Source organism: Dendropsophus ebraccatus, chromosome 2, assembly GCF_027789765.1.
Source record: "Dendropsophus ebraccatus isolate aDenEbr1 chromosome 2, aDenEbr1.pat, whole genome shotgun sequence".
Classification (NCBI taxonomy): Eukaryota; Metazoa; Chordata; class Amphibia; order Anura; family Hylidae; genus Dendropsophus; species Dendropsophus ebraccatus.
In genome coordinates this window covers 28,588,372-28,660,460 of record NC_091455.1, presented here as the reverse complement: position 1 = coordinate 28,660,460, position 72,089 = coordinate 28,588,372, and the positions used below count along the sequence as shown (strand labels likewise).

The window sequence follows — 72,089 nt, the reverse complement described above, 5'->3', positions numbered from 1 at the left end:
ATCTGCCTTTAAGGGATCAGAATTAACTTCTATGACTCTTATGTGCAAGCATAGCTTATGTTGTGTAGCCCATAGGTGGGCACCATAGACACCAGTCTGACATTGGACCGTGGCACTGGGAGAAGTCTCTGGAAGGTCGTCTCCTTGGCTTATTCCTGTCTGACCGGCTTGATTAACATGTCCCTCCATTTTTGTATATAGGCACTAGAGATGAGCGAACCGGGTTCGGGTTCGAGTTGATCCGAACCCGAACGTTCGGTATTTGATTAGCTGGGGCTGCTGAACTTGGATAAAGCTCTAAGGTTGACTGGAAAACGTGGATACAGCCAATGACTATATCCATGATTTCCACATAGCCTTAGGGCTTTATACAAGTTCAGCAGCCACCGCTAATCAAATGCCGAAAGTTCGGGTTCGGATGGACTCGAGCATGCTCCAGGTTCGCTCATCTCTAGCAGAGACCTATCAATGAAGCCAAGCTGGGAAGGGAGAAGCTGGGTAAACTGTCTCCTGAGCACTAGAGCTTTTCTCTAAAAAAACAAGGGTTGTCAGAAACACAGAAGCTTGTTGAGATTGAATGTTGCCCGTCAGCAAACAGAAGCAGCAGCACAGTACACCTTGACGTGTTACTGCTCACCATCTCCAAAGCATTTCAAGTCTGTATAGGCCAATAGGTAAGTATAGATAAAGATAAAAATAGATTTATATTTATATTCAATTTTAAACCTTACACAAATATGCAAAAGAAAAAAAAAACACTATAACTAAATTCCATCCCCTTTATATTATCATGAGACACAGGTAACCCAAAATAGTAAAAAAAAAAACGTTCCTTGCTTGTTTCCATAACTCCCATGCAGAGAGAGCTGTAGAAACATCATCTACCCCCAACTGGTGGGTTAAGGAGCCCACTGCACATAGGCATGTCCCGCATATCCCGTGGAATATCCCTTTAATTTTGGTTCTACTCAGCAATAACAATGGTAACCTCTCATGGTAACCCCATAGCCCTCCCGGTCCCAGTCTACTTCCTTTCTTTGGTTGGGTTTGATGGACACGTGTGATCCTTCCTATGCAAAAACATTTCATAGGTAGGGACATATTATATATAGTCGCCATGAAATAAACCCTATCCATCAGGAATGCTGAGCATGGACGGAGTGACTTGCTCTATGGTCTATTAATTCTCTTAGGTTCCACCAATCCCTCCGGCTTTGGCCATTGGAGGCAGACGATGGTTTGTCATGATTCTTGGTAATGCATTGTCAGTGTGTCGCCACTCTCTAGGTTCTCTTATCATTATATTCATTAGAAGTGGATTGACAATGTGTATAGTCTGGATGGATTGCAGCAGACTAATGGTCTCACCCCAAGCCACGTGTTTTTATAAGGAAGCCATGTATAGATATGGAGGTTAACCACAAGGCACAAAACATGGAATGTTTGTGAAATTGTTCAAGACAGAAGCCTGACCCTCCAAGACTGTAATTTATCTGCTTACAGGGGCGCATTGCTTATTGTAACCCTTACTTATATGGAAGCCGAACAATAGAAGCTTCTTGGATAGAAACATCTCTGTAAGGCGGGGTTCACACTACGTTTTTGCACCCCCTTTTTTTTTTTCCCATCCGTTTTTTTCCCATAAATTTTCCATAATTGCAATTGTGTGCATTTGTTTTGATCCGTTTTTCCATTGACTTCCATTATAAAAAAAAGTATCAAACCGCATCAGTTTTTTAACGTATACAAAAACATACTTGATCCTATTTTTGTGTACGTTAAAAAAACCTGATGCGTTTCCATACTTTTTTTTTTATAATGGAAGTCAATGGAAAAATGGGTCAAAACGGATGCACATAATTGTATCTTTTTATTGTTTTATTTTAGTTTTGTTTTGCAAAAACAAACGTAGTGTGAACCCAGCCTAATCTCCATACAAATGGTCTTCAATTATTTATAGACCTCTGAATTATTTATATGTACCCCTATATTTATTTACTCAAACTGCAGAGGTGTACTTGGGCACTAATGCAAAATCTGTAACAGGGCCCTTAGCTACCATGTGTCATTTATAATGCCTTCTAGTGTCATCTTATGTAGCAGAGGACTTTAGGACCCCCTCAGGCACCAGGATCTGGGTGTAATTGCAGTGAGTTTTTGTTGTAGTTCCCTGCACAGTGTGTGGCCAGGAGCATCACTATGCTTGGAAATAAATATGAGGGGCTACAGCACTAAACCAGCAGCCTCTTCAGTCTCAGAACCAGCAGGAGGTGAGGGCTTGTGGTACCCATAAGCCATCAGTTCATGTGAAGGAGAAAACACTTTTAAAGGGGTACTCTAGAGAATAAAGTTTTACAATCCACTAGTGCCATAAAGTTATATAGACTTGTAATTTACTTCTTTTTAAGAATCTCAAGTCGTCCAGTACTTATCAGCTGCTGTATGTCCTGCAGGAAGTGGTGTATTCTTTCCAGTATAACAGTATGCTCTCTGCTGCCCCCCCTGTTCATGTCAGGAACTGTCCAGAGCAGTAGAAAATCCCCATAGAAAACCTCTCCTGCTCTGGACAGTTCCTGACATGGACAGAGGTGGCAGCAGAGAACACTATGTCAGACTGGAAAGAATACACCACTTCCTGCAGGACATACAGCAGCTGATAAGTACTGGAAGGCTTGAGATTTGTTTTTAAATAGAAATAATTTTCTGGATTTGAAAAAAAAAGAAATCCCTGGAGTACCCCTTTATTAGCAGAAGATGGATAGGTCATTGTAGAAGAACCCCCACCATCAGATCACTGTGGAATACAGGAAGGGGATTTGCAAGCCAGACCTTGTACACCATAGACCACTGTAGCAGCCAAAAGACTGTGTTGTACAAACCACACTTTTCTTCATCACTTATCAGGTTATTGTACATATAAATAGATATTTATTACCATCTACACTATAGATGACGCTTCAAGAGGAAGTGAATGTATATAATAACATAGGGGGAGATTTATCAAACATGCTGTAAAGTGAAACTGGCTCAGTCGCCCCTAGCAACCAATCAGATTCCACCTTTCATTTTCCAAAGAGTCTGTGAGGAATGAAAGGTGGAATCTGATTGGTTGCTAGGGGCAACTGAGCCAGTTTTACTTTACACCATGTTTGATAAATCTCCCCCATATATGTTATCACTAGTGATGAGCAAACCTTGAGCACAGCCTATGGCCTATAGATGTATCCATGTTTTCCACAACTCCCTATGGCTGCATCCAACTTCTTTAAACCAATTCTTTAACCAATAGTTATCAGTTTCTCTAAAGGGAAAACACCACATATTCTCCCCCCTTGATGGATATGGTCTTCTTTCAACCATATTATGTTACTATGTAATACAATATAGGTGGGCTCCAACAGCAAGACCCCCACATTCAGACAACTAATGATGGACCAGTGAGGTAGGAAGGGTCTGCCCAAAATCAAGGCCACTTGGGCACCCAGGGAAGGGGTGACTTGGTGTAGTCACGTTTCTCCATCTTTCATGTTCTTATTAATCAGGTTTCTGTTCCTATACACTTGGATACAGCTCATACTACTAAAAACTTACCAAGAGTCAAACCGTTCCTGTATTAATAAGATGTACAGACACCCTTCATATTACAGATAACACAAAGCACCGAGGTTTCTACCTTATGCAATGTCACCGAAAGCAATGACGTGGTTTTCCTTCTCACTAGATGTGTCAGATAGGAAGCCTTAGATCTTGAATGACATTGTTTATACTGGGATAATAATTCTCTTTGAGGAGAACGTCATAAAGACATATAGAGACTTACAAGACGTTCATGCTCCACTATGAATTCTGGGAAGGAGGATATGCAAATCAGCTGTCTCACATGATCTTTTCAAGATAATTTTCCCTGTTTCATTCCAAATAGAAGTATTAAAACATGACTAGGGATATATGCCAAGCTAGAAATCTATCCAAAAGGTAAAAAAAAAAAAAAAATCTGCAGGCAGTTTCAGGGTTATTGCCCCTCATCAGTACAGAGCAGGATGCTGGATGACTAATAATAGGCTAATTGTTGGACCTAAAGGATAATTTTTTTCCTTGAGCGTCATACAGATGTATGTGTTAGGGTACCGTGCTCTGGGCCGCTGCCCGCTCTCCCAGCTCCTCTCCTCCAGCGGATGCCGGAGCCCACATGCTCAGGCCCTTTTTCCTTTTCAGCCCCCTGGGGCGGCTCACTTCTCCATGCTCCCGTATCATTGTCCTCCTGGCCGGCGCACATCCCCGCCTCCTAGGGCATGCGTGCGCCACCTTTCACAGATTTAAAGGGACAGTGCGTCCCTAATTGGGTGCAGCACCTAAACACTCTCCTATAAATCCCTGCAGCTCCCTGACCCCTCTGTTGGAGCCTCCGCATGCTTTCCCTTTTGCATGTGGTCCCAAATCCCCATGATTCCAGGCCATGGTTCTTGCTGCACCTTGCCCACCGCCACTAGCAAGCCAAACCAGGGGTAGCAACCTAGGGGTCTTCTGGCGCAGCAAGTCCAACGCACCTTACGGTGGGCACTGGTGAAGACCAATGGTCCCTTAGACTTCGCTCCCTGGTGCGGTTTGTCATCGCTAGCAGTGGTACAGCGGGTCCATGACTCCTGCAGTTAAAGTATGGAGATTTACAGGCCGTACATGCTCCACTGGGAACTTTGTGAAGATTTTTGGCTTGGTGTATATCTCTGGTATATATCCCAGAGGAAGTGAAGCACTGACTTGAAGGGAACACCAACTTAAAATGGTGGTGTGAGATAGATCTTGTTTACAATGCAACTCTTACTTATCTCAATCTCAAAAAGTCCGGGAACCTTGGCACTGGCTGGCAGTATAAGGTGTACGGGGGCTTCTTGACTTTCCACTGACAGATAATGTATGTAGATAGAAGGTTTGGACGTGCTGGATCTTAGCAGACCGGCCTTTATGTTCTCGGAGGCATTTGTTTGTGTAAAGGTGCGTATACACCTGCAATAATTGTCTGTGGAATGACTTTTCATCTCTCCTGTCCTCTCCATGAACAGATAAATATTTGGCTGTTCCCTATGGGAGGGAAGCCGGCTTATCTGTGTGATAACAAATGGATCAGCAGTGAAAATCCATCCCAATGAAGACTAAGGCCTTATTTAGTTGTCCCGTAAAATTGTCCGTGGTCGCAGATCCGCAACCACGGACAATTTTAGGGCTCTCATCTCCCCCGCTCATGTCAACAGCGCCCGTCTCTCCCCACTCCTGTCAGCCCCCCACTCTACTCGCGGACAACATCAGCACCTCCGGATCCCCAACCCAGCACATCCAAATGGATCCAATCAACAGGCGTACAGTGTTTTTCACAGAGGAGATATAATCACGCTCCACGAAAAAAAACACTGGATACGTGAATAAGGTTTTTATCTCCATTAACGTGTCAGCCCCACTCAGGCTGAGCAGGGCTGACACGTCACAACCCAGTCCCCGCCCAAACCAAGAAATGTCCGGGGGACCGGGAACCGGAGGGGCCAGCATCGGACCCCGGTGCATGTAGTTAAATTCAGCCACCTCCTCCCTGACTCTTTGAAAAAAATGTTGGACCACAGACATCTCTTTAAGAGCTGTCCTGCTATGTATGTGGGGAAGCCAGGAGATATAACTGTCCGACAGATATTGAAGGTATATGGCCTTATTCATCAGGTTCCCGCTCCTATAACTGTAGATAATCTATTTTAATACAGCCCATACCATATAGAAAAAACATTCACTTATATATATCGAATAAGATGTGCAGACAACGTTCACTATATCGAGAACACAAAGCACTGAAGTCTCTACCTCTTATGCAATGTCATCGAAAGCAACAACGGGATTTCCCTCCGCAAGATGTGTCAGATAGGAAGCCTTAGATCTTCAATGACTTTGTTTACACTGCAACTCTTACTTATCTCTATTTTTTTTTCCTTTTTAAATATACCCAGTTACAAGTCCATTAAGAACGGGATCACATGTGCGTCTGTCACACAGGGTTTATGGCCGGGCCACTATTTGAAGCAGACATCAGAGCTCTCTAAACATTGACTGGGATATTAATCACAGTAAATACATTCTTTCAGGATTTTCTGCTAGTACCCCCTGCAGTTGGTCTCCTACTTAAAAGGGCATGTTTCCTAGTACGTCTTCAATTAGTGCCATGCAGTAAAAAGCTGTTCCCATTCACAAGAAGACAGCCCCTGTAAATTAAGTTGCTCACAAAGAAACGTTTCATTACACATACGAGCGTCACCAAATTGTTCCGAGTCCCTGAAATGCGATCGCTCCCATTGTCGCTCAAGTTAATATTTTTTATGTTCTTAGCGTATTAGACCTCGCTAAGTCATAAACGTGTTAAGTCGGGGGTCATATACCATCGCCGAGGACCAGACTACTGTGTGAGTGACCTTTCTGTGAATCCGCAGTAAAAATTTCCGCCCTCGGGCCGAGGAGAAAATTCCAGCTAAATTCTCACACACTGTTACAATTGCAATTTATATTAATGAAGATCTTTCCTAAGGATTGGAAGCCTGTAATTGAGAGAGGTCTGTAACACATATGTATTCTTAGAATTCAGCCGTGTATTAGATAATATGGAGGCATTCGTATATGTTGACCGCATCCTGACTGATGGAAACTGTCAGCTGTTGACCATGACGAACACTTTACTTATAATAACTTCTGTGGGTACTACCCTTGAAGACTACCTGTTACTGCAGTGGCTGCTGCCAGATCTGTGATTAATTCAAATCTGAACCTGGTTTGGGTATCTATAGCAACAAACACACCATGATGGAAATGCGTGTGACCCCCCCGCCCCATAGGATCAGAATGGGGAGTCAAATTCACCACTGATCTGGAAGCAGCCATAGTGACAGGTACTCTTTAAGGTGACCATACACCTTCAATAACTGTTGGCCGGACAATCGTCTATTGGTGGATTCCTGGGAGACCCCACATACAGTGCCTACTGTATAGGTATAAAGTTTATGGGGACCTTTTGGATCAGCATGGCTTTAATGCACTGCCCTGCTTCCACAAGAAATGCCCTAAGGCTGCCTGGAAAACATGGATACAGTCATAGACCACAGACTCTCTTGGACTTCAAATTCGTCAACCACTGGTAATCAAATGCCACACACAGTGTGGACGAACCCAAGGGTGCTCGAGGTTCCCTCATCTCCACCCAGGACAACAGCAAAGCCCAAGGTTCCGGAGGATCCATAAAAGGAAATGCTGGACTTGTCAAAAGCTGAAGACCAGCGAAAGATAGGACAAACCCTGCCAAGAAAAAAGATGTTTTATTGTTTACATAGACGTGTTTTTTTTTTGGGGGGGGGGGGGGGGAGGGGGAGTCCTCCTTCCATCCATAGGACCTGTGCATATTTCTATGCACATACATTATATCCTGGAATTTAAAATTATGTCCGAATTTAAAAAAAGAAAAGAAAAGTGTATTTAAAATTCCTATATAGGACTAAAAAAAATAAAGAAAAAAACTAAAAAGGAAACAATTACACAAAAAGGCAATGACAACTTTTTTTTCAACTCTTTCAAAAGAGTTTTAGGACATCAGCTTATGGGATCATAATGATCCCATAAGCAGATGTCCCTATGTCTGCCTCCTCTCCTCTGTGCCCTGCCGCTGTTACAATCTTGTGACAGCGGCAGGGGAGAGAGGGGAGGAGGCAGAGCTCACGGCGCACCCCGCGCACCCAGCCTTTCCTCCCGCCCCCCGCCGACTTCCGTAGCCAAGCCTGAGGCTTCCGGCTTCCATGCCTACCATTGGGGCTCTGCGATCACTTCGCAGAGTCTCGATGGACAGCGGACAGAGAATTCTCCCTCTGTAGAGGGAGAATTCTCTGTCAGAAGCCCTATAGATGCTGCCGCAGTATCTATAGAGTTAACTCTCAGCACCGGAGCGCGGCGGGTCTCTGGCTATCACTCATAGCCAGGACCCACCGTGGATGACACAAGTGCAGCTGCATCGCTGCAGCATCAGGCATTGGCTGGGGTGACGTTAATTTACTGCCCAGTGGTGGGAGGGGGTTAAGTTAACTATATTTTACTTTACACATATAATAGAAATTATAGACTTCATATAGCTGCAATGCATAAAAAATATAAAGTTATATAACCAAAGTAACAAGATGGTCCTTAAATGAGCACTGTCCTCCAAAAAAAAAAACCTTTGAGATCATAGAGACATTTTATTGGTTAGGATCCGAGTGTTCAGACCCAAACTGATCAGGAGAATGAGCCAGGAGAAATCTGTGACCAATGTGACCAGGACAGACACATAATTTAAGCCTTTGGGGTCATCTCACTCACAGACAATGTGGTAGCATGAATCTGTCCCCGCTCGTTCTCCTGATCAGTTGTGGTCTGACCACTCAGATCCTCAAACCTCAAAATCTTTATTTAGGGAGTAAGAAAACAAAAATTTCAAGACTAATTATGAGATTTGCCTCTAAACCGTTACTAGAGCCTAACAACAGGCAAGGAACAGGACATTCAGTGGATAGGAGACCCATGGTGGCTAAAACTAGAGCCGAGTGAGCCGTACGAGGTTCGGGTTCGTATAAATCCACTGATCGGCTTTTGAATCCAGCTGGAGAGGGTGGATACAGCCCAAGTACTGTTTGTAAAATTTATATACAGCCTAGGTCATAGGCTGAATCCATGTTTTCCAGGAGATACTTAGGCTGTATCCACTCTCTCCACGGAGTGAAAAAAACAGTTGGATTCAAAAGCCGATCGCTCCGAACCTCGTCCAGTTCGTTCATCGCTAGCTAAAACTTTATCTCTAGGTGTTAAGAAAGAAAAATATTTAAAAGTTCACGCTCTTGAATCCACTGAATGTGCTGTTCATCGCCTGTTGTTAGGCTCAGTCTGCCTCTAGTTAGATATGGTAAGATGACTGCAGGAAATGAGGACAGATCTTAGTTAGGGGGCAGGGCTTCATAAACTTTTTGTCCTACTGCAAAGAGGGATAGTCCTGCAGCATCCAGTTATCTTATAGCCACACAGAGGCAAGTGAGGAGGAGGAATATGGTTGAGGTTAATCAGCCTATGGCCTATGGTTGTATCCATATTTTCCCAGACTCCTACGGCGGCATCCACCATTGTCAACTACTGGTAACAGAGCGATCCAGCGTGAGCATGCTTGACTCGCGGTTCATCTCTAGTCATTTTCCAATAATACATTCCCTTTCAAGAATGTTGTGTATCCTCAATAAGGTCTCCTATCTATTTTTATAGCAGCTCATATAAAATAAATTCTCATTCTTCATGTTTAATAGTAACAGATGAAAAATGATATCCAAATGTCAGCTTTCGGGTCAAACTAAGACAGATATCCGCCATGCTAGAAGGCACGCGGCCTATTGAACGTCATATTCTCACTTGCATAAACACTGTAATGTATAGCTGACACTTAGTCTAAATCGCTATAATCCTGGTGGGATAAATGATTTACATATGGAGCCTCTTCGGATATAAAGCCCTTTCTATTCTAGATGGGAAGTTCTCGTGCTTGATGTTCAGTCTCAATTAAATCTAGTTTCCTGCTGCGTGTTAGACATGTACAAGACTGTTTAGCTTACCAATGAGCTGGGCCGTGTGAGGGTCACTGGGTATCAGTCTCGTCTATAGGGCAAATTATTTAAGACTTATTCAATCTCTTTCATTGGTTCAATCCATTGCAGCAGTCATCAATACGAGAACATTTCCTCCTAGTGCTGGTTCACCCCGAACTTTATTCCACACAGGGACTTTGCCTTCCTCTGGATCAACACAATAGGGTTTCCTTAGGGTAAACCTGATGGACTCAATCACTAGGTCTATTAGTCAGGAGAATAGTTGCATAATTATTTAGGCCTCTTTTTTATAGAAGCGGGAGCAATGCACAGATTCCAATGGAAGGACACATCCTGAGCATCTTAAGAAACCCATGGAAATCCATGGCTACACTGAAACAGTTGCACAAAGCTATTGTTTTCAATAAATTATGCTTCTACTTCTGTTTTTTTTTTTATTGTTTATAGAATTTTTATTACACAATATAAAATATCAGGGTCTCCTATAATCAAAACTACATATCAAGAAAATAAAGAATGGAAAGGAAAATTAGAAGAAGGGAAAAAGAAGGCAGGATGGGCAGTAAGAGGAAAAAGGTTGAATAAAATACACAAATAGAGAGAAAGGGGAGACCCCTACATCACCTCAATCACTGTCATCTGCCTCATAGGATTAACACAGTAGGGTTTCCCTAGGTTGAACTTGATGGACTCTTGTCTTCTTATAACCGTATTAACTATGTTACTGAATAACTGAACTGGCAAATCCTGTGGTGAGGAGACGGAACCAGGTTATAGAGGAGACCAGAGTGGGACTGGGAGCAGTAGTTTCAGCTGCATGGGCCTCAGAAAGGGTGTGTATAATTTATTGGGGTACATTTATCAAGACTGGCATACTCGTACGCCAGTCTTAGATAAAGCCCAACCCCCTTTTCCCTGCCAGATTTACTAAGAGGCAAATGCAGTAAATCCAGCTGGTCCCTAGCAAAAAATCTACACCTGTGTCATGATTTACACTTGCCCCTCCCCCACTCATCAGGCGAGCGGTGGATACGGCAGGCGTACACCACGCAAAAGGGCCGAATCATGTTGATAACTGTCCCCAATTATGTTTACACCACCTCCTGCTGCTTTTATTTTGCTTGGACAACCCCTTTAAGCTCACAATATAATAATGTCATATACATCAGATTTTTCTAACTGTAACCAGCAGAAATTGGATTTCAACCCCCCCCCCTCCCCCTCCCCCTCCCCCAAGTCTGTAAATCAAAGAGGCTGCAGTATTTTTTTCTGCAAAGGATATTCTTGCAGATTCCTGTACAGTAGAGGGCACCACTGTGCAGTAGGCTTTGACAGGTGGGAAGTTGCTTCATCTTCTGGGAACACCAGTGATATTTTTTACCCAAAGGAGCCTCCAATGCAGGTGTAAACCCAACTGAAGACTTCAAAAATATCAGAGAAATGTATGCACAAAAATACAACAACAAAAAAATCACCAAAAACATTTTAAAAATTCATGGCAAAAGTTAGTCTTTCTTTAAAGTGTCCAGGTCATTTAACAAAACCTGACACGTCACAGGGACATAAAGAAGTATACATGCCTTAATGCATCAACAGGTACAATGCAACGCTACGACCAAGTCTTATGGTGTGTTTACACCAAGAGATTTATCTGACAGATTATTGAAGCCAAAGCCAGGAATGGATTTGAAAAGAGAAATCTCAGTCTTTCCTTTATGACCTGTTCTCCGATTATAAACTGTTCCTGGCTTTGGCTTCAAAAATCTGTCAGATAAATCTCTCTGTGTAAATGCACCAGTAGGCCATTTTCCCACTGCGTAAGTTTCATAATAATCACGGCCGTTGATTACTACGGAACTTACGAAGTGCTGCCTTCTAAGGACTGACTGTCTCAATGTTATGTATAGGACATGTCAATTCTTTGAGCGGAGAGTGGAGGTGCCCCATACATAACATTGAGACAGTGAGGCAGGTGGGATTCCGAGCAGAGTCCGTGGTTGGGATTCTGCTCAGAATTTCCACCGGTTTTCCATAGTGTGAACGCACCCACAGAATGACTGAGGCCGAAACGTTGCATTGCTGTACCTGTTGATGCATTAAAGCGTGTATACCGGATCACTTACGGATGCTGTTGGACTTCTCTCTTTATGTCGATTTGCACACAGAAGGGATTGTGAGCTACCCAGCATGCCTCCTACCCACACTACCTGGCCACTAAGGCTATCCACTGCCCACCTTGCAGCAATCCCCAGTACCCATTATACATCCATGGAGCCCATCTACTGCAAGTAAACAAACAGCACAGCGAGCCGGAGAGTGAAGTGCACAGCCGTGTGCTTCTCCCTGCTTGTTCTATTGAGTAAAGAAGCCCTTGAAGTGGTTTTCAGTAGAGTTTTTTTCTTTTTTTTAGCTACAGGAAGGAATAGCCAATCCTGGCTTTGGCTAACATCTGCATGTGTGATTGCACCCTTATTGGATGGTCATCCATAGCAGAAGCATTGATGTGAAGCAGGAGGTTTTATCAAGAACTGCTGCAATCAAGCAACACTCGGGCGACTGTTTTTGCAGGTGTTTTAAATACTTTTTCTGAAAAATGTGTGCAATAATAAAATGCAACAAATTGCACCTGCCGCTTGTGGTCCTTATCCTTAAGCCGCCTGAAATCCACTTGTACAGTAATAAGTAACCGATGATAGCTGCAAAAGTATTTTTCCTGGTATTATTTATGTCTGACAGAACATAACGTTTATATACTGTTTATGTCATTCACATTTATACTAATACCGTTTAACACATAAATCATCGGGCTCTTATCCCTTCTCCTCGCATATGTCTTCCCATTTCCTGAAATAAATCATCCATACTCCGAGACTTTTGACAGGGCCCTTGGAGAGAACTCGCTAACGTCTGCAATAGGCGCAACAAGTGCTCCGACGACCCTACAGATGTTCACCAAGCGTAGAGGTGTTTTGTTACATATGGAATTTTATTTTATTTTTTTGCTATAATGCAGCAACATTACCCAACACATTCTCTAATAACGTCTGGAGTGTTTCTTTACTAGGACAGGGAATACTTAGCGATGGCTGAGGACTTTCTTCAGGAACGGACAGCAGCACCTGATCGGTAAGGCTGCATTCACACGTTCAGTGATTTTCAGGGTCCGTGATTGTGGTCCGGTAGCTACCTCCGTGATCCGTGCAAAACAGTCCGTTTTTCATCCGTGTCCGTTTTTTTTCACGGATCTGTTTTACAGCATTTTAAATTACATTGATTACATCACATCCGTGTACATCCGTGAAAAACACGGATCTCATTGATTTCTATGGGGAATTTGTTCCGTTATTTGTTCAGTTATGACATGTCCTATTTTTAAACGGAACGGATCATGGATCCATGAAATCACGGAACGTCTGAATAGCCCAATAGAAAGCAATGGGCTGTAAAAATGTCCGTGAGCACGGACAATTTCCCGGAACATGTGAATGCAGTCTAACAGTCCATAAGCTGGCAACCTTGCCTATCAGCTGTCTGAAGGAGACGAAGCACTTACAAAATACATATGGTGGATCTGGAAGAAGAGAGCTCAGCAGACTGTGTAGTGGCCATGCTGGGTTGGATGGGAGTCAACTTGCAGTAGCCCAGTATGGCCACTACACAATATACAGCGCTCTCTGCATACAGCTACATCCTCTGTATAATACTGTAGGCGCTCTGATGGACAATCGACTGATCAGCAAAGGTGCCAAGTATTGGACACACACCAATATGAAAAGGATATCCTGAGGATGTAATCAATAAGAAAAAAAAGGTAACCTGTCACCGGGGACGCAGGCACAGAGCCCGGCCGACCCCCCGGTGCAGCCCCTGGATACTTACCCTTTCCGGCAAATCCCACTCCTGGAGCGGGTCCCGGGACTAAGATATCAGCGCGGCTTCGGGCGCTGATATCTTCGCCCCGGGACCGGCTTCAGGAGCGGGACTCGCCGGAAAGGGTAAGTATCCGGGGGCTGCACCGGGGGGTCGGGAGGGCTCTGTGCCGGCGTCAGGTTCCCTTTAAAAAAAAAAAAAAAGTGCAGCTTGCCAATGACCCCTGACACCCTTACTTTTTTTGCACACTTGACAGCAGCGGCTTTAAGGAAGACCTATCAGCAGATTTTTGGTGCCTAAAGTAAAGTCAGTGCACTATAGGGCATCCTACCCTACATCTGTAGATATAACTCTTATTTCAATCTGTCGCTCCAGCGCTGAGATCTCATAAACAAAAAGGAAACTGTATAACCCTTATTTATCATGTGTAGAAGAATTTATTACAAAAGCATGTGGTCAACATACAAATACCAACAGACTATTAGGGTACCTTCCCTATTACTGCTGAGCTTTCCCACACTAGAACAGAGATAGCCTTAGAGGAATACGATTCCTGTCCTGTAATAGACTGCACCGTCTACTAAAATTAAGACATCTATTCACCAATTGATCTCCATACAAGGTCCAGAATTGCTACAAAGTTGCAGATAGCCATGTTGGAAGGGGAGGAGGGGGAGACGGAGAGAAAAAGCAGCAGAAATCAGCTCAGAACTGGGGGAAAGAGACTGAATAGAGAACAAGTATGGAAGGAATTGTTAGTCTTGCCATGGGCAGCAGCATATGAAAAGTTATGTTTGAGCGGAATACCCTTAGGGCCTTTTACACAGGCGGATTATTGGCCAGGAGGGTTGTTACAAATGCTCCATCCACAGATAATTGATCCGTGTAAAAGTGACAGTTATCAGTTGGAAATCAGTTGGACTGCTGTAAAATTTATTACTATCGGCCGCACATCTTCCATATAAAACAGGGGATGTGAATCCTATAGCAAAAGGAAACTGATAGCAGGGACATGCACATATCTGTGCTACCAGTTTCCAGATGAAAACATACATACCTAGTGCGCTGCAGTGTGATCTGGCATCCCACTCTCCCATCCTGCACTCTGGCTGCTGGCAGTATCTTCAGGCCGCCTCCTCCAGAATGATTGACAGCCAGAAGAGGCAAGGGCGATGGCCAGAGAGCAGGACAGAAGCAGGATGCCAGATCACACAGCAGTGCACTAGGTATTTATATACTGCATGAGTGATCTGGACACTGACAGCATGGATATATGCAAAGCATGGATATATGCAAATCTGTACTGTCAGTTTCAATGGCCACACAAACAATACAAAGGTCGTTCATGCGGCCTGGGCGCCGGATTACTGTGTAAAGGCACAGCAAGTGAGTGCTGACCTGGGTGATTGGCGCTCCCTTGCGTCTTTTCATGGCCCCATGTAAAAGGACCTGAATGTTTTTGCAGCCAGTGGAACACCCTGCAGGATCCTAATTTGCATAAAACTTTTGAAGCTTATATCTCAGTGTTGGGGTGACAGATTGAAATATCTCCTGACTCAGGGTAAGAAGCTTATTATACACTCTCTTTACATTTGTCAGCAAAAATACGCTTCAAAGGAACCATAGAGCTAAGCTGGCAGACCCCATCATGAGGACACGCTGACTGCACAGCCATATTAGAGCTCTGAGCAGGGTCCAAATAGTATGGAGCCATATTATGGTGTCCAAAGGCAGGACCACTTTACTGTATGTAAGTTATTGTTTCTAGGGAACAACTCTTCCATAATGCAGAACCATATAGCCTCCATGGCTGGTAGATCGCTATGTTAGCATAAACTCCTCTTTGTCTACCTACTACTATGCCACTTAGAGGCTCCACCCCCATCTTCCAGGGAGAGCTGCCAGTTGGTTATTTATCAGTAATATTCCAGCACATTAGTAATCATATAACCAGTCTGGAAAGTTGTGACATCGGCCGGACTGTCACACCTTTATAGCATCTGTTGCGTAAATGAACGCGTATCTTGGCTGGAATGTATTGCTTCATATATAAAAAAAAAAAAAATCACCAAATGACCTAGGTGTAAGTTCCAGAGAAGAATTACCAGAAGTGGGTTAGGAAATGACCATGTTATTTTTGCATGGTGACAAAGCATACAGAAAGCATGCGGAGGATAAGTAGATGTGGTGGTCTGGCACTTGCACTTTAAGATGGTCTGGACTAGAGATGAGTGAACCTGGAGCATGCTCTTGTCCATCCGCACCCGAACGTTCGGCATTTGATTAGCGGCGGCTGCTGAACTTGGATAAAGCTCTAAGGCTATGCGGAAAATAGTCATAGTGGATATAGTCATTGGCTGTATCCATGTTTTCCAGACAACCTTAGAGCTTTATCCAAGTTCAGCAGCCCCAGCTAATCAAATGCCGAACGTTCGGATGGACTCGAGCATGCTCCAGGTTCGCTCATCTCTAGTCTGGACCTATGCTTTGATTATAGGACTGTATTTTAGGGGGACTAGGTTATTATAAAGGGTACTTGGTGCCATTTAATATTTTTTGATGTAATATCTATTTTTTTTTGGCATCCACCCATTCACAGGTAGTCTGTATTTTTTTTTATCCCTTTGTTACATCTATTTTACTGCTGATTTTGCAAGTTTTCCCTCCTAGAAAGAATGGAGAGATCTGTGTAACACACTTCAACTGTGAGACAGAATCTTCTAAACTTTTTCCCAGAAAATCACATTGTATGATTTCTAAATAATTATTTTGCACATTACTGCAATAAATACTTGATAGAATAGAAATTCTAGGGGGCCAGAGAGCAGGACAGGAGAGAGATGCCAGATCATACAGCAGCGCATTAGATATTTATTTACTGCATCAGTGATCTGGAAACTGACAGCACAAATATATGTCTATCTGTGCTGTCAGCTTCTATGACCACACAAACGATACAAAGGTTGTTCATGGGGCCTCGTCGCTCGATTACTGTGTAAAGGCACTCCTAGTAAGCGTTGACCTTGCTGATAGGCGATTGACAGTCATTATGTGCTTCTTCCATTACCTAAGAATTGTGCCAATAGTTGTTACCTTCTAAGCAAGCTGCTTGTCTATTGCCCTGTACCCATCCCAGCCTTGTGCAGGTCTACAACTTTGTCCCTGATGTCCTTAGACAGCTTTGGTCTTAGCCATGGTGGAGGTTGGAGTGTGATCAATTGTGTGGATAATTTTTATTTATTTTTTTTAAATATAGGTAACAAGTTCAAGCAGATACAAATAAAGGGGTTATCTAGCATTAGAAAAACATGGCCACTTTCTTCCAGAGACAGCACCGCTCTTGTCTCCAGTTCAGGTGTGGTTTGCAATTAAGCTCCATTCACATCAATGGAACTGTGTTGCAACTCAGAAACAAGAGTGGTGCTGTCTCTGGAAGAAAGTAGCCATGTCTTTCTAAGGCTGGATAACACCTTTAAGGGTAGCTTCACAGGTACCAGATCCACAGCGGATTTCACGCTGCAAGTTTCCAGCAGAATCCTCTGATTGGCTGATGGGGAGCAAGGGCAGCCGGGAGCCTCACACGCAGCCGCAGCGCCGAGCAGGTAATGTAATGGGGGCTGTGGAGTGCAGGGGGTTAAAGGGGCCAGATCACAGACTGGCAGCGGAATGAAAATTCTGCTGCGGGTATGTGATCCATTCACTTCACACTACCAGGATCCGCAGTGGATTTTGCTGCACACTTGCAGCGTGAAATCGGCTGCAGATTCGGTACATGTGAAGCTACCCTAATACAAGTAATGAGTGCAGAGTGAAGATAACCTACAATAAGAATTAGACTGAAACCTACAATAAGAATTAGACTGAAGCCTACAATAAGAATTAGACTGAAGCCTACAATAAGAATTAGACCTCTCCATTCTTTGTAGGTGAGAAAACTTGCATAAATTAGCAGTGTATGAAACACAGTGGTGCCTTGGATTACGAGTATAATTCGTTCCAGGACCGCGCTTGTAATCCAAATCCATTCTTAAACCAAAACAAATTTTCCCATAAGAAATCACTGATATCAGGAAGTGAGAATAGGAGCTGTGCAGGAGGACAGTGATGGAAACTTTATATACAGCAGTGTGAATGGCTGAGTAAGTGCAGGCAGTAGTGTGTATAGCTGAGTGTGAGTGCAGGCACATTATAGCAGGAATGGAGAGGATGGGAAATAAAACAGCTGACAGACTGCAGGTGGCATGAAGGAATGAGCAGGGTAGATGTGGGCACAGTATAGCAGCACTCTCTGTCCGGGAAGAGAAGAGTTACAGCTATGGAGAGATTACCTCCACAGTCCTGTCCCCTGATGTAAGCCCCAGCCTGATCTGCTAAGATTTGGAAGGTGAGGGACACTTCCTGACTCAGAGTACAGTACTGTAGACCAGTGCTTCTCAAACTTTTTCTACTGGAGCCTCACCAAACAGGCCAAGGCAATGCCTGGGCCTTACCAGACTGACCAAGAGGGTGCCTGGGCCTCTCCATCTGTGGCAAAAATCTATTTAAAATCTGAAAATAATGCTAGGGCCACCTTTTACCCATCTCTGAAGCTCTACTCTAGATAATAATAAAGCAAAGTATGAAATAAATTAATAATGTTGTTAAAATGGAGATGGTTTGCAAACAGCAAAAGGACTGTGCAGATGATAGTTACGTTTGTGAAAACTGGCTCCCCAGCTGGGCCTCACCAACAACTAGGGGGCGCCTCACTGGGGAGGCCCACCTCACAGTTTGAGAAGCACTGCTGTAGACCATGCCCCTCCCCCTCCCAGTACAGGGAGCTCCTAAACCAAAGCAATGCTCTTAGGGCCCTATTACACCTACAGATTATCTGACAGATTTTTTGAGCCAAAGTCAGGAATGGACAATAAACAGAGGAACAGTCACAAAAGGAAAGGAGATTTCTCCTCTTTTCAAATCCATTCCTGGCTTTGGCTTAAAAAAATCTGTCAGATAATCTGTTGGTGTAATAGGGCCATTAAACCAAGTTAAACTGTGAGCTCTTCTTGCAAAACTCTCTTAATCCAAGTTACTCTTAAACCAAGATACCACTGTACTTATTTACCCCCACTATATAGATGCATTCTTAGCTTAGCATATACTTGTATTGTTGGGTGGGCAGGGAACAGCATGGTGAAATCTTTATGCAGTCCACATTTTACACAGACCCATTAACTTTTATGGCAGAGTGTTTCACAAATACGGACCATGTAAGTCATGCGTCAAACTTGTGGCCCTCCAGCCGTTGCAAAACTACAATTTCCATGATGCCTGGACAGCCACAGCTTTAGTTTGACACTCCTGGTATAAGAACAGGTTCTATTTTAATGTGGACAGGACTTTCTTAAAGGGAATGTGCCACCTAAAATATTCTTTTACGGATTAGAGACATATACTAAAACGTGTTCTTTTAGTATTATCTGTTTTTATTTTCTGAATGCAATGGTTTTTATTATACATTTTGTACATATTGCCTGTGCTTTATTTAACAGCATTCAGTGACATGCTTTACAGCAAGACTCATGGAGATAGTCTACTATCTGTCCCCTTGAGATGAATATGAATCATTACTGAGCGTACTCTACGACCCTGCACAGGGAGCGGTTATTGTCTCCTTTAATGTCACATATCGCTGCAATGCTGTACAGGTCACTTTACAGCAGCCTCCTCCTTATCACCACAGACACAACAGGAAGTCTCTGCTAAGTTTTAGCCCCAGTGGCGAGAATAAAAACTACAAGATCTTAGGATTATTTTAAAATATAGAAAGAAAAATGGATTAGAAAAAAAGCGTAATTCTTAAACATAAATTCTTAAAAATATGTTTAGAATAAAAACATAATAATTTCAGCAATAATGACACACTCACTTTAAAATATACAAAACATGGGAACAAAAATGGTCATGTGCATTGTCCAATAGAAATGATTAGGTTCTATAATGTAATATAATGTAATATAGGGTGGCGTGATGGTGGCCTGAGCTTCCGCTTCTGCCCGTAGGTGGTGTCTGGATAGAAACTTCTTCCAGTATTCTCAATGCTTTGATTACAGCTGAGCCTACATATTAATAGGAGACTCAAGCCTGTAAAAGGGTAGGTTCAAACTACAGAACCTGTGCAGAGAAGTTTGGAGGATTCTGTGGCACGTACCCGTATGTGGTGGCGCGCATATCAGCCAGCTCCATAAACACCATTCTATGGCCAGGCCGAATCTGTGTTCCTCTGAAAGAATTGACATGTAATTTCTTTCTGTGGAACGCGGAATCCGTCCGTGCATAGAATGGTGTTTATGAAACGGGCGGAGAGGCCCGCGGTGTGAGCACGTACTAGCGACGGAATCAGACGGAATTTATCAGTGCGGATTCTGTAGTCTGAACCCACAGGTATCCATGCCCGCCTCACCTTGCCCCAGTCCTATTGTCTCCACCATAAGACATTACATTCTCTCGCACACAGTAATTCCAGGAAGACAACCACAGGCATAATTGCCGCTATTTTTAAGCTCCTGAAAGAAATTTACATCAGAACCTTTGAGATAAGCGGATGAAGTTTTATTATGATGCATAAATGTATGGAGGAAGAAGAGTTTGATGCGGTTGCTGGATACACAGAGCAATGAAGCTATGAATTTAAGATGTTGGAGTGCTCCGTATACCTGGAGAGGTTTCTAATGAGAGCGTGTCAGACTGCACTTAATTCTCTGGTGACAGTAAGTACTGGAATACGTAATACACCCTATATATATTGGTTTAGAATGACACAGAAAACTAATTGCTGTCTGAAAGGCATGCAAATAAGATGGAGTTTAGTACAAAGTTTACATTTACAGCCCCCCTTGTCAACGCAGTCTCTTAAGATGAAAACTGATCCAGTACATTCTTCAATGAGGCAATCTGGGATTTATTTATATTTTTTGCTTGTGTTGTGTAAAATGTAGAGGTTCTTCTGTATGTCTTGTGTGAACTAAACCAAGTTGATACAGAATACATGGGTTGTCTGCCATCTTGATGCCTATTTCCCCTCTAAATTCCTAATGCAGACTAAATTTGCTGTGCTGCCTCTGGCCATGAAGAGAGGGGTAAGCGTCTAATGGCATGTTCCCTCTCTTCTGCATTATATACAAGGGCAGTAAGTGATTGATCGGTGTACACATTGTTTCCTCTATTAAGGCACAGAAGAGGTGCGATGAGGATATATATATAAATATATATATATATATATATATATTTATTATGTATAATCGCCTACTACTGTATATTACTGCTCTCCGGTTAACCCCGGAAGCAGCTATTGCAGAGAAACGTGCGTCGGGTTGGGGACTTGAGACCCTCCATTGCTGGTTCACAGATTTGTGGCAGGGGATGTGTGATAGGCGTACTGGTGCCTTACTGTCAGCCCCCCACCCTGTCCTTGTCATGCTGCATACTTTGTGTATTTTTCTCCCACCCCCTCATGCTACTGCCTATTGGTTGTATTAACCATTTGAGCTGTGTTACATGGTTGGAGCACTTGCACTTTAACTGTATATATACTTATTGAATTTTATTCCATGTGTAGGGGGGAACATTATATGATGGAAACATCACTATATTAGATATATTAATTTGGGGGTGTCTTGGTATCCCATTTTTTGCATTTGTGTGGTCATAAGTGTCTGTTTTGTAATGAATACTTACCATGTGACATCACACAGACCCCAGTGTTGGTGCCTGTGTGAGTGTTTGTTTTTTATATCTTTTTAAACAATAAAGAACATTCATATTTTCCCTATAAAAACACTTTCCCTTTTGTTTGTATACATGGAAGGGTTATCAAGATAAACCAGGATAGTGTACCTGGAAGGAGGGCTGAGAACTGATTTTACAGTTTATAGGAAGCCAAGCAGAAGTGACTGACCTATCGTACGAACTCGAACCCTCGGTAATGATTCCAGCTGTCTGCCTGCTCCATGGAGTGGGCGGATCCAGCGGGAGGACCGCCTGGAAAACTGGGATACAGCCATAGGCAGTATACCAGTTTTCAGGGCGCTACTCCCGCTGGATCCGCCCGCTCCACAGAGCGGGCAGACAGCGGGAATCTGCTGCCGAGCGTTCGTGTTCATACGAACCCGAACCTCGGCAGGTTCGGACCATCTCTAATTAGAACATGTAATTTTCTAGTTGTCAGACTGATGGTCAGAAATGTATGGATGCAGCTTAGCTGGTATGAAACAGATGACACTGCAGGAATACATGTGTGGAGTTATTATATGGGCAAACACAATTCAAAAGTAGGGACCCATGTGAACCAGGAGACCGGCACGGGGTACATGGGGCAATATGGTTTAATCAAATTATATACCAACATCCTGGCGTTGGTTTTTAAATGTAGCCAAGTGGCATTAGTGTCAGCCATAGGTGTGATATGCAACAGCTCCTTTCTCTCCAGGTCGTATTTTACTTTTCTGAGCAGTTAGCACTCCCCTTTGTAAGACCTACATGGCCCAAATTAGCAGGACTCACCTGTGCACACATGTTTAGTACTTCCTATCTTTCCCATTCTACCTGCAGGAGCTATGGTGAGTACAAGAGCATATTCACACTTGTGTTGTTTGGCGGCAGCTTTCTCCGCAGGTGGTGCCTGCTGGGTGTTGGGGGGGCCCTTTGGGTTTAATCCTGTGACATTGGAGATGCAGGGCCATTCTATGGCCTCCCTTCCCTGCTTGTGCGTGCATTGCGGGGAACCAGGAGACCGGCACGTGGTACATGGGGGCAATATGGTTTGATCAAATTATATACCAACATCCTGGCGTTGGTTTTTAAATGTAGCCGAGTAGCATTAGTGTCAGCCATAGGTGTGATGTGCAACAGCTCCTTTCTCTCCAGGTCGTATAAACACAATTCAAAGGTGACAAGTCATGTCTCCCTAGTACCTTGCAGCGTTCAGATGCTGTACCTATAATGTTCCTCCATTGCCAATGTGAAGTGTAAAGACAGATCTCCGCTGTTGAGAAAGTAGAGATGGGGGCATCTCTACTAGGTGCATCTAATAATAGGATTCTCATTGTTTCCATTAGAAATTATTCCCAATGACCGGCCTTTTAGGTCTCCTGAACATAAGACCTTAGAAGATTTTTAGTGCAGAGACAAAAAAACAACAATACGTTTAAGACCTTCTCAGCCACTGCTCCAATATCTATCCAGCATGCACCGTGACCGGTGCGCCACAAATAGAGCTTCAGACTTCAGAGAAATTGAGGACAGATGTGCAACAAAAGAACTCATAAAAAGGTTAAAAGGAATTGTAGCCAATTTTATTCTAAACACGTTAACCTTACACTGAGGTGGGAATGTGTAAGACGCTGTATATATTAGAGAGAGATCAGAGCTATAAGTTATCAATAAAACCCGGAGTCCTGAGCCGCCCAGTTTGGTGCCTGAAAGAAAGAAAAATACATACTTTTAAAACAAAAAATATTACAGCACAACGCTGGCTTTTACATTTACATTACATATTTTTGGTAAAAGTTACTTCTACCCCTCCCACCGAACTGGGTCCAGGCTTCACCCTCTGAGAACAAAGAGATCAGGCAGCTGAAATCCGCTGCATCCCAAATGAGTCCAGGAGGGCTGAGGTCCAAGTAACATTGTCAGTGTACTAAGATATGGCTAGACACACCATTAGTCAAGCTCCTGCCCTCAGTTTAGGTGTGGGTTTTGCAGCTTTGTTCCATTGAAGTGAATAGAGCAGAGTTGTAATACCACTTCCCCCAAAGACAGGAGCTTTGTTCCAGAAACAGCAGCACCACCACTATGGAGCGGACCTCAATATCAGACAACTTATAGACAGGTGAGTGTCTGTTTCTGGAACAAAGCAGGTGTGTGTGTCTAATCCCTTTAAAAACTTGGACTACTGCTCTGTGTTAGAGGTTCTTAAAAAGGGGCATAGAGGTAGCAGGAACAGGTGACATATTGCAAGGATATGCAGGCAGCTGCCAATTTATTGGGGTATGACCGCTGGGACAAAATAAAGTGGCGGTCCCATTCATGTTCAGTGTCTCCGAGCAGACTAGTGACTGGTCTTTACTGTACAGCTACTAATGCTGGGATAAGCTGCAATTTCAATCACAGTCCACAGACAGGAGTGGCACTCTATCTAAAGACCATTGTTTCCTATCCTGGACACGATAGCATTATAGTATTTCTCACCTCAGTCCTGGTGTTCTGGTTCATCTTCTTCTCTATATTCATCGCCAGCATCTGACTGCGGAACGCCAGACTCTTCGTCTTCTCAATGACTTGCTGATAGGGTGATACGGCATTGTTCCCCATTACAACATGACCCTAAAATAGGACGAGGTGCACATTAATGCAGCGACTGGCGGTATTTATAATCAGTCAGAAAGAACAGGCTGTTCAAGACGGTCGTAAATCACAGGACGGTCCCAGGGACGGCGTGTGGAGAGGGACGGCTCATGATTGCCAAATTATGCAAAGTGGTGCCTGATTGTGTATTGGTGGGAAACGTTATGCAACAGGTTTAAAATAGAATAATATGAATGGACACCAGAGATCTGCGTGACTGAAAAAGAACTTGCTCAATGTTAAGGGGTACTCTATAAATGTATACTTTATTTCTATACTGACTTACATTGAGTGGCAGTAAGGGGGGACAAGCGAGACACTGTCCTGAAAATAAACTTTTGACATATTCAGATCGAGACTGATTGGGAGAACAAGCTGGGAGAAGTTACATCCAGGAGAGAACCACACTGGCATGTCATGTGATGAGATAGCAGCATAATGGCAGTCTATAGGGCACGTCTCTTCACAATGAAGAGTAGGAAGAGGACTATGCGGCAGAGTGGCCTCCTCCCCACTTATTCCCCTGATCAGTCGTGGTTTAAAACACTGAAACCCTGAGCGACAAACCTTTAACATGTCGGAGAGATCTCCAATGATTATATTGGCTGTGAAGTTTAAAGGGGATAGCTTAACATATTGGCCACTGTAGTTGCTCAGGCAAAGCCAAATACTTCTGCAGGGGAGGCCAAGATACCCAAACCGTGCCCCCTTATAGCCGCGTCTCCATCACTGGTGGCACCATTATCCAGATAAGATTATCCAGCTGAAATCTTACCAGTTTAGAGTCTATCTTGGCGTCCAACCTGGCGTTTCGGATTAAATTGACGATCCACCTCTCAGCTTCTTCAGGGCTCATATTCAGCTTATCAGCCAACATGCTGCAAGGTAGAAATGACAGCTTTTAAAGGGAGGCTCCACTACAATGATTTATCTGTATTATGGTTACAATGGCATAAAACCTAATATAGTATTCAAAGAATTCAGTCATCCAAAAAAATAAATAAAATTAATTATGTAATAAATTATATATATATATATATATATATATATATATATATATATATATATATATATATATACACATACATATACACACACACAATTTTTTTTATTTATTTTTAAATGAAACCCAATTGTGGACAAACACTCCATTCCCAAACCCAAATAAAATATTGGTATATACACCCCCAATCTGCATTATTAGGTGCAGATTTATTACTGTAAAAAATCCACAGCATGCAGCCATAGTCTTCTACAGCATCAGACCTTGTTGCATAACCCATCAGACATCTTAAAGGTTAACCCCATTAGTGCCACTAAGCCTTCTGGCCATTTATTGCAGTCAAGGTTCACTTCCCGCTCCTCCAGATCCTGTCCAGACTTGAGGTGGGAGAGATAATAGATCTGGAGAAGTGTTTCTTATTAAGGACAGTAGCACTCAGCTGGGGACCTGGGCTTTGATGTGCTTCGTCACGACACTTGTACCTTGTACATAAACCAATATCCATCCCACACCAATGGGGGGGGTGAGTTCACGTTTCCATATCCTTACCGCTGTGTCATCAGGTATTGAAGAAGCCTAAAAATACATCCAGGCTGGACAAACAAGCGTTTCCTGACAGCTAATGCCCCTGGTCTATCCCTGGCCTTGCGCAATGTTTAATCAGCCCTGGATATTAATATGCAAATGACCCGGCATCCAGTCATCGTCTTCTGGTCTGTTTACCGCTTCCTGCTGTTTTAATGTAACCTCTCCGCTGTCTAAAAACAAACAGTGAGTAAGTCTCAGGCCGCAGTAGACTGCTTCACTCTCACGCTAGACATGTGAGTACATAAACTATAAAGCGGCTACACAACTGTGACTCACTCAATGGTTTCAAGCGCGGCTCGGGTTTCCTAAATAGAAATTTTTTTTCTTTTTTCACTTGCATGAAAATGATACCATGACAGGCAGACGGAAAACACTAGAAGGGCTGTGGAACCGGAGCGCCGAAATGTAGAGGTTCAGACGCGGGCTCTGGAGGGGGACAGAAACTGCTTAAAGGGAAAGGCTAGCTGTGGAATTAAATAGAGGCTTTCTAGTGGACTGCAATGGGAGGAAATTATTCAAGATATTTAAGGGGTAACCCAGCGAAAATCTTTTTAGTTCAAATCAACTGGTATCAGAAATTATATAAATTTGTAATTTACTTCTAAATCTCAAGGCGTCCCATACTTATTAGCTGCTGTATGTGCTGCAGGAAATGTTTTGTTTTCAGTCTGAGACAGTGCTCTCTGCTGACATCTCTGGCCGAGACAGGAACTCGGCCAGCGATGTCAGCAGAAAGCACTGTGACATACAGCAGCTGCTAAGTATGGGAAGACTTGAGATTTTTTTTAATAGAAGTAAATTACAAATCTATATAACTTTCTGACACCAGTTGATTTAAAAGAAAGATTTTCACTGGAGTACCCCTTTAAGTACATAGACTAAGGGTCCATTTACACAGAAAGATTATCTGACAGATTATCTGCCAAAGATTCGAAGCCAAAGCCAGAAAGACTATAAACACAAAGGTCACAAAGGAAAGCCTGAGATTTTTCTTTTTTCAAATATATTCCTGGCTTTGGCTTAAAATCTTTGTCAGATAATCTTTCTGTGTAAATGGACCCTAAGGTGAAGGGTTTGGGTCACTTCTGTAGCCTGTTATAGTCCTGTACCAGTTGGGGCAAAGAAGCGATTTTAAACACATAACTCTATATAAAATGGCTAGATAAAGAAAATAATGCAAAACCAGTAAAAGAGTAATGGTCCTCTGTTCATGCATCTTCAGAAGGAATAACAAAGGAAATGACAATTGGGCGTTACCAGTTGGGGAGTTCTTGCATTCGCTCTCCAATGAAGAGCAGCGAGTGCTTTGTATATGGAGAGACGCTTCCTAACCTGTCCCTCCATATCCCTGTTATATCCTTTACGGGCCTTTTGTACGGTCCGATCTTCAGCCATGAGCATTGCTAGAGTGAAAGCGATCATCTGATCGCATCTTTTCGACTGAGGCAAAATTCTGCCTCACTATTGGCCGATAAGCAGCATATAGGCATGGATATGCAGATATTTGTGCTGCCACTTTTCAGATCACACATACAATGCAGTTCAATGCTTCAGCGCCGCTGTGTGATCCGGCATGCTCTCCCAGCTCTGCTGTATCTTCAGGCTTCCACCTACACCAGAATGATTGACAGCTTTAGGCAGGAGGGCCTAAAGATAAAAAAAGTAACCAGAGAGCAAGATACTCAGAAGTATGTACTGCTGTGCTGTCTGGAAACTGACAGAACGGATATATGTGTATATATACGTATATCAGTGCTGTCAGTTTCTATGGCTGCACGAACGATACAAGGACTGTTCCTGCAGCCTAGCCGCTGGAATAATTGTATGGTATAGAGGCGCTGCATACGAGCGCTGATCTCGCTGACTGGAGCTTTAGGTGTAAGGGGACTCTTACAGCCTAGTCAGTTTAAAAGTGTTATTATCCCCTAAAAGTATGCCACTCTGCTTATCGCTGCCTATATCCATGGTAGTCATGACAAAGCCCACTGGGTAAGAGTTTTCTATAATACCTAGCTTAAGGATTTCTCGGTATTCCTGCTGGTAGAAGTTAGTTTCTTCCTCCTGAGCAGTGAAATATCTACAGACTCCTGCCTTCCTGGATGTCATATACAAACGTTCTGTATAATGTGAGCATCCACATACACTGGAGGAAGGCTGTGTTCTTGCCTGTGCAGAGTCAGTCATACTAGATGGGGAAAAATAGCAGCACTGTCGGCACTATATGGCTGAACCTCAGACGATTGATAGGGCTTCCAACACAGAACACTGCTCTACCAACAATTTATGGAAAGCAAAACACAAGCGGACCCCATTTTAAAGGGGTTGTCCAGCCAAAAGCTTTTTCTTTCAAATCAACTGATGTTAGAAAGTTGTATAGATTTGTAATTTATTTCTTTAAAAAATCTCAAGTCTTCCCATACTTATTAGCTCTTATGTCATATATAATGTTTATTTTCAGTCTGACACAGTGCTCTCTGCTGCCATCTCTGGCCAATACAGGAACTGTCCAGAGCAGGAGAGGTTTTCAATGAGAAAATGGAGACAAAGTTCCTGTCTCAGTGAGAGATGGCAGCAGAGAGCACTGTGTCAGACTGAAAACAAACAACATATATGACATAAGAGCTAATAAGTATAGGAAGACTTGAGATTTTTAAAGAAATAAATTACAAGTCTATAGAACTTTCTGACACCAGTCGATTTGAAAGAAAAAGATTTTCGCTGGACAACCCCTTTAAGTCAGCGTCGTCCTGCAGGCATCATTTGTGACTAATCTGGTGCCGTGAGTGACAACGCAGAGGTTAAAAGACTAAGCTAAAGTTAAAGGTAATGTCCAATAGCAAAGTAGTGTGAAACTGCTAGGTAAGTTCTGTTTATCTCCATTAATAGTTGCCTGTAAGTTATGAAATAACTAAATAAATACAAAAACAGTCAAGTGGCAGTCGCTGATTCTCAAAATTTAATAAACATTTAAGAAAATCCACATTAATCTAATGTGGATAAATTTGTCCTGAATTACTAAAACCAAGCTGCGGTAAATGATGAGAGAATTTATTGCTGCTCCTTCCAGCGACACCTCCAAAATGAGAAGCGAGGCTGCGGAGAAGGGGGGGGGTCAGCGTGGTAACAGGTGAGGGGGCAGCCGGCGGTTACACTCACATTTACCCTGGTGTCACATGGTGTTACCTTAATGGGCTGAGAGCGATGTTGGTATACATCTATCACAGCTTTACTGACCCCAGAACACATCAGACTACACCAGCACAAGTTTACTGATCATTAACACCTAGTTTCTTTTAAAGGGACACTAAGGGCCCTATTCCACCGGACGATTATCGATAAATCGTTCGAATCTAAACGATAAATCGTTCGGTTGAAATGCAGTTAACGATTAACGACCGAACGAGAAATCGTTGATCGCTTTATAAGACCTGGACCTATTTTTATCGTTGCTCGTTCGCAAAACGTTCGCATTGAATAAGACATCGGTCGTTCGCAATAGATACGAACGCAATAGCGAATAAATAGCAAAGAAAAGGTAATGATTATCGTTCCATGGAAATGAGTGAACATTTTTAGGTCTTTCGCATTAGCGGTCGTTTGAAATAGTCAATCGTTAACGATTATGCAAACGATAATCGTCCGGTGGAATAGGGCCCTAAGCATATAAACAGAAGATGCTTGGTAATAGGTCATTATCCTGCCATGCCTGCATCATCAGCCTAGTTCTTGCTACCTGGGCAAGGTTTGTAGCGTTCATTAAATAACTTTTTCACCAGTTTTCTCCTCTGCAGGTTCCATCTCCAATTTTTTGTTGTCCCTGAACTATTGAGGGGGACACTAGCCTCTAAGATATCTCCATACAAAATCAGAGGATTTTCTGCTTCCCTATATCGCTATAGCCCAGCAGCAGCATGGACGACATTATAGAGCAGTAATGAGCAATCAAAGCTGTGACTCTGCACCTGGGTGAGATGTAATACTCACTAGTCTGCCTCTCTCTAGCCACTACCTTCTGCTCTCTCGACTGACTATGGGCAGCAGTGAGCTTCTCTCTCAAGACAAACTTCAGTAGTTTTTATGAGTTTGGGTGGGAGGAGTCAGGAAAGGAGCCTCATAAGTAGTGAAAGAGGGATTTTTCTCTGATAAGATATATAACAAAGTGCTAAAAGGGAGCAGAGGAAGAACCGTACATTACACCACTCTATAGACATCCAACTGTAATATACGGAGGGATATACTGCAATCCATGAGTTTACATCAAATTAAGCAATAAGAATTATGTGAACAAGGCCTAGTCTTGCGAAGTCTCAACTACAGAAAGGACAGTGAGGCAAGCTGCCCCTTTCCTAGAAAGAGGTCAAGCGCCCCCTTTTCCCAGAACCCTCTCTTACACTCCAAGGCCAACTTCCCATGAAGAACTTTTACTACACTGACCAGATGTTACATAGTGGTAAATGGGACTTCTGAGATTTCCATTCACACTTTGCAATGAACATTGCGGTATAAAGCCATTCCTTTCCAACAACTTCAATGGGGGAAATGCAAGCCAGGAAAACCACAGAGAATCTCTGTGGTCACTACATATAACAATGCATCTGACTTTAGTTAATACAGATATGAGAACGGTTCCCCCCCCCCCCTTCCCATCTCCCTGGTATATGGCATGTGAAGAGAGGGTTCCGGATAGTTCTGGGCAACAAATGTATTCACGCCATAGCAAATGCTTTGTATGGACACACAATTCTCTTTAGTAATTCCTGGAAGGATGTAATGACAGGAGAAAGACAAGTGGCTATATAACTATAATCAGTCAGTCAGGCCAACCCCACGGCTCGGAGGAGGAGAAGACAGAATACCCACAGATCGAACCACCATCATCAGCACGCATCATGGGGAAAATATGAGAACCAGACAAGGGGTTGAGAATTTAATAAAGCAGATATCCCGCTTCTTAATACAATCTATACATCACAGAGAAGAATAGTGTAATTAAAGAGTAGCCAGAGCGAAGGACATCAAGAGGCCAGATGTGAGCGTGCCGATGTATAATGGACACTCACATCTGGCTCATACATATACACATGCATTGTATTTATTGCCAATGGCCGACCTTCTGATCTTATTAAAAACCAAAACCACCAGCTGATTCTTCTCTGCACTACAACTGTGCGTCAGACCTCCTCCGGTCTGCAATAACTACAGGGACTGAGGGACTCGACTCTTACTGATACGGACTTTTGAAAACATGATGCAGCATTTGGACTACGGACACAATCCCAACTCACTAGTCACAAGCCAACACGTTAAAATTACATTTGAGTATGCCCCCAGGGCTATGGTGGACAGGTCTGAGATATATACTTACCTCTCCTGGGCCACCCGCTCTGCGTGCTGTCAAAACATCTGGTGATGTGCCGTTCCCACTGGAAATGGAAGCTCAGCACAGTGAAGGAACAGTGCATCACTGGATGTTTTGAAATTGCTGACAGTGGCAGAAAGCAGGCGACCCGGGAATGGTACAGGTAAGTACACCTCACTGAGATGTTTCCTGCAGCGTAGTGAAATGTCATTTTATCCTAGACAACCCTTTTTAAAGGGGTTATACGCTTATATAGGCTTAGAAAAACCATGGCCTCTTTCTTTCAGACACAGCCCCTTTCTTGTTCTCAGTAGGGTGTGGGGTATTGCAGCTCAGTTCCATTGAAGTGAATGGAGCTGAATTGTAAAACCACAACAGGGATGGCGCTGTTTTTGCAAGAAAGTAGCAATGTGTTTTTTTCCCCCTAATCCTGGACGAAATCTTTAAGAGATGGATTTTCAGCTTTGTTAAGAAATGACAGGACGGCTGCTGCCTATAGAAAGAGAGGATGAAGCAGCTGCAGCAGCAGTAATAGAGACATGGATAAACAGACTCTGCTCCTGGTAAGTGTCACTGTCTCTCCACAGCATCAGTGCATCTCTGTACATGAGATAATAGAACAATTACTAAAAGAATAACAGTCTGTGTGTGTCTCTACAGCTGCTGCTCCCTCCTCCTCTCCGTATTGGCAGCAGCTGTAACCGGGTCCCTCAGTGAAGCAAACAATCCACTGTGTGCAGAGACTATCAGTGAATTCACAGAGTGTTACTGGGGAGGAGGAGACCCCTTTTTCCTTTCGTATAGCTTTCTTGTAGTGACTTACCTTATGCTTATACACTGATGGATGCGGCAGAAGGTTTCAAATATAAAAAGTCGGGCATTTTCAATGAAATCTTCCAGACATGCCACCAGGAAAAAGTCGTTCACAAGCACCTAGGAATAAAGGGTGATTGGGTTAAGGAAAGATTTACGCTAGACACGGGTTTGTGTGCATGTTCTGTGTCCTGTAAACTTCTTAGGGTCCCGTACTAGAGTGTCCTAGTGATTATCAAACAGGGGGAGAAGTCTCAGTCTTTCCTATATACACATCCTCCATCTGTAATCTGTTCTTCGCTTTGTAGTCTATAACTTGAATTAAACCCCCCCCTGAGCGTGTGAACACCCCCTTATTCCTAATAAACCTTATTCATCCAGCTAGATGTCTGTAGGTTGTATCTACCAATCCTAATCTATACAGTCCAGGGGAGACCATGCTACTTATGTAATAGCTTCAGGGTTACGTATTCTCAGTGGAAGCTGAAAACCAGGAAGGTTCATCCATCATAATTTATTAAGAGAAGTTGAGAAGGTTTGCTCGGTGTTAGTGGGGTGCAGGGAAGAAGTAGGACGCTAATAAATGCAAAACACTTTCAGATGTGACTTGTGCGCTGCTGTAGCGTCTCTGTAGGGATTACAGGCCGACGTGAGTTATAAGGGCTGGACACAGACAGCGGCACGGACAAGACAGCGCCCCGGGACTGAACTGCTCCCATACCCTGGTTTCTTGGAAAAGTTAAATAAACAAATCTTTGTGTTTGTGACTAACTACTTGTATCTACCCGGATGAGTCACGAGTCGTCAACGTTCGTAACGAGTTCTCCACTTCAATAACTCTGGGCTAAATACTAATAAGTCCATATCACCCGTGGCCTTTGTGCATCTGATTTATAATGTCATTTTACTGTGTATATGAGTGGGAGCGCTGACCTGCTTCCTTCACAGATTGGTCACAGTTATTTACACGTCTGTAGATGAACCTAATGGTTTGTCAGCAACATCAAAGCAGCAACCTCTAGCTACCCAGGACACCTATGTACAAAGCTGGTGACTGTACGGGGGGGGCGGCAGATGCTCACCGGGCCTGTAAATTAATCTAAGAACATATGTTTCTAATTACAGAGAATTACTGCTACCGGGCTCGTGTGCAAGACTGGATGCTACATGCCAGCATAGCGAGTGCAGAGCGCTTACCAGTTATGTTGTGTATGAGGCCTGATAATTGTCTTTCAAGATGAGCGTCAGTCCTATCCTATTGTTACCCCCCAAAGTCACGACAGCTGCTTATGTCCCCGATATAGTAAAATAGGAAATATAAAAGGCAGACTGTGGGCAATACCTATGGTCAGCATGCACGGCAAGAGGTCTCATCTTGCAACACAGGTTCTTGATGTCAGGCATAGCTAAAGCTTTGGCTGCCCAGACATGATGGAAGATGTAGTTTTGCCACAGCTGGAGAGCCAAGGTTTCCTACCCCTGACTTCGTTCATGGCTATGACTCGGTAATATCAGATTGGTGAATGCTGACAGCTATGATGCCACCATATACCGTGAAGCAGAGCAAGCAGCAGAAGCTGGGTTAGTGCAGCTCTGTGCTCATTGAAGTGGACAAGAACCAAACTGCAGTAACCCAGAATGGCCACTAAACAGTGTCCATAGCCATCTGCTTCATACTGTACCGCAGCTCTGGCAAACAGCTGATTGTCATCCAGCTGGTCCTGAAGATGGATAATTTAAAGGCAGGAACAAAACCCGCAGCAGAATATTTACACACTGTAACCTGCATTACAGTCTTGACTGATCCAACGCACAGACATCAATACACTGGCAGAATAGACACAGAGGCACCTGTACAACACCTGGCAAGTTTAATGCACAAATCCTAGTTAGAGATGAGCAAGACTCTAGCATGCTTGAGTCGATCACTTAGCGTCTAGGAGCCCTAGAAGAGTACAGCCATAGGCTGTATCTATGTTTCCCAGGACACCTTAGGGCTGGATACAACTTCTTCAGCCATTGTTAGCCAAAGGGTGAATGATCCGACAAGCAGGCTCGAGTCATGCTCACCTCCACCCCTATCTTGATTGATAGGACTTGTGCACAATACTCACTAGGCATAGGACAAATCACTCCACATCTGTTCACCAAGCGTGCAGGTGTATCTCTTCTCATGTCATATCAGATTCAGGATTCATGGAGTGGGGAAAAATCAAGCTACAAGCCCCTACAAAACCCTAATGTACAGCGAGCTTACAGATTCATATTTGTGGCTGGATTAACCGCACACACTTACCGATTCACACTCTCTTAATTTCTTCTGGGCTCCATCAAAGTCGAAGTTAACATATAAACACTCTACGAATTCAGTGATCGGGTCCTTGTAGGTATAAGATTCCTGTGCAGATACAAAAGGGTAAATGTAAGCACCTCTTTCACATTACGGTCACTTAACACCACAGACACCCTCATCCCATATACCTAATGACAGTTTACTATCAGCAGCGGGAATGGCTATGCGGGTCCAACACATAGACCATGTCTAGCATGCACAACCTGTATGATGGTCATACCAATACAGACTATGTATGAGAGGAAATGAAATTCACTGCTGCAGGTCTTGGTGTTTAGAGCTTGTTTTCTCTGACTGGGAAGAGCTGAGGGGCTGTAATACGGTGACCCCATCCCCCTCTCCTCTTCAATCATACACATACTACCCTCCTGCAGCTCTTACCTGCTGGATCACCTTCACCAAATCTTTCAGGACTTGCCGTCTCTTCCTTACATCTTTGTTGGTGATGACTGCTGTGGTCAGGTATCGGAGGATATGTGGGCACATGGTCTGAATGGCATTCAGGTATCTAAAGGGAAAAAAAAAGTGTTAGTTATCGAGATGAAGGTGAAGAGACAGGTTCTCTTAAACAGTTCTCTGTAGTTTCTACTTGCCCAAAACCTGTATATTTTTATAGTCCTATCTGACATCTACTGGAGACGCAAAGGAAAAATCACTGCTGTTTTAAAGGAGAAGTCTGGTAAAAGTTTTAGTAAAGTATTGTAATGCCCCCCAAAAGTTATACAAATCACACATACATATACATTATATATATATATATATATATATATATATATATATATATATATATATATATATATATATATATATATATATATACACACATATATATACATATATACATATATATATATATATATACACACACATACATACACACACATATTTACCATATGATTTATATAATTTTTGGGGGGCAGTACAATACTTTAATAAAAAAATTCACTGGACGACTTCTTTAAGCAACTTTCCTCAATTTCATGTGATTCCTAACAATTTTGTAAATCACTTCATTAAATAAAAAGGACTCCTTAACCCAGAAAAAGTCTTAATAATGTGTCTTCTTTGCCAATATGCTATCCACTGCCTGTCGTCAGGTTGAATCTGTCTCTAGTAACAGACACAGTAAGGCAGTACAGGAAGTGAGGGTGAGGCTTATGTAAAAGGAAAGAAGCCTGATACACCTAAAGCTTTGGCTGCCCAGGATGGGAATTGTAGTTTTGCAACAGCTAGAGGGCAGAAGGTTCCCCATCCCTGTGCTAAAGCAAACAAGTTCTGGTCCCTTCCCCCGAAATTGAGTGAATAATAGCTGTGCACCATGGAGGTGCTCGGAAGGCTCTTTGACTTTGACACTGTCCCATAAGCACAGAGTCTCAGAATGTGTAGATACATATCCCACTGACAACAAGGGGAATGGTAACACCCACTTGTCAATTTAGTCTCATATTTCCAGGAGGAACAATAGAGGAACAGCACAAAGAATAGCTCCAGAATTTTTTTTTTTTTGGAGAGGTATTTAGCGTCAGACAGGTCAGGAGAGCCGACAGCTATTTACAGCAAAATAACATGAAGATGACAATTTCACGCACTAGAACAGCAAGTATAATATTTATCCTAAAAATAAAAGCCAAATGTGACCCCAGCGCGTTTCGGTAGCATGTGGACATCTGTGGGAACAGGCTTTCTTCTCTCCCTCTGACAGACACAAAACCTGATGTCTAACAGATGTTTGGTGGAGCGAAGACTCGCAGGGCCGGGCTCAGACTTTGATGTGCAGATGGAACTATGGGACGGTGCAGGTTACATACTGCTCCTAGTCAGGTACAATGTACATCCAAGTGACCTGGCCTACTTCCTAGTGGAGACTGGGGTCTCTCAGGATGGATGGAGGAGGATCAGGACAGAACTGTTATATGCCAGGCTAAACCTACTGGACCATGTGGCACTGGATGACCCCTTTAGGTTAATAAATTCTGATCAGTGGCATTTCTTATCATAAAACTTAGTAGTTGTCACTTTTTAATGCACAGTTTAAAAGGGGGACAACGGGGGGAATGAAAACTAATGATAGAAAGTTATACAGCTTTGTAAATTTCTTCTACCTAAAAATCTCAACCCTTCCAGTACTTACAGCTGCTGTTTGTCCTGCAGGAAGTGGTGTATTTTTTCCAGTCTGACACAGTGCTCTCTGCTGCCACCTCTGTCCATGTCAGGAACTGTGTAGAATAGTAGAGGTTTTCTATGAGCATTTGCTCCTGCTGGAAGTACTGGAATTTTTTAAATTAAGTAAATTACAAATCTATATAACTTTCTGACATTAGTTGATTTAGAGTGCGTTCACACATGCAGGATCCGCTGCGATACGGTGTGTGTGACGCTACCCATAAAAACATTTTTTCCCCAGAGTAAAAGGTCTTATCCCAAGATGACAACGTGCCTCCTATCCATAGCATAGGTATTCAGCTGGGATCCAACCACTAAGACCCCCAGCAATTACATAAACAGATGTCCCTGACTGCTTCTGTTGGTGGAGCATACCACATTACTCTCTGTGGAAGTGCAGAAGATAGATGGATAGCATAGCATGCAAGTATTACACTGCGCCATGCAGAACTGACAATTTAAAACGCAAGGGAAAAGGTTGAGGAAAAATCCAAGAGGGACAGTTTACTGGAAAACCTACTAAATGGTTTATATTTGATCTGCCTATGGCAGACTATGAAATTATACACTAACGTATAGGCAAAAAGGGATAGAAATAGAGTGAGTGTGTGTGTGTGTATATATGTGTGTGTGTATACATACACACACACTTGCTTGCTTCCATGTAAACAATCCTGAAGTATTAGCAGTAATAGTGTACAAGCGCCAACAGACTCTCTTAGGGCCCTATTACATGGGACGATTATCGTGCGAAAAATCGTTATATCATTCAAATTTAAACAATAAATCGTTCTGTGTAATTGAAGGCAATGAATGAAAAATTGTATGTCGTTGATTTAGATCTGAACCTAAAATTATCGTTAATCGTTCGCTGTAATTCCACATTCGTTCACTCAAGTTCCGCATTTTTTCACTGACTGTTCAGTTCAGGGATACACAATCTTAGTAACGATCACAGTAACGATAGTAACTAACGACTATCGTTCTGTGTAATATGGTGAACGATTTCAGGTTAACGATAAATAATCTCATTTGCAATCGTTTATCGTTAGTCGTTAAAAATCGCTCCGTGTAATAGGAACCTAAGAGTCTCCAAACGCCACAAGATGGAACTGAGAGCTGAACCCCAAACCTGGCGTACATGAAAGGAGCGGCGTTACAATACCAGTCACAGCCCAGCACCTGCTCTATGGAGAAGGTTGTGCAAGTACATTGACGAGAGCCTGTGAAAACCTATAAACAAGACATGGAAAGGATAATGGTTTACTAGCACACTACATGTGCACTCGGCAGGACAGAAGCTCAGAACAACCCCGACGGCCATGCATGTGGCCGATCAGTCAGACAAGATGTGAGCAGGTTACGATGAAAGCCTGGGCTTCCCACACAGCATTTACCCTCCTTATAATCAGGTCTGATCCAGCGCCCGGGGGCAGGAGGATATACGGCACATTTGGTAGTAGTTACAGCGTAGGCCGGCAGAGTTGTGAAACAGCAGATGCACTTTGTTTCCAGCTCTCAGACAGCTGATTTACAGCCGTTCATCTAGAACTGAGTAATGGAGACGTTTACAGAGGATATTCTCCTACAAATATCGGGCAATTAAGAGTCTGATAGACGGGCGGCTTTTATGTCCTAACCAGTCAGATTTGTGAAGAGTCACCACAGTCCTCAGGAGATGCATGGTAAAGGATAGAAAGCCGGCTCCACATATGTGACAAGCCACAGGAGCTGAAGATTACCCATCAAAGGGCGAGCACTTTATCACAGGCCACGCTGCAAACCATACACACACCCATCCTGTATCATCAATGGCCGGCTGAGTGTGCTGTGGAGGGACACACACACTATGCAATGACTAAATATAAAAAAACAAATTAAAAAGGAAAATTAACAAACCTGCAATACAATTGGCAAAAATACCCAAGAGGAAACTTTTTAACCCTTAGGGGACACAGCCAGTTTTCATTTTTGCGTTTTCGTTTTTCCCTCCTCGTGTATATAAGGCCATAGCGCCTGCATTTTTCCACCTAGAGACCCAAATGAGCCCTTATTTTTTGCGCAACTAATTGTACTTTGCTATGGCTGATGTAATTTTTGCCTAAAATGTGCCGGGAAACCAGAAAAAAATTATATGTGTGGTGAAATTGAAAAAAAAAATGTTTTTTTTTTATTTGGGGGGGGGGGGGGGTTGTTTTTACTATGTTCACCCTGGGGTAAAACTGACTCGTTATATATCTTCCTTAAGTTGTTACGATTACAACGATATGTAACATGTATAACTTTTATTTGATTTGATGGCTTGTAAAAAATTAAAACCTTTTAAAGAAAATATATGTTCCTTAAAATCGCTCCATTCCCAGGCTTATAGCGCTTCTATCCTTTGGTCTATGGGTCTGTGTGAGGTGTCATTTTTTGCGCCATGATGTGATCTTTCTATCGGTACCTTGATTGCGCATATATGACTTTTTGATCGCTTTTTATTACAATTATTCTGGATTTGATGCGACCAAAAATGCACAATTTTGCACTTTGGGATTTTTTTGTGCTGACGCCATTTACCGTGTGAGATCAGGAATCTGATTAATAGTTCGGGCGATTACGCACGCGGCGATAGCAAACATGTTTGTTTATTAATTTATTTATTTTTATTTATAAAATGGGGAAAGGGGGGGTGATTCAGACTTTTATTAGGGGAGGGGATTTTGTGTTATTAAAAATACTTTTTTCTTTTACTTTACACATATACTAGAAGCCCCCCTGGGGTTAGGGTTATTCCCCCTGGGGGACTTCTAGTATATGCACTCTGATCTCTCAGTTATACTGCATGAATCCATGAGATCGGTGTTCTATTACTTTTGGCTGCTGCAGCCAAAAGCAATAGAATGCCGAGCCGGGATCAGCGCCATTACGGAGCAGACCCCGGCCTGGGATGGATGCGGGGATCGCCCCCCCGCAATCGCGCCGCAGGGGGGCAATCCCCCCACTAGACCACCGGGGATGCATATCAGCAAGTATTTAGAAGCAGCTGTCAACTTTGACAGCTGCTTCTAAGTACTTAATTAGCGGGCACGGCGATCGGACCGTGCCCGCTAATAGCCGCGATCCCGGGCTACATGCAGCACCCGGGATCGCGGCAGCTCAGAGGGGGGTCGCCGCGCGACCCCCCTCTGAACTCCCATAGCGGCACGGGGACGTTCAATAACGTGCTGGTGCAGCTATGGGTTAAAATATTACCATTTATGGTGCGTTCACACCTACAGGATCTGCAGCTGATTTTCTGCAGCAGATTTCATTTAAATAACTAAACACAGCATCAAATCTGCTGCAGATCTGCTACAGATCCTGTAGGTGTGAACGCACCCTTAAAATGAAAGATTTAGACTTTAAAGGGGGTATTCCAGCCCCTAAAACTTATCAACCATCTCGTATATAAGGAATAAGTGTCTGAGTCCTGGGGATCCCCCCATTATCTCCAGAAGGGGACACAGCATATGAACGTGTCATCATTGTGTGAACCACGCCTCACACAGATAGTCTATTCCTAGCTGGATCTTCTGCTGGATCTTCTGCCCCCTCAGTTCAGTTGCTGACAGGGTAATCTACAAGTGAATATGGCTGACTGGTATCCCACAGCAGCACTTTCTGGTAATGCAGTAAAAGGGATTACATTACTGCACCTAAAATGTAAAAGGGATTACATTACTATGCTGATCAGTGGATCCCAAATGATTGTACATTGAGGACCTATCCATAGTATATGATTGTCGAAGGTCTTCACGCATACTTTACTTGCAGATATTATTTAAAAAAAACATGGCCTCTTTGTTACATAAACAGCACCACTTATGTCTCCAGGTTGGGTGGAGTGTTGAAGTGAATGGAGTTTAACTACAAAACCTGGAGACAAGAGTGGTTACTGGAACAAAGCCAGTTTTTTTAAAATGCTGGATAACCCCTTTAAGAAAAACCAAGGGGGAGGAAAGGAAAGCAAAACGAAAAATAAGGAAGAAGGGTGAGCTCTTTGTAACTTGTAACCTAATGTCGGATGATGGACGCCGCGGCTGCATCAGGAAACCTACTATTCCACTTGGGACAAGACCTGTAATGGGGTTTTCCCCACAGTGGACATTTCCACATAGGTGATAAACGTCTGATCTCTCAGGGTCCCACAGATCACTAGAACCGGGGTATGAAGAATTCATTGTTATAGAAAGGATGTGACTTACTGAGGCTGGTAGAGGAACAGATCAATGATGTTGTCTCGGCCCTTGGGGTGATTGAAAAAGACAAAGAGAGACCAGTGGATGAGCCAGGTCCTGTGCTGGAGGGACTGGAGTGGGGAACTGACGGACTGGAAAAAGAGAAGTAAAAGATTATAAGTGATGACAAATGCGATATAACATTGATGCAGAACATAACACAAAGGGTACAGTCACATGTAGTGTTTCCAGCTGCTTGTTGTGTCTTCTGTTTGAAGCCCAAAAACAGGCAGGTGAAAACATGGTACATGTAAATATAACCTGATGGGTGTTTAGACTAAAGATGTCTTATCCCCTTCCAGAGGATAGGAAAGTAGTGTCAGATCACAGGAGTGCCAATCACTGGGAACCCCCGCTATCTAGAGAATGAGGCCCCAACCCCCAAGTTTGACGAGAAGTGACTCTTGCATTCGCGTCATGACTCCATTGAGTATTGAGATGCCAGAAATAGAATGAGGTACGCAGCTCAATGATAGAAGCGTCAGAAGTGCATTAGTCGTAGTCGTGCATTAGTCGTAGTCGTGCATTAGTTGCCACTTTGTTCAAAATAAAGGCGTCAGTGCCCCATTCCAGAAATTGCATGGGGTCCCCGATCTAACACGTATCCGCCTTATCCTAAAGGATAGAGGAAATGTTCTCACTTTAGGACCCTTGACTATCTAATGCTGGATAACACCTTTAAATCTCTTCATCATCATGAAGCTTTACAGGGAACCCAAAAAAAGCCAATAGGCAGACACTTCCTCCACATATCGTCTGGTTCATCCACAAGGGAAGAGGATTCTCTTATAGACGCCAAACGTAAGTGATGAAAGACTAAAGACTGAAGCCACTTACATTGTTATCTATGGTTTCCTTCAGCCTGGTGAGATCTTCCATAGCGGCATCCCAATTCTGCATTAAAATTTCGGATGCCAGCTTACCCCAGAGGGAGCTGAGGGCGTTCCTGTCTGTGGAGGGCACCTGTAACCAAAGAAAGTGACAAACGTTATGCCTTGAAGACGACCATCAGATCATCCATTACATTTCAGATATGAGCGACAGTGTCTGGCGGTGCGGGACCGCATTCTGCAACACAATGTCTGAACCAATAGGAAGTTTAGTAAAGAAGAAAAAAAAACATTTAACCATAGAGATCGTAAACCCAGACAGACAACGGATTTCTTGAGACTGCTAAAGTGCAGAGGCAGAACACACAGATTCATGCACTCACTATAATCTGACAGTGACCATAGCAGCAACACCACATTACATGACAACATACTGCAGAGTGAGCGATACCTCCCTCATCTCTATGGGAGAATTCTGTGGGCATGCTCAGTGATGGAGGGGAGCTGTCAGCATTACTTTTACTGCATGGTGCATCCGGGTGTCTATACAAACATATACATACGCAATATAGAGATGAATACTGGTAAGTGACCACTATCCGCCTATCAGTGGCCTGAGTGAGGACTGCAAGAATTTTCTTTTATTTTTTTAAATTAATTTTTTATATATATATATATATATATATATATATATATATATATATATATATATATATATATTTATATTACACATATACACAGACACACACAAAATTTTACACAAAATTCCATGAGGGACGTCTATTAATGTGTTCTAATCTATACAGCCATCGGCCATAGCCCACAGCCACCTCCCTACATACAGGCAATGTGGGAGGAGGAACGGGATCCCTGCACAGATAAGCAGACTTGCCATTTAGGACTAAAGGAAACAAAGAAGAGAACAGCTGTAATAGAATTCATTATAGGCGGTAATGTCACTTATCAGGTCAGCCGTCTGACATTATAGTGCGTCAAACGCCCAAGGTAGCTGGCACATCCCGATGTGTTACGTCAAGGTAATTCCGCAGACACTATCAATGTGCCCGCACCATCTCCAGTGACAATATGGCCACATGCCTGTCACATTCCTGCGACTGCCAGGATCGGAGAGAATGCCAACTTTGGGCGTTAACCCTTTAACTAATGCATTCAAGACAATACATTACACGGGGAACCTTAGAGCCCTATTACACGGGACGATTATCGCGTGAAAAAACGTTATATCGTTCGAATTTAAACGATAATTGCAGGCAACGATCGAAAAATCGTGCGTATGTCGTTGATCTAGATCTGAACCTAAAATTATCGTTAAACGTTCGCTGTAATTCCACATTCGTTTGCTCAAGTTCAGCATTTTTTTACTCATCTTTCAGTGTAATTGCACATTGTTCTGCTGGGATCAGGAGGAGTAAACGATCATAGTAACAACTGTAACGAACAACCATCGTTCTGTGTAACATGGTGAACGATTTACGGTTAGCAATAAACAATCTCATTTGTAATCATTTATAGTTAGTCGTTAAAAATCGCTCCATGTAATAGGACCCTTAGGGCCCTGTTACCCAGATGGATTATCTGACCAAACAGATCCCTTCCTATGTAACGGAGACGGCGAGGAGCAAGCAAGGAGGCTGTGTGTCTGACCCCCTTCAGAGGTAGTGGTTGCAAGGCCTAGGATATCTGGGGCAAATGTTATAAATACAGCCTGGAACCAGATATAAGAAGGACGTAAGGCGGTCTTGTAAGAAGCTAACATATATACCTGCATTGCTGTATGCAGAAACCAGAAGACTAGCTGCCCCATAAAAATACAAGACCCCATATTGCTGCGCTGAGGAAGAAATAAAGTTTAGTTTTGGAACGGTGGAAAATGGTGTGTGGTCTTGAAGAGCGAAAACACAAAAGGGTTAATGTCTATGTTATAGTTGCAGAGACCCGGCCCCCCACGTGCCTCCTCTGAAATGAACACAGATCACTATAGGATCCTATGGCGATCTCAGTATGGGAACAACTGTACAGGGTCCCGACTTTCGGCCATAATACGAAGGGATAAAATGCAACCATATCTCCGCCATCTGCAATTTCGTGGCATCGCCTATCGCTAAAATAAACGTCATACTGAGAAGTGGAAATAGGTTTTGGGGGATTTCTCACAACTTTATATAAAAAAATAAAATAAAAATCTAGAGGCCTCATAGTAAACAATGCATTATGAAACCAAAGCCTGTATCCCCCCCAAAACCAACAAAAGCTCCCACCACCCACTTCGCTCAATCTTGAGAACAGGTCTAGTCATTTTATCTAGTTCAGTTCAAGTCTTCTGAAAGCGGGGGTAACGCCGGGGTCATAAAGCTGTAATTTATACAAGGCTGAACTACACTAGGTCATTGAGAGTGTCAAATTCTAATCTCAGAGAACGTGCACAATGGGCCTTTCATGGCTTCTGTTTCTCAAGCCATCACTTTAAATGAATCTTCACCCAGCACACGGGTCCCAGAGCAGGGAGAGTCTGAGCAGACACCGAAGCCCGTCTTACTTTCCGATTCCCAAGGGAACCAGAGTGTGTCGGCTTTCCAGCGCAGCCACGAATATTATACGTCCATCACATGCACGCCACTCATAGGTGTCTATAGGATATTTCTCCAGATCACCCATCGCATCCAACTTATTCCCAAGCTAAATATTAGGTCTATGCGGACATCTACTGATAGAATTGGGGTCTTCACCTTATTTTTCTAAAATATTGGTTAAAAGGGTTGATTAAAGGGGTACTCCAGCACTGATAAAAAAAAAAAATCATAAACAGTTTTTACACTTACCATCCCTCCTGAGTCTGTCTCCGTTTGCATTTCCCGCTGTTTGCAGGTCCCTGAAGCTCCAGTTGGTGACTTCATATTTCCTTCACTTCCTGGTTTGGGCTTTCCCATGATGCACTTTGTCTCCTGTGATGTCTAACTGACTCTGTAAAACTGTTAGATGGCTTAAAGCTTTTTCAGCCAATCAGAGCTAAGCAACCTGTGTCATCTGACGAAAGGAGGCCGGCCTAACAGGGCTTAGACCCGCCTCCCTCTTGATGAGGTCATTGTAACAAAATGGCTGCCACAAAGCAGCCTGGGGTCAACAGTCATTAGGTAAGAATGAGTTTACTTCACTTCCTGGTGGGGGATTGAGGGGAGAAAAGTTAGGGAAGGGGGGGGGGGGGGGAATAGTTGATTGAAGGATTTTACAAAGTTATATAACTTTGTAATGCGTTTTAATTACTGGGGAAAAGCTTTTCGCTGGAGTACCCCTTTAAGTTTCATATATGAAGTCATTTCCCATAGACTACAATGAATGGATGATGAAGCAGCAACATATAGGTCAGCAATGTACATGGCCCTATAGATTCCGGTACCTGCCAAGTAGATGAACCCATAGTAGTCTCTTCAGGTCCTGGACATCTCTTATTCCCACCTCTAACAGAGCAGCAGGTCTGCATATTGTATAATATATTCTACACAGCACATGGGGCTGACAGCTCCAGCCTGTGCCAGCAACAGCTCAGCCAAGGAACGGACTTAAATGTCTGCACCATTGTGTTTATTCATGTAGGGTAGAGTCTCTGCGCTCACCGCCTGGCACCGATATAGTCTTCCCGCCCAGGTGGGTAAAGAGGGTTCATGGCAGGACTCACACAACGTCCTGGGCACCGACAGCACATTCATGTATATAAATACATCCATAGCCCCATAGACAATCACTATTGCTGGAGTAGCATATACAAGGTGGACTTCCCGGATCTATAAATAGCTTAAAGGAATAAATCAGAAAAAACCTATGGTTTATATGATCATTTAAGTTAAAATTTTCTGAATTTCTTTATTTTGCCAATTCTTGATTAAAAATAAATCCTGAAACCTCCTATTCTGTAGAGATAGCTTCTCCATTGTTCCCTCAACATCCCAGCTCCCTCCCCGCAAAGGTCACAGAGCATGCCCATGATACTCACCCATGGAAATCCATAAGCCAGTTTTAGAGACCAGTTTCCTATATTTTACATTGCTGCACATACCCTATTAAGATGCTGTCAGACTAGGAGTCTCATGGCTGGCTCTTTTACATCAACTGGTGCCAGAGATTTGTAATTTACTTCTATTAAAAAAATCTCAAATCTTCCATTACTTATCAACTGCTGTATGTCCTGCAGAAGGTGGTATTCTTCCCGCTGGAGCGGAATTGGCAATATGCAGATTATATCAGGCCCTCAAATCGATAGCCCAGCATTGGTTACAAGCTGAACCCCCTACTATGGTTGAATTGACCAATAAATTAAATAATATGATACGACTGGAGAAAGGGATATATAAAAAAAGGAAGGCCATGAAGAAATATGAAACCATTTGGGGCCCATGGGTGGACACTCCTGGTTTGCCGTCCCACTTTCTAAAGTGTAACCCTATGGAAGCTTTTCTATTGTTGGCTGATCAAAACGTAGACGCCGTGCGGAATAGGCCTTAATGGACTTGAGGCCTCTAGTGCCTTTCTATAATTAGTGCTGCATACTGTAGATGTGCTGGAGAGAATGTTGGTGTGAATGGGGTGTGAGTGGGGTCCCCTGCCTGGGGAAGATGCAATTTTAATTTTTTTTTTTTTTTTTTACACAAAACATGGCTGCAAAGGTCTTCTTGTATTATGACAAAACTGACTAAAATTTCACTATTTGTATCTACAGCATTGTTTCCCCAACCTGTGGCTCTACAACTGTTGCAGAACATCATCATGCTGGGAGTTGTAGTTTTGTACCAAGTGAAGAGCCAGTGTCTAGGAAATCTTGCTATAGTCTCATATACTCTTCTACCTATTTAAACATCAGTTTTATTATATGGTATTAATGAACCAGACCGCTCAGGATGTGCACCCCTAGACCTGGGCGAGACCAAACTTTTTTTTATTTTTTAACTAATAAAATAAGTCAGCGTTTCTGCATCTATGGCTGATGGTGATTACACAAAGTAACCCTAGTGCCCCCCTGTCCGCCCCGCCTGGCAGTTTACAGGGCTTCTCTGTATATTTTGCTATGCTCACTTCCTTTTTTAAGGCTAGGGTTCATGTGAGCTCTTTGGCCCGGCTCCATGTCATTACAGTTGGCTCTGCATACTAACCTTTCAGGCGAGGATATGGTAGAATAGTTTCAATATCTGGATTTTTACAGGGGTTACCTAAAGTTTCCATTTGCTGGGGGAATGGCACATTCAGTCACCGGCCAGCAACAATAAATTTACTGTGCTGAGCCCCGAACAAGACATTAAATCTTCATTCTCAAAATTCACTCCCAGCATTAACAAATGATATGAATAAGCAGCTCTTTTCAGGGGCTTGTAATGAAACCGTGCCTCTGCTTTTATTAACCTCATTTAAGCTGTTTACATTTCCCAAGTAAATGACTCTTACTCTCTTAAATCCGTAGTAATATTCCAGCGGAGGCAGATGGAAGTGGCCGATAAGAGGAGGCCGGGCCGCTGCGCGACATTACTGCCCATTACCTTCAATTTGCCGTCTGCTTTCTCAACATTTGAATTTGTCTGCTGGGGCTTTAGATTACAATCGCGGATGTCGTCCACCTGTTCTGCAGAGCTGCCCCCATGCAGAGGCAGGGCTGTATTCACACGCAGGTTTTTTTTTTATACGTTTCTTTATTTTAGTACAGCTAAAACACACTATAAAAGTGTATGTGTGTGTATAATAAATTATATATATATATATATATATATATATATACACACAACACATAAGTACATATATATCAGCTGCTGTATGTCCTGCAGGAAGTGGTGTATTCTTTCCAGTCGAGACTCTGCTGCCACCTCTGTCCATAACAAGAACTGTCAGACTGGAAAGAATACACCACTGCAGGACATACAGCAGCTGAGAAGTACTGGCAGACTTGAAATTTTTAAATTATAGTTTAAAATTTCTGAACCCAATTACTTTAAACAATTTTTTCCTCCAGAAAATCCCATTAAAAGCTATCCCCTATCCACGTGATAACTAGACGTGACAACTAGCTGATCAGTGAGGGTTAACCCACTGGGATCCCCCACTAAACATAATGGAAGTCAAATGCAGCAATCCCCCGATAACAGTATATGTTGTGAATGCGTACAGCGGACCCCCTTCAGCAGTATAGAGTATATTGTGAATGCGTACAGCATAACCCCTTCAGCAGTATACAGTATATTGTGAATGTGTACAGCAGTCCCCCTTTTAATAGTTTTCCCATAAGGAACATCCACATTTCACACATCCAGAGGGTTCACTGCCTGAATCATAAGCAGACTTACCAGCACCCTGAAGAAGTACAAGTACTCGGCTGCTCCAGAGTAGTTACCGCACTCGTACTGGAACTTGGCGTATCTGTACAGCGTGTCCAGGTACTCCTGTCTGAACTAGAATAGACAGTAAATTCAGTTACTAGACGTGGCAAACCATCCAACATCGGCACCATTGTTACTCTGCCCCCTGCCTAAAAACAAATCATTCTTATATTCCTTACCCCGTGTTTATCAGCAAGGTGGTCAAAGAGCATCCGGCCATCCCTAAAAGAAAAAGATAGCATGGAGGTTTAGTCAGAATCAGAGGTGGATAACACCACACACATATACTGTAAGAGATGGCTGAATGCCACCTCCATGACACCAAAAAACTTATGTCATACACGTCTTATTGGTAGAGTCCCCTCAAATCCAGACAAATCCTACACTAACTTCTACAAGAAAAGCTCAACATATATAATGTAGATGTATAAGACACATATATGCTGTACACTGCAAATGTTCATTTTCCTGTAGCGCCACCATAGGAGGTTGAAAGCATTACACGGATTACAATGTAAATCAATAGTCTGTCCTCTGAATACAAGGACATTACGGCTCATCTGCTCTAACAGGGAGATAGCACTTGTGTCCCGGGGTCTATGGAGATTACTATATCTTCTGATGGAAGGAACAGTGCAGCATATAAAGAGACTTCACAATCATCATCTTTAATGCAATTATGCACCAAAGCTTAATGAGGTACACCAGCAATTTTTTGTTCTTTTAAAATCAACTGGTTTAAGAAACTTATATAGATTTGTAAACTACAATTAAAAAAGCTACAGTCTTCCAGTACTTATCAGCTGCTGTATGTCCTGCAGGCAGTGGTGTATTCTTTCCAGTCTGACACAGTGCTCTCTGCTGCCACCTCTGTCCATGTCAGGAACTGTCCAGAGCAGCAGCAAATCTCCATAGAAAACCTCTCCTGCTCTGGACAGTTCCTGACATGGACAGAGGTGGCAGCAGAGAGCACAGTGTCAGACTGGAAAGAATACACCGCTTCCTGCAGGACATACAGCAGCTGATAAGTACCGGAAGACTGGAGATTTATTTTTTTTAATAGAAGTAGATTACTAATCTATTATACAACTTTGGCACCAGTTCATTTGAAAGAAAACATTGTGAACTACCCCATTAAAAAGGTCATTATCAGTAAGACTAAATTTTGATGATATGTCATCAGACAAGTTAAAATTTGCTGAAGCCCAGTCACCTGGTCAGCCCTACACTCCATCATGAATTTCTTTGATCAATAACGTAATATTTCTGATAAGTCAAAAGTTATTTGTAGTGACCGGTACATTTCATATATTTCGTTAAAAAAAAAATTAAAAAAATATAATTAGGTCTGACCCCACAGCTCCTCCTCACATAACAGCTTGGGATATGGCCCTTATGTCTACATGTACATCAGAACTAACCAGACATCTCCACACTGCATCCACACCTGCTGTGTGTGTCTATGTTCCTCCATTATACCTCCGGGAAATCTATTTATAAACCTGCGTATTACAGACTCCCTTGTCTGTGAAGTCAGACTGCTGCTGTTCTAATGGACTGGACCTAGTGACCATAATGCTCAGCATATACTCAGTGTACACTTAAAGGGAACCAATCACCCAGAAAATCAATGTAAAGACAAGGATATGTGCTGGTAGATCACCCAGCACACTTCCCAAATATGCCCCTGTAACCTCTGTGCCCCCCTCAATTAGACAGTAATCTTACTTTGTTCAGGTCACGCGCTGTATGTAAATTTTTGCTAAGTAGTCCTGGTGGGCGTATGTAGTCCTGGTGGGCGTATGTAGTCACGGTCCGGGGGCGTATGTAGTCACGGTCCGGGGGCGTATGTAGTCACGGTCCGGGGGCGTATGTAGTCACGCCCAGAGGGGCGTGATTCGGAGGCTTGCGGTCAAGTGACGTCATCCGGCGGCTTGCGTTCCGCGTCGCGGCCGCGCTGACGTATTCGGGACCCTTGCGCATGCGCAGTACGTCAGCGTCGTCTCCCGCCGTACTGCGCATGCGCGGGTTCCCGAACACGTCAGCGCGGCCGCGACGCGGAACGCAAGCCGCCGGATGACGTCACTGGACCGCAAGCCTCCGAATCACGCCCCTCTGGGCGTGATTACAGCCCCCGGACCAGGACTAGATACGCCCCCGGACCAGGACTAGATACGCCCCCGGACCAGGACTAGATACGCCCCCGGACCAGGACTAGATACGCCCCCGGACCAGGACTAGATACGCCCCCGGACCAGGACTAGATACGCCCCCGGACCAGGACTAGATACGCCCCCGGACCAGGACTAGATACGCCCCCGGACCAGGACTAGATACGCCCCCGGACCAGGACTAGATACGCCCCCGGACCAGGACTAGATACGCCCCCGGACCAGGACTAGATACGCCCCCGGACCAGGACTAGATACGCCCCCGGACCAGGACTAGATACGCCCCCGGACCAGGACTAGATACGCCCCCGGACCAGGACTAGATACGCCCCCGGACCAGGACTAGATACGCCCCCGGACCAGGACTAGATACGCCCCCGGACCAGGACTAGATACGCCCCCGGACCAGGACTAGATACGCCCCCGGACCAGGACTAGATACGCCCCCGGACCAGGACTAGATACGCCCCCGGACCAGGACTAGATACGCCCCCGGACCAGGACTAGATACGCCCCCGGACCAGGACTAGATACGCCCACCAGGACCACATACGCCCACCAGGACCAGATACGCCCACCAGGACTACATACGCCCACCAGGACTACATACGCCCACCAGGACTACATACGCCCACCAGGACTACTTAGCAAAAATTTACATACAGCGCGTGACCTGAACAAAGTAAGATTACTGTCTAATTGAGGGGGGCACAGAGGTTACAGGGGCATATTTGGGAAGTGTGCTGGGTGATCTATCAGCACATATCCTTGTCTTTACATTGATTTTCTGGGTGATTGGTTCCCTTTAAATGACAGAACATGAAGGGACAAGAAAGGGACAGTAACTAGAAGAGGAGGGTCCAGGAACAGATCGGTAACTCGCTGTATACGGGTGCATTTACACAGACTGATCTGACAGATTTTTTACAGCCAAAGCCAGGAACAGACTAAACAAGGAACATGTCAAAGGAAAGACTGAGATTTCTCCTCTTCTCAAATCCAGTGCTGGCTTTGGCTTAAAAAATCTGTCAGATAAATCTCCCTGTTTAAACGCACCATTAGTCTACGAACTAAGTAAAGAACACACAAACATCTGCTCGATAAGTCAACTAAATCACGTACCATGCAAGCTATCATAAAAAAGCCAACATTATAGCATGTTAGCAGACGCCACAGTGACGCACGCTCCGATGCCATCAGCATCCATCCTAAATGACAGGGGGGGGGGGATGTCTGAGCTATCTGAGAGCACGTTGTAGCCGCTAGCGGGGAAGCGACCTGAGATGTGACGGCTCACAGATCTGCTGCAATCTCTGCTATGAGCCAAGTTTATTGGAGCTAATGCCCTGAGGACGGCAGGACGGCTCTGCTCCGGCCTTGTGGTCTCCATCGCCTTCTCAGAAGCCGCAGTCCAGAGCCAGCTGGTGAATTCCTTCTGCGGGGCTCGCCTGGGACTTCCCGCCATCCCTAATAACTTTAGCGCGCACTAAAAGCCTACAATCTCATTAGGCCGCTTTACAAGGTGACGTCCAGCAGCTCTTACGCTTCTCCAGGAGGTTCAGATGCCTGGGAGCGGGGAGAGATGACTTGCATCTTCTAATGGGCAGCCCCTTCCTTTCAGCAGTGACACCACTTACGGACATTAAAGTGATTCTAACAGCGGCGGCTTCTCCGCTACTTCAGCATCCACAGAGTTACAAGTATTAAAAGATATCCGCTAAATACGTCCATCCAGCAACTCGGGGGCCCCACATTGGGCCCGACTAAGGGTCCATTTACAAAGAAAGATTATCTGACAGATTATCTGGCAAAGATTTGAAGCCAAAGTCAGGAATGGATTTGAAAAGAGGAGAAATTTCAAACTTTCCTTTATAACCTGATCTCTGTTTATAGTCTGTTTCTGGCTTTGGCTTCAAATCTTTGGCAGATAATCTTTCTGTGTAAATGGACCCTAAGGGCCCTATTCCACCGGACGATTATCGTTAGCATAATTGTTAACGATTAACGATCTCAAACGACCGCTATTGCGAAAGACCTGAAAACGTTCACTCATTTCCATGGAACGATAATCGTTACTTATGATCGTAATTGCGATCGTTTCTTCTTCCGTATTTATTCGCTATTGCGTTCGTATCTATTGCGAACGACCGAACGATGTCTTAGGGCCCTATTCCACCGGACGATTATCGTTCAGATTATCGTTAAATCGTTCGAATCTAAACGATAATCGTTCGGTTGAAATGCAGTTAACGATTAACGACCAAACGAGAAATCGTTGATCGCTTTATAAGACCTGGACCTATTTTTATCGTTGCTCGTTCGCAAAACGTTCGCATTGAATAAGACATCGTTCGGTCGTTCGCAATAGATACGAACGCAATAGCGAAGAAATACGGAAGAAGAAACGATCGCAATTACGATCATAAGTAACGATTATCGTTCCATGGAAATGAGTGAACGTTTTCAGGTCTTTCGCAATAGCAGTCGTTTGAGATCGTTAATCGTTAATGATTATGCTAACGATAATCGTACGGTGGAATAGGGCCCTTATTCAATGTGAACGATTTGCGAACGAGCAACGATAAAAATAGGTCCAGGTCTTATAAAGCGATCAACGATTTCTCGTTCGGTCGTTAATCGTTAACTGCATTTCAACCGAACGATTATCGTTTAGATTCAAACGATTTAACGATAATCTGAACGATAATCGTCCGGTGGAATAGGGCCCTAAGACTTGACTAGACCAATATGAGAAATGTAAAGTGCTGCAGAACAATCTAGTGCTAAAGGAGTAAGGGGCCTATTCCACAGAGCGACAATTGGCCGATTATCGCTCCGTGGAATAGAGACAACGATCAGCCGATGATCATGTCATCAGCTGATCATTTATTTATGTTCAAACCCAAAATCATCAGACACCGACTGCGTTTTGCTTTGTGGAATAGCGATGCGTGGCTGTAGACCGATGATCTCACAAACACCGTACATTACCTAGCATGTTGCAGGTCTTCTCCTGTGCTTCTTCCTCCTGGTCCCGCGGGCAGCGGCAGCTTCGGTGCAGCCAGTCTGAGCTGACATCCCACCGAGTGGTCTGTCAGCTAAGACAGGCCGCACCGAAGCTGCTGCTGCTGCACGGGAGGAGAAAGGAGCACAGGAGAAGCCCTGCAACATGCTTAGGTAATGTATGGTGTTTAAACAAGGGCTGCAAAGACATCAGTAACAATGTCCCTGCAGCCCTCGCTAAACGATTATCGGGCCGTGTAATAGGCCCAAGTAAACAAGCGCCGATCTCGTTTACATTGTTGATCGGGCCCCATCGGCCCGTGGAATAGGACCCTTATCGTCAATATCTGGTTGGTGGGTCCGACATCCGCCCCCCCACTAGTCAGCTGTTCTGAAGGGCCACTATCTATATGTCTGCATATTCATTGTGTAACGGTCACACTGTGTTGCTGCGGCTTAGTTTGCAATGAAACAAATAGAACTGAGTGCGGACGTCTCTGAACATTATGTAGCCGCCGTGCTGGGTTACTGCACATACTACTACACTGAAGTAGTGATGCACGATGCACCGAAATATCGATACTAATATCGATATTCGGGGCAAAAAAACGGTTCGGTACCTGGATTTCCTAGTATCGATACTTTATGTTAAGATGTGCAATAGCGCAGCTTAACATAGAGTATAGTGCAGAGAACACGGCCGGCGGCTATCTGAGCGCCGGCCGTGTTCTCTGTGTGCTCCCCACCCCCCGCGCGGCTCACCAACTCCTTCTCCATGCTGCCTGGTCCCGGTGTCATCTCTCTCCCCCACGCGGCTCACCAACTTCTGCTCCATCTCCATGCTGCCCAGTCAAGCAGGTTAGTGAGCCAGCGTGCCACAGCACATGTGTCACGGCCGAGGGTTAACCCCAGACTTCCCACTGGCCGACCCCTGGTCTGCAACCTGCGCGGGCCGTCCGGGTACGGCATGCCGCTGTCACTAATGGAGCGGTATTTATACTGGGCTGTGCTCCGTTGTGACTCCCAGCCCCCGCACACAGGCCGCAGCCTCCTCACTACGGGACAATCTCCAAAGCCATCGGCTGCGGCGTACGGAGCAGCTCGGATGCTGCTGAGTGCTGACACTTCACAGCGGCATCTACACAGTTACACCGGCTATTTAATTGTGTAGATGCCGCTGTGTCAGCAGCATCCGAGCCGCTCCGTGCGCCTCAGCCGATGGCTTTAGAGATTGTCCCGTAATGAGGAGGCTGCGGCCTGTGTGGTGTGGGGGCTGGGCGTCACAACGAGGAGGGAGGGAGGAGTGATGCCGGGACCGGGCAGCATGGAGCAGGAGGTGAGGGTTCTGCTCCACTACAACTATTACTATCCCCAATGTACTATACTAGTGCTGGGTCAGCACTAGTATAGTACGTTGGGGATAGTAGTTGTATAGCTATGTGTCAACCATACAACTACTATCCCCAATATACTATACTAATGTTATGTGTCAGCCATACTACTACCCCCAACCTACTATACTGTGCATCTGCCATACTACTACTACCCCCATCATACTATACTGTGCATTTGCCATACTACTACTACCCCCAACCTACTATACTGTGCATCTGCCATACTACTACTACCCCCAACCTACTATACTGTGCATCTGCCATACTACTACTACCCCCAACCTACTATACTGTGCAACTGCCATACTACTACTACCCCCATCATACTATACTGTGCAACTGCCATACTACTACTACCCCCATCATACTATACTGTGCAACTGCCATACTACTACCCCCAACCTACTATACTGTGCATCTGCCATACTACTACTACCCCCAACCTACTATACTGTGCATCTGCCATACTACTACTACCCCCAACCTACCATACTGTGAGTCAGCCATACAACCATTATCCCCAACATACTATACTGTGTCAGCCATACAACTACTACCCCCAACATACTATACTGTGTGTCAGCCATACAACTACTACCCCCAACATACTATACTGTGTGTCAGCCATACTACCTTCCCAATCTCGCACAGTATACAGTGTTTGCACCAAAAAAGTCATATATGCAAACACGGTACCAATCAAAGCTGCAAATCACTGCGCACTAAAAAAAGACTCTCAGACAGCCCTACCGGCTGAAAGATTTTAAAAGTTATGGGAATCAGAAAACAGCATTATATTGAATCAAGTATCGAAATGGTATTGAGTATCGAAATAAAAAAGTTGGTATTGGTATCGAACTCAAAATTCTGGTATTGTGACATCCCTACACTGAAGTGAATAAAAGCTGAGGTATAGTAACCAGCATGGCCACTACATATAGGGATGCCTGCTTCCACCTCCATTTATTGTATATGGCAGTCCTGGCAACAGCTGGTGGTAGGAGAGGTTTTCTATGGGGATTTGCTACTGCTCTGGACAGTTCCTGACATGGACAGAGGTGGCAGCAGAGATCACTGTGCCAGACTGGAAATAATACACCCCTTCATGCAGGGCATACAGCAGCTGATAAGTACTGGAATACTGAAGATTTTAAAATAGAAGTAAATTATAAATCTCTGGCACTTGCTGGGACCAGTTGATTTGAAAGATTTTTTTTTTTTGTGAACAACCGCTTTAACTACTCTTTTACCCCCCGACCATAACAGAGAAGAGGACCAGAGTGGTATTAACCAGACATATTAGACTAAAAAGGACAGGTTACAAGCCCTTCACGTATGATCCGTAAGAAGTATTTCACACGCTCGGGGAAGAGATAACCTTTCATTGCAGTGAAGAACAGGAGGGGTAGAGGCCGTAATAAAGTGTGTGAGTGGTCTGCACATTGCACAATGTCTGAAACACCCCGTATTATTAAGCTGCTGAATGCTGCAGGCTCCTGACCATGAAAGGCAGACAATCTCCTATAACCTTTAATAATAGTAACTGGAGAAATCCTCACATTTGGAGATCATTACACATAACCAACAATTTCCTCATCCTCATTAAACAGGACAAACTAGTGACTACTGGGGGTGGGGAGGACTAGAGCAGAGCGCACACATGGAGATCGGGCTGTGGACTCACCACAAGGGCAGAGTTACATGACTAAGTTTCTATGGACATTGTCCAGACCCGTAAAGTCTCTTCTACCTGCAACCGGTATCTGCTGTGGGTATTACCTGCACAAATCCGTCCCATGTGGATTCCCCCTCATCAGCTCAGCTCATCAGAAGTGAGGTCAGGCCGAGCCTTGCATCCGTATTACATTGTGCAGGTAAATACGGTCATGTGACAGCTCTGCGATGGTGACCGTTATTAGCTGGGCTATATAAGTGCTCAGATTTCCTGGAAAAGTCGCACCAGACCTTCCTAAGAAATCAGGGCAGCTGGAAAGCAGGACTACTATTCCCAGAGACAGTACGCACTGACCGCCACTGTGTGTAATTCAGATCTGCAGGATTTACCGCAACACTTCTGCAGTGGGTGAATTGGCCATAAGACCATGTGCACACAGTATTTGGACTCTCACTTTTCAGCCTCAAAAAAAAAAAAAAAAAAATTACAGACAAAATTGTAAGCGTTCAGACTTTTTGGCAACAGGTTTTTTTTTTCTTTTCGCAAACCAGACACTTTTTAGGACTTTAATCCCTTCAAGACCGAGCCCATTGATGCACGGACGTCCAGGTCAAATGAATCTTCAAAGAGCCATAGCGCTTTTATGTTTCCACCTACAGGGCTGGTTGGGGAGTCATTTTTTGCACCATGATCTAATTTCTGATATATAATAAAAAAAAAAATAAATTCTGCAATCCTTCCCCTCCCACCCACCGTTTCCGTAGTTAACCGTGCTGGAACAATAATTTCATATTTTAAGAAATCGGACAATTCTGCATGCTACAATATATATGTTTATTTTTAAAAAAATATATATATTGGGGTTGAATAAATAGATCTCAGAATACTGTGTGAACATAGTGTAAAAGTGAATCTGTCAGGTGACTTATTCTGTCCAACTAAAGGCAGCTGAGCCCCATGAAATATTATATAATAGGATATAATTTGATACAGGATCAGGCCACGTTCACACATAGCAATACAGCGACTGTTTGACATGGCCGCGTGACACACTGGCCTCTGTATGAGATGTTCCCCTGGCCAATACTGTAGTATCAGCTGGGAGAACATCACTTTATTTGAATTGGAATGGGGGCACATTCGGGGGTGCCCACGCTCCAATTAGCTGCTGTTCACTGAATAGCAGGTGCACAAAATAAACCTGTCAATTATTTGACACAACTGTAGTGTATACACTGGGGGAGAATTATCAAACATGGTGTAAAGTGAAACTGGCTCAGTCGCCCCTAGCAACCAATCAGATTCCACCTTTCATTTTCCAAAGAGTCTGTGAGGAATGAAAGGTGGAATCTGATTGGTTGCTAGGGGCGACTGAGCCAGTTTCACTTTACACCATGTTTGATAAATCTCCCCCAGTGTGTATATAGCGTGTATACACTGTGGCTGTGATTCCATGCAATCTAATGTAATGACGTAGTGGCATTAAACAACTGCCGTTTTGGCAATCTGCAACAGCTGTTTAATGAAAAAACACCGTGTGAACGCGGCCTCAGAGCAGGAAGCAGTAATGATGGGTGTAAGGGTAACCGTCATCTCACACAACTCTGCAGAAATCAGGTAGTATAAGGGATAAGAAACGGATTGGTTTTGTTAGGAAAAAAAGCCTCTTTCTGTACTCGGATAGCAGTTTCCCAGATCTCTCTCTCACACACACACACTTCCTGTCTGTTGCAGAAAAGCAAATCGAGGGCAGGTTTGCCACGTCCATTAAAACCTATGGAGGGGGGAGGGGTCGAGAGGGATGAGTGGTTATAGATTATAAAGGACAGTTACACTAACTGTAGAAGCTAAGTCCAGTGCAGGTACACATGGGGGAGATTTATTAAACATGGTATAAAGTATAACTGGCCCAGTTGCCCCTAGCAACCTGATCCCACCTTTCATTCCTCACAGACTCTTAGGAAAAAGGTGGAATCTGATTGGTTGCTAGGGGCAACTGAGCCAGTTACACTTTATACCATGTTTAATAAATAGTATTCATCTGTGTGCTCTGGCCACACCCACTGCTTGTGATGTCATCATGTCACGTATGAGGATGATGTCACAATAGAACCTGGCTGTGACAATAAAACCAAGCTGCACCCTGACAACACAGTTAGTCTCGGCTAGCTTCCCTTGGAGTAGGAGCTTTCTTCAGTCTTAGGATGAAGAGGAACCGCTTCAGGCAATTGCAGGTTACTGTGGCCCAGCCACAAAACCCTGCCCCATCCCACCCTGCCCCACCACCACACCCTGCCCCATCCCACCCTGCCCCACCACCACGCCCTGCCCCATCCCACCCTGCCCCACCTCCACGCCCTGCCCCACCTCCACGCCCTGCCCCATCCCACCCTGCCCCACCTCCACGCCCTGCCCCACCCCACCCTGCCCCACCTCCACACCCTGCCCCACCACCAAACCCTGCCCCACCACCAAACCCTGCCCCATCAGCAAGACCAGCTCGCATAGTCAGGAGGGCATATAAGAGGAAATGTGAGCCCATGGAGGTTGGCGGACGCCAGTTTCCGGATGACGTGGAGATGGTGGATGTGGAGAGGAAGAGGAGGAGGAGGAGGGTGGTTTCCACATCTCACCTGCCACCAGTGGAGGATATGGAGGTCGACTGATGGCCGCAGATGGAGGATCTGCCTACATACAACACCTATTGGGACTCATTTAGAGGTAAGAGCCTGACAGTGACAACCCCCTAATCTCTGACTGTTCTACAATTGTGCAAAGACAAAATGTTTCCTCAATGATTAATTTATTTCTCTGATTTCTTTGCAGTTTCCCAATATCCTCTATAACATCTGAGGCTCCTGAAGACTCCAACAGAGAGGAGACCATCTACAACACAGGTGTCCAACTCCGGCCCTCCAGCTGTTGCAAAACTACAACTTTATCATGCCTGGACAGCCAAAGCCGAAGTCGCGTGAGACCTGCCATTCAAGCAGATAGAAGGCAGGATTCGTGCCGATTCCGTAGTGTGAATGAGCCCTAACAGCTGAGACTCTCATGAAGACCCATCCAGAGAGAAGACCCCAGCTTAGCCGACCATCAGAAGTCGACCACTCATCCTCACAAAACTTTCGCAATTTACTCATTAATAAATATATATTTTTATACAAGTTTTCACTTTTTAATCTTTTATGCTTCTCCTACATAACACCAGGTCTTAACCGAAAAAAAACTATATAAGGCTAGGGCTTATTTTGGGGGTAGGTGTTATTGTCCACAGTAAGGGATCAGTTATAATCATTGAATAAGGCCAAGACCGGGTGACTGGTGACAAATAAAGCTGTGTACACGGTAGTCATGCACCGAAATATCAATACTACTATCAATATTGCAGGCGGGCAAAAAAAACCTGTTAAGTACCAGGTTTTCCTGGTATTCGATACTTTATGTTCAGCTGCACAATAGTGCAGCTTAACAAAGTACAGGGCAGAGAACATGGTCGGCGGGTAGCTGAGCACCAGTCATGTTCTCTGTGCCGCCCCCTAGTGTAACCTCCTTAGCCTGCGCACTGTCTGCTCCCGGCAGCCCCAAATTCAAATAGCCGACACATAGCAATCGCTTGTGGCGGCAATTTTAAAGTGTACATGTTGCTGTCACACCTGACAGCTGTATTTAACCCCTCCAGAGCCGCCGCTGCACCCTGCCAGTCCTGCCCTATATTCCCCCCCCCTTGTGTACAAGTGACTGATCTGTATGTCCCTGTAATAACGTCCAATAAAAATGCCCCCCACTTAAATGGCTTACAGGGGGACTCCGTTTTCTCTTTACTTCACTGTGTAAGGCCGCACTGTAGAGGGACAGAAGCCAGCAGTAGAACACAGGAACTTCTGTCTGTAAAGATCCAATAGCATCACACATAATACCGCCACATCTAACCACATAATAACATTGCCTAATAACGTTTGGTGCCTTTCACCGGTTCAGCTAAAAATACCCGACAAAAATAATGTAGCATACAGTATAAGTATAATCTGTTCACATGACCACATGCAGTAACCAGATCTACTCAACGTCAACAGGGCGCGTATGGTCCTGTATGGGGCCGTTTGGCAGCATCTTCATTTTTTCATTCTTTTCCTCCTATGATCAGGAGCTGACGTACAATGTGAACCAAGCCTAGCCTCCATTATGTGTCCTGCTTTCAGCTCACCCCTCCCCCTCCAACTCAGGGCCGCTCCTCCCCGAGTGCTGGGAAAAGCTGGATCCAACCCTGGGAAACTTCTACCAGTTCCCAGGAATGGATCCAGCTTTTCCAGGCACCCAGGGAGGAACTGCACTGAGTTATAAGGCAGCAGTATGACGAGCAGATTGCATCGTTATTACCGTAAATTCACTTATGTCTAGTCATAACGTACGTCTACAAGCTTTTTTGTGACTGTCATGACCGTCTGATGTGAGAAACAAGATGTAAACTTAGCCTAAGTATAGATTTAGTTTTAAAGCATGGTAACACGAAAAAAATTTAAATTGTAAACTTTACATCCCATCCCCTGCAGATTTAAGTTCTCTCAGTTAAAAAGACAGTGACACTTTAAGGTCACATTCACACATTCCATACATAATAGAAGCTACAGCTGCAAAACTCCTGGCATCAGATATCATTATGATGCTGGGAGCTCCGAACCTGTACAAACCTTTCCACTACTGTACAGACAAAACCGCAGGACTGTCAGTACAGTAGCATGAAGATATGAATGGGTTCGGACTTCCCAGTATCATAGTGATACCTGATGCCAGGAGTCTTGCTTTCCGGGTCGCGGCTTCTGCGATTTATGAACCGTGTGAATGTGCCCTAATGCATGAGAACTTTTCATGGAATATACAAAAGCTATATATAGTTATTTACCTAGTTGACTGCATCTGCCGCGTTGTTTCGGGATCCTCAAACATCTTCACTATCGGTTCTGTCTCTGCTTGAAGCTGTTTTAGTTGTGCAACAACTGTGGTTCTTTTCTCCCTTAAAGCTACGAAGAAAAAGCCGTATTAGACATTCAGCAAAAAGAAGGCACGGAGGTGACCGCTACACATGGGGCGACATTACCACATAACAGACACCAGGGTCCGTGTGTAGCCATGAAGACTCACCTTGAGGGATCTCTTTGTCAGGATAGAGGTTTTTATAAACATCCATGGCAAAGTCCACCATGTTGGTGTCACTGAGCAGGTCCAGCTTCCCTTGTAGCAGTTCCTTTTCATTGTAAATCTGAGGGGATAAATGTCAGAGGGTAAGTAAGAGGGGCCATACACATTATATAAACCTTGCACATCCTCCCGAGTGTCGGGGTCTGACACATCTGCTGATCACGTTACAGCCTGGATGTCAATGATACCAGCTACAGCTGTTCCTGAATGTACAGAGCTGAGCCTGGTATGGAGTGGAGAGTCAGACCCTCATGATCGGATATTGATAACTTTTCTCGAGGATAAGTAAATGCTTGAAAAGCCCTTTAGGGTGCATTCACACATACAAGATCTGCAGAGGATATGATGACATAGATGTGATGCTGCAACTTCAAATCTGCTCCATGAAATCTGCTGCAGATGCTCTAAGTCTGTACGCACCCATAAAGAGATTTTCCAGGGGTAAATTGTCTCGCTGTAAAGTAAAGCATGTCACTAATTGCTGTTAAATGAGAATTTCGAAGATCCCAGAGCCACTGTTCACCACGGGCATCCAATTCCCCCCCCCCCCCCCCTTTGCTGGATTTTAAAAATGGCCGGACATCTCCTCTAAGAACAGCCCAGGCAAGATGGCAGCCCCCATAACAATGTTCAAAAAGTGAAATAAAAAAAAAATAACTAAATTACCATCCAAAAATAGAAACAGATTAGAATTTTTTTTTTTTAAACTTTTTTGTATCCAACTGTAAATCAATAACAGAAAATGTTTGATAGGATAGTTAGGCTGGGTTGACACTTCGTTTTTGCCAAAAACAGATAAAAAAAAAAAAACTGATGGAAAAAAAAAAACGGATGCAATTGTGTGCATCTGTTTTTCCATTGACTTCCCTAATAAAAAATAGAAAAAAAAATGGATCCGTTTTTTTAACATGCAGTCATTTTTTAACATGGGGGTAAGTAGCGTCAGCTTATCGTGGATACACGCACGCTCAGTAAAGCCAAGTGTACATGTATGGACCAGGAGGAAGAGAGGCCAGCTACCTGCCATCTAGGGTACAATATGATGAGAAACCTACAGCCCTCCAACTGTAGCAAAACTACAATTCCCATCATGCCTGGACAGCCGAATGTTTTCCAGGCATGATGGGAATTGTAGTTTTGCAACAGCTGGAGGGCTATAGGTTCCCCATCACTGGAATAGTGTTATCTGGTGACTATTAAAGGGGTTATCCAGCGCTACAAAAACATGCCCCATTTTTTCCCCTCTCTTGTCTCCAGATTGGGTGGGGTTTGAAACTCAGTTCCAATGAGGTAAATGGAGCTTAATTGCAAACCGCACCTGACCTGGAGACAAGAGTAGGGGAAAAGTGGCAAAAATGTTTTTGTAGTGCTGGATAACCCCTTTAAGACTAGCCCAGGCAAGATGGCAGCCCCTATAACAATGTACAGTAAGTGAATGTAAACACAAAAAAAATTACAGTCCAAAAATAGAAACAGATTGGATAGAATAAAATCCAACTCTAATTAGTAACAGAAAATCCAAGAGACACTTTCCCTTTAGGGTACGTTCACACGTACCGACTCGCAGCGGAAATCTCGCTGCGAGTTTTGCAGTGAGATCCGCTATGAGTTAATATCCTGGCAGGTCCTGTGCACACATACTCCAGAGGCGGGTCCTGCATCGCGGCGCTCCAGTGCCCGGTTCCCAGCCGCTTCCGGGTGCCTGACGCAGGCCCGAGATGATACGTCTCAGGTCTGCTCAGCCACTCAGTGAAGAAGGCGGGATCCGTTTCAAGTCCACTCAGATCCCGCCTCCTTCACTGAGTGGACCTGTGACGTATCATCACGATGCGGGACCCGCCACTGGAACCAGGGAGGTGAGTGGACGTCTTTTCCCTTGGCCACCACCTCCCCGGTCCCAGCAAAGAAGTGCCCCCCCTGCAACCCTTTCCGCTGTGTATAGACATTACCTCTCTCCTGCACAGGGTCCCGGCGTCCTGCTCTCCCACCCAGTCAATCAGTGGCTACAGCCGGGCAACACACTGATTGGTTGGGCGGGAGAGCAGGACGCCGGGACTCCGTGCAGGAGAGAGGTAATGTATATACACAGCGGTCTGAAGTACCTGCCAGGACGTTAACCTGTAGCGGATCTCGCACCGAGATTTTTGCCGCGAGTCGGTACGTGTGCACGTACCCTTAGGCCCCGTTCCCACTGAGGAAAGGTAGCCGAATTCCGCGACGGAATTGTCCGCCGCGGAATGCCGTTAGCCTCCCGCTCATAATGGGAGTCTATGGGAGGCGCGCGCTGCTGCTCTATACGCGCTGAAGAATGAGAAAATCTGACATTTTTAATATGATAGTTACACAACCGATTCTTTGTTTTCATGGAGGGTAAGACTGGGTTCACACTGCAATTTTTTCATCCGTTTTTTGCTAAAAACAGATTAAAAAAAAAATGGATGCATTTGTGTGGATCCGTTTTTCCATTGACTCCCATTGTAAAAAAAAAAAAAAAAAAAAACGGATCAAAACGGATCCATTTTTTTTGACGGACACAAAAACGTAGCTGACACTATTGTGTCCGTTAAAAAAAAAAACAGATCCTTTTTTTTTTACAATGGAAGTCAATGGAGAAACGGATGCAAACAAATGCATCCGTTTTTTCAAAAAAAAAAAAAATTCGGATGAAAAAACAGATTGCAAAAACGCAGTGTGAACCTAGCCTAAGTAGTAAGGATGAGCGAATTTACGGTAGGGATGAAGCGCCTCACCCCTATCTGTTGGCCGCTCATCGGGCTACGGTGCTTTGAAGTGTACTCCGTGTGCTGGGAAAATGATGGATCCAGTCCGGGGAAACTGGGAGAAGATTTCCAGGACGGGATCCATCTTTTCCCAGCACCTGGGAAGGAGCGGAGCAGAGCACACTTCAAAGCGCTTTGTCTGTATTGTAAATTCGCTCATCCCTAGTAAGTAGCGTCAGATTATTGTGGGCACACGCACGCTCAGTGGAGCCAAGTGTACATGTATGGACCAGGAGGATGAGAGGCCAGCTATCTGCCATCTAACATATAGGGACCTATGGGCCTCCAGCTGTTGCAAAACTACAATTCCCATCATGCCGATGGGAATTGTAGTTTTGCAACAGCTGAAGGCCCATAGGTTCCCCATCACTGGTGACTGTTATATACGAAAAGATGGCCGCCAGTGGATATACAGCTGTGTTATTTCATACCAGTGTCCCCTACCTGTGATGCTTTAGCTATCACTAAGGTACAACAGCCATTATAGCAGATATGATGGGCAGTGTAGTTCCTGTACCAGCCAGTCAGGGGTTAATACTGTTTTATATGACTAAAATGATCACCTATCCATTGGCCACAATAGCAGCTGACTGTGGGAGGGGGCTGGGGTCATCCTCACTGGACTATCCCTTTAAAATCCCCATAGGAGTAGTCACTCCAGGTCTAAACTTTAATTGCAAAGAATGGAGCGTCCCTTTAAATTACCATGGCAACCACACAGTCCTAGGAGCCGTATAACCCACATATAAGTGTACGCAGCTCTCCCGCCGGCAGCACATATGGCCCCTCACATGGCCGCAGTGTATAGAGCATAGGCCGCGGCCTGGCCTCCCCTCACACCGCCCCTCCCCCCGTCCTCCCGGTCACACACCACACTCACCTCTTTCACGGATAAGAACTCGAGCAGCGGGAAAACCAAATGCCGGTCTAGAAAGTGAGCGATCTTGGTGGTGAGATCGTAGTCCGCCATGGTTGCCGGCGTAAAGAGGAGGAGGAGGACTTCAAAAGCCACCGAACTTTACTAAACGAACAGGAAACGGAGGACAAAACACGCGAGAGGCGTGAGGAAGGAGCGTGGAGTAGGCGTGGCGACGTATGGGAACTCGAATGCAGAGCGCGAGCACGTAACAATGCATTCAATCATGACGAGTCCTCGACTGCGCCGCCATTTTGTCGGAGCCTAAGCAATAGTACAATTTCCCATTGAGGAATGTGTTATACTCGGAGACGTTAGGAAGATAAGCTATTAGGACCTATGTGACAAGACTTTGGGGGAGATTTGTCAAACATGGTGTGAAGTGAAACTGGCTCAGTTGCCCCTAGCAACCAATCAGATTCCACTTTTCATTCCTCACAGACTCTTTGGAAAATAAAAGTGGAATCTGATTGGTTGCTAGGGGAAACTGAGCCAGTTTCTCTTTACACCATGTTTGATAAATCTCCCCCAAATAGGTGTTGGATTCTGGCATGAAGGGAACCAGGCCTTGTTCACACTGGTGTTATAACTTGCTTTTCTTGGTGGTCACATGAATAGAGTTATATATAGCTCTTTACTGTCAAAAAGGCAGCCTCAGAATTTTTTAAAGGGTTAGTCCACTTTTTATTTTATTTGATTGATTTATTTGCATGATTATGTTTAGAATAGGAAATCCTAAAGTTTTCTAATCTACATGTACTTAAAATACTGTTGCAGGCGGATCCTGTTCAGAGAGAAAAAATGGTATAAGCCACAAATTAGTCCACGAACTAGCTGAGTGGATGGAGGATATTTATTATAAATAGATAAATTCTCCGTGTTGCCCATAACAACCAATCACAGCTCAGCTTTCATATACTAACAAGCTCTGGTAAAATGAAAGCTGAGCTGTGATTGGTTGCTATGAGCAACAAATAGTATCTAACCATAAGACATGTGACCCAAAACAAACATCATGTGACTTGTTATGGGAGTATCCTGGTATGGATTTTTCAGGAAAAAAAAAATTCTGTGGAAGAGAAAGAAGGATGTAGTATTGAGGTCACGACTGTGCAACATTGGCATAAGTTGCATTTTTAGATATAGGAATTATTTATTTATTAATGTAAAGTGGGTGTCCAGGCAGCAAGTCACAGGTAACAGGAGAGATGGTACAGTATGGAAGGGGTCACACGGGATGATGGAGGAGCAACCTTTTATAAACAATGTGGGTTGGTGGGGGGAGTAGGAATGTGGCTGCTGGCCCTTTAAATTTCAGAAAGTAACGCACTTAGGCAGAGCCAGGAGTACCATGGGCAGAGGCATGATGGTGGCAGTAATAAAGTGGGGTACAAGACTTGTAGGGTGTGAGGGGGTGCCGTCAAAAGACCAACTTGGGTGCTGCATGGTGGCCACAAGACAGCGTAACACAGGATCGGTGGTGAGTAGCAAGACGCCGATAATCTACACTTTTCCCAAGATTAAAACTCTTCATGATCGGTGAGGGGTCCAACTGCTCGGACACACGTCAGGCTGGTACTTGTGTTTGTAATACGGATCTGTTCTGTGAAGAAAAGAAACAAGACTGGAACTTTTCCGTCCTATTGATCGGTCTTGAGAAGGAAGAAAGGAATGTACGCTGAGAAGATCACCCTTCCTACAGAGAAGCATGACGGTGGCTTGTAATGCTCTGAAGCTGCTTTGTTTCTTATGGCACTGAAAACTGGTAGCGTTTGGGGGCAAGATGGATTCAATCAAGTATATAGAAATCTAGAAGAAAGCGTTAAGGTCCCCATGCAGCTTATACTTTGGTCAGCTGTACCTCCCGCTCGCAGCGGCTTTGGCCATCAGTATATAGGGCTATGTATAGGGCTTTCCAGAGTGATGTCGATGGAGATAGGCATTGAGCATAATGAAAAAAATCACTGCCTGACCCCTTTGTTTTGGGAAAGATAAGCTGCAGTCAGAGCTCTTTGGCTGCAGCTTAAAGCGACTCTGTATCCACAATCTGTCCCCCCCCAAACCACTTGTACCTTCGGATAGCTGCTTTTAATCCAAGACCTGTCCTAAAAACAACTTTTAATCCTGCAGCGCTTTGTCTAACGGCCGGGGCTTAGATTGTGTATGCATTAGGATGGCACCACCTCTCTGTCCCTCCTCCCCGCCCTCATCATCATTAGGAATGCTCCAGGAACATTTACTGCTGTTTGAGCTATGCACAGGTGTATTAACGATCCAGCCCATGTTCATTATACACACAGATGGGGAATAGGAAGCAATCTGCCTGCAGCATTCCTAATCATGAGGAGGGTGGGGAGGAATGACAGAGAGTGTGCCAGCCTAATGCATATACAAATGTAAGCCCCGGACGCTAGACACAGCGCTGCCGGATTAAAAGTTGATTTTATGACAATAACTGCATCACCTGCCGAACGGACCCCAGGACAGATCTTGGATTAAAAGCAGCTATCCGAAGGTACAAGTAGTTTGGAGGGGTCAGATTGTGGGTACAGAGTGGCTTTAACCCTTGACTCCCGATAGAGAACACAGGAACACTTGCGTGCCGAACGTTTCTGTGTATGGGGAGGACAGGGGCCGGATGGGAAGGATAACCAATGGCTAAACAATTGCTCAGCTATTGAAGGGGGATATATATGCATTCTCTATGCACTGGCTGAGACTGGACAACGCTACAACCAGTGATTGGCTGAGCCTCAAGGTTTCGTGCTGGAAGTTGAGCACAAAGTATACTAAGATTTGGGGACTGAGAATGCTATGGAAGCAAGAAAAATTGCTATGTTCCTGGAGCCAATCCATGACTCTATAATCTTTGTGGACGTGGCCCTGCCTTGCTTACAGTTTCCTTTTAACATAGGGGTAACAGCATGTGTATATTTAGTCGTCAATCTGATACTAGTCGCTTCGAACATATATTGTTGATAGGGAGAGGGGAATACGCCACTGCCAGACTTCTCTTTTTAAAAAAATTAAATTCGGCATTTCCTATCCATCTTTCCAGACAGAGTTTGGATACCCCAATAGATGTAAGATAGAGTCCAGCTCCTGGGACCCCCCCCCCCCCCCCCAACAAAGGGCTGATATTACCAGGGCTGCTACACATCACCACTGCTTCAGCTGCTATATAAATGTCTATATAACACATGGAGAAGACCTGCTACCTATTAGCAGCCCTCCTCCCTGGCTCCTAGAGTGCTCTCCCTCCCTCTATGATGACCATATGCCTTAATACCTTAGGACATGAGATGAGACAACGCCTTAACAATCCCGTATCCGTGTAAACACTAACAGACAATATTAAAAATAGGCAACACCGTAAATACACAAGAGAGCACATAAAACTACGGCAGATCAGATTCCTGGTTTCCCAAGCTTCCCGACGGGTTGTCATATTTTCGTACGTGTGAGAAAACGTGGAATCAATCACCATCCCCCATATAAAACAACATAGGTGTGATCCCAGCAGGTTAGCACAATTAATTTTCACACAAAACGTAATGAAAGCTGAAAATAGGCCGGGAATTTTTTGTTTTGTTTTTTTTCCCCCCATTTTTCGCAACGTTGGCAAAATTACAATGAAAATTGTCACTTAGAGCGCAAAAGGCAACATTTGGAAAGCATTAGAGGCTTGTTCTGGTTAGTAGGATTGTCTCTCCCGGCCATCACGAACACTGCGCTTGATGGAACCTTAGAACAATTTAATCTGATCTGTGTGGACACAGAGATTAACCTATCACTTTTGCAAATTGCACCTCCCTGCGACTTTTCAAATTGAGTGAGTCATTCATTTTATGGATGCCTGGAAGATTAGAAACATGGGGGGAATGGGAAGGCTGCATTGGTCCCTGCTGACGCTGCAAGTTCAACAAAAGAATGACATATTTCATAAATTTTAAAAAGGAAATTAACGCCCCGGGGAACCTGAACTGGTGTTGAGTGTGGAAATATCTAACATGAGGCATGTTCCAGAAATACGATCCACGACCAAGACTTTTAAGAGCCATAACTTTATTTTCGAAAGAAGAAGTAACACGTTTACAGTATCTTAAGTGGCTTAGGAATCCACCATTTATTGGCCCGCTCTGCTGGCCAGGAACCAAATGAGTCCGGGGAGGAAAAATAAAAAAGTATTACTACTGGAGTAAGTTCTTAGCCCTGACATTCGTGTGTGATAACAAGCGAAAGTAAATGATGCAGGATAGACGGGAAAAGTCCTCTAATCTGGAGCATGAGGGCGTAAACATTCTGCTCCAAAATATAGAAGAAATATTCTTTTAATCTGGCATCGATAGAAGTTGATTGGTGCTCAAGTGCTTTTGTACTTTAGGATACCACCTAGCGCAGGGATGTCAAAGTCTCGCCCCTCCAGCTGTTGCAAAACGATAATTCCCATCATGCCTGGACAGTAGAGCTGAGTGCAATTCGAGCATATTCAGGTTGGTGCAAACCAGTGTGTGTGGCATTTGAATACTGGTGGCTGAAGAAGTTGAATGCAGCTGTAGGGAATCCTGGAGAACATGAATTCAGCCTATGGCCTATGGCTGTATCCATGTTTTCCAGACAGCCTTAGGACTGCATCCAACTTCTTCAGCCACTGGTAATCAAATGCTGAACACTCGGGATAATGGAAGGACCCAAGCATGTTCAAATTGTGCTCATGTCTACTGGACAGCTAAAGCTTTGGCTGTCCAGGCATGATGGGAATTGTAGTTTTGCAACAACTGGAGGGCTGCGAGTTTGACACATGTGGTGTAAAGCAAAGTTTACATTTATACTAGAGGTTCCATTTGGATATCATTCAAATAATAAACACTACATGGCACTATTTTTTATTTATTTATTTATTTCCATGGAAATAATGCACACCAGTTGGAAACTCATGGACCACACTGAAGCCAATAAGGTCTATCAGGCTTTTTGCATTCTTCTGTGCCAATGTGGAGTAGATGAATGTCATAGCTGCGGGGGTCGGCGTCCTCCGTCCTGTCGAATCAGCGATCTGTAGATAGAGTCTGCTCTCAGGCAGACTCTATGTACAGATCACCGATACTGATCAGTGTTATGCTATGGCATAGCATAGATCAGTATATGCAATCAGAGCATTGCATATGTAAGTCCCCAAGGTGACTTATATATGCAATACAAAATGTGTAAAAATAAAAAAAAAAGTTTCAAAACATACTTTAAAAATTCCCCCCAAAAATATAAAAAATAAACATATTACATATCGTAGCATGCAGAATTGTCCAATCTATTAAAATGTAACAATATTGTTCCCCCACAGTGAACGGCGTAAATGAAAAGTGAAAAAAAAACTGATTTGCTGATTTTTTTAAATTGTATTTACAATAAAATTAATAAAAAAAAAAATATAAAAATTTTTCTCTTACACCAATATGATATCAATAAAAACTAGAGATTATGGCACAAAAAATGACACCCCAACCAGCCCTGTAGGTGGAAAAAGAAGAGCACTATGGCTCTTAGAAGGCGGAGAGGAGCATTGCATTAATTTAACCCGGACATCTGGGCATCAATGACCTCGGTCATGAATGGGTTAAACATCCCCTCAAGGGACAAGAGATACAAAAATTGAAACAAAAAAAATGCAATAGGTTAACCAGGCCCCTTCTGCCGAGTAGGGGGCACCTGTTTAAAAGCTCGAGTCTCCCATTGATTTCAATAGGGTTCGTTACTCGAGTCGAGCACTGGAGACGTAAATACCTGTCTCGAGTAAGGTGCACTCGAACATTTTAGTGCTGGCATAACACTAGTCAAACAAATTTAACATTTGTAGTGATCAAAACCTAGACCCCCTGTGACTGTCCTGAACTCAACTTAGACCATTATAAGTTTTATGAAAAATTAAGTCATCCATCAGTTGTTTTTCCCACCCGCCACTGAATGACCTGAATGATAGATAAAGAGTCCATATGGTATCCTGTAAGATAAACTGATCATGATGGAGCCAATGAAGGCTAAAGCGTGAGTCCCATCCAAATCGACAACATCTGTCATCTTGTAACTAGAAAACATACCAAACAAATGTTAGCGGGTCAGGTCTGCTGACTAATCCTATTAACTAATACCGAGTGCAGAAGCATGGAGCAGTCCAATTCTTCATCCGCTTTTCACTTAATTTAGATCAATTGCTTTGAAAAAAATATTCTTCTAAAAAAAAAAAATTGGGGATTTATAACCCTGTTCACATATGTGACACAGTGCGTCAACTTTAATGGGATCTGGCTGCAACAAACGCCTTTTACCATTATACATATCATAATCTTTTCAATATTGGGGCTACTGGATGGTTTCCATATGGAAAAACAAAAAGAGGTAAAAACAGTGAGATGTCTTCAGGCTTTTATAAGTAATCAGTGTGACAGTAAGGTGGACTGCACCCGTTAATGGTTCCTATAGCAGACGGTAATGGACTGAGCTCGAGGACCTACTGGCTGTCATTAAAAGAGAAAAGTTATTTTTTCTTAAAGAGGCACTGTTGCAATTTTTTTTAAAGAAATCAACAGATGTGATCGCAAGCAGTTTTGCAATATACTCTCTTTAAAAAAAAAAAAAATCTATGTTTAAATCAACATTACACATTTGGCCACTAGGTGTCTCCCTTTATTGCGCATGTATACAGCTGCTGCTCATTCACATTCAGTAGCAGAAGATCCTGAGGGTGCTTGGATTGTATGGTCAGCTCTCCTGCCATATAACACCAAAACTTCTGAAACCACAAAGTGACATTATATAGACTGAATTGTTACATTACAAAGGGCAATGGCTTCTGGTAAGTTGCATAGCTGATAATATAATTTGCAAAAATTAATAATATAATTCTCCTTAGTTGATATACAACCTGCAAGATGAAAAGGTATTTTTCCTTGTGTGAGTTTGGAACTGGGCTCATTACTTGAACAAAGAAAAGACCAAATATCCGCACAATATGAGCAGAGGAGGTAAGTGCTTTGCTGGCCCTGTTTAGCGGTCAGTGAGGGATCTCAGCACTGAGACCCCCCTACCAATCAAAACTTTTAACATTTCAAAAGTTGTTTTTTTTTTTTAAGTAACAGTAATGCTTTAAAGTGTCAGTGTCGTTATAATTTTCAAAATCTAAATCATCAGTAGATGTGATATGAAGCAAGTTTACAATTTAAATTAAATTTTTTTTTCTATTTATCATGGGAAACACGGCACTTCCTGTTTCCTGACTCTTTTTTTCTCAATAAACAGGAAACAGTCAGAAAACAGGAAG

The 72,089-nt window shown here is 43.9% G+C and overlaps 1 protein-coding gene and 1 long non-coding RNA gene across 2 annotated transcripts; one reads left to right on the top strand and one right to left on the bottom strand.

The window, feature by feature from the left end:
- Window positions 1-22,818: 22,818 nt before the first annotated feature.
- EIF3E (eukaryotic translation initiation factor 3 subunit E) lies at window positions 22,819-64,893 on the bottom strand. The gene is made up of 13 exons (XM_069959856.1): window positions 64,739-64,893; window positions 61,022-61,139; window positions 60,783-60,900; window positions 47,816-47,858; window positions 47,604-47,708; window positions 41,270-41,395; window positions 40,400-40,524; window positions 34,389-34,515; window positions 33,951-34,052; window positions 31,665-31,774; window positions 24,667-24,769; window positions 23,736-23,870; window positions 22,819-22,963 (listed from the first exon to the last, which is right to left on the bottom strand). Exons 1-13 carry the CDS (start codon window positions 64,826-64,828, stop codon window positions 22,925-22,927), a joined length of 1,341 nt encoding a protein of 446 aa, XP_069815957.1. The 5' UTR covers window positions 64,829-64,893; the 3' UTR covers window positions 22,819-22,924.
- Window positions 58,030-59,046, top strand: LOC138784332 (uncharacterized). The gene is made up of 2 exons (XR_011361820.1): window positions 58,030-58,600; window positions 58,706-59,046. It is a non-coding gene; the product is annotated as an uncharacterized lncRNA (long non-coding RNA).
- Window positions 64,894-72,089: the final 7,196 nt, after the last annotated feature.

What these genes read in the sequence shown, in the direction of transcription:
- EIF3E (XM_069959856.1), bottom strand. Translation starts at nt 64,828, where the DNA reads ATGGCGGACTACGATCTCACCACCAAGATCGCTCACTTTCTAGACCGG. An exon ending in CCAAGATAGACTCTAAACTG is followed by an intron (nt 23,871 to 24,666) that starts GTAAGATTTCAG and finishes GTCCTATTTTAG; the next exon opens with GGTCATGTTGTAATGGGGAA. An exon ending in ACCAGAACACCAGGACTGAG is followed by an intron (nt 22,964 to 23,735) that starts GTGAGAAATACT and finishes TCTTTCTTTCAG; the next exon opens with GCACCAAACTGGGCGGCTCA.